General features: G+C 39.8%; 1 long non-coding RNA gene across 1 annotated transcript; it reads right to left on the bottom strand.

Annotated features, from left to right (window-relative positions):
- Positions 1-27,355: 27,355 nt before the first annotated feature.
- On the bottom strand, positions 27,356-55,426 carry LOC148214991 (uncharacterized). The gene is made up of 4 exons (XR_015796902.1): positions 55,268-55,426; positions 49,533-49,588; positions 28,389-28,511; positions 27,356-28,122 (listed from the first exon to the last, which is right to left on the bottom strand). It is a non-coding gene; the product is annotated as an uncharacterized LOC148214991 (long non-coding RNA).
- Between the last annotated feature and the right edge of the window lie 16,663 nt (positions 55,427-72,089).

Consider the following 72,089-nt stretch of genomic DNA (forward strand, 5'->3'; position numbering starts at 1 on the left):
CACATAACAAGATATTCCGATTGGGCTTGGATTACCACATCTGGCTGCAGAAGTTTACATGATCACTAAATGGTCACTAAAAGAGCCAGCGTTTTGTGGAGGTGGTGTGTGTGTGTGTGTACTACCTTCTTGTGGTCACCCAGATTTTTGCAGCCCAAATACCGCAAGTAATTGAGGCAGTATCAATAAAGTGCGTGTTGCCTGAAAGCCAGGTTGGACCATTTGCTCTGCTGTGGGCCTCTACCTGCTAGCAAGAAGAAGACAGTTTGCTTAGTGAGCAAGCAACTGCTCCTACATTAGGGTTCAAGTATTACTTTAATGAAAATGCTCACTTAAAGAAGCAAAGGTTTTGTTTTGAGATGAAACATAGCAACTTTCAGAACTTTTTCCGATTTCACACTCTCTATTCCCAAAAGTAGAAATAGGCCACACCAACTTTTCACTCTCCTAGAACAATCTATGATGCGACAGATGTCTAGAGTTTCTTCCTTTCCCCCTGCTGACATGCTGCCTCATGCACAGATAAAGCAGATTTCCCCACTGTAACTCTCTTGCCTGCACTAATTATAATATCTAAATCCAGTGTCTAAGATTTCTTGGAAGCATTAGCACCATTATTTATGTTGGCTAATAGGTGGAAGTTATCTACTTGACTTTAAAAAAAAACCCAAAAACACTTCATCTTAATGATCGGCATGCAAGTGGCTGCATTACTGTAAGCTCTGGGCAGCAACAGGAACGGTTCGACGTTCTTTGCCCTCATTTCTAAAAGGAAACAAAACAAAAGCACAGCTGAATACATTCTGTTTATTTTTATTTTGCAAAATTAATGATCTCTTACAAGGAGGGCTGAAGAACAACACTTCTGCCCTGAATCCGTAATCCTGGAAATTCTGTTAAGCAAAGTCCTCTGAGATTTTGTCAAGCGTTCACCACACACGTTGAAGCTCGCTCTCCCAATCATAAGGGAGAACAAAAGCCTTACCGTGCTGAAATTGTTACTTCGTCCCAAATTCTCATTATAAAACACAACTGTAATGTTCACTAAGTGCTTCCTGCCTTAATTTAGTGTCTCTGTGTTTGTTTGTTTGTTTGTTTATACCCATTACATTTCATGGTTCCTTTCTGTCAGAAGGTGGGCACGCTCCATGGATCTGTCTTCTAGGCCTGAACCAGTGTGCATTCCTGCAATCCGAGGGAAGTTTTACCTCAATTTCTCACTGATTAATTTTCACCCAAGGGGGGGAGGGGGAGAAAATAGGCCATAATTGGAGCAGCAAGCAAAGCAGAGCAGCCAAATTGTGAGACTGTGTGTTATTGTGTCAGCTGGTTATTATTATAGCTTATTATTAGCATTGTGTTGCTGTCTGCACAGAGCTGTAGGATCTTCGCCAGGCAGTTGTTCGGCACACAATACTTTGTGACTGGCACTTGGATTGCTCTTCTGTCCTCAGCGCCTCCCCAGGAATGCGGTTCATGATTTCTGCTTACAACTCCTGCACTTTTTTCTGTGCGATGTAGTGTGAAGAGGGCACTGCCAAGCAAGAGCACCAGTCCAAAGTGAGCCATGATGATCCATTAGCTCCAGCTTCATGATGAGACACAAATTGATTTCTGGATGTACTGTGCATATCATTGCTGTTTTCTCTCTCTTGTGGACATATTTCTATACTTACACCTCTTTTATATTATTTAACTACTAACATTTGCCCAGGGTTTTGCTATATTACAACAGGATTTGATTATCATTGTAAAAGTTGTTGTTTTGCTGACGAGGGAAATGATTGCTCAAGTCCCAACCTTCTCTCTCTTTCTGTCTCTCTCTCTCTCATTTTTTGCAGGAGGGAAGACAATTTTTGCACCAATTCTTGACCACAGTCTCCTGATCTACTGCAGCTTCAGAAAGGGAGAGGACAGAATGAGAAAACAGAGTTGAGATTCCATCCTTTTTCATACCCTCACATGTTGCATGATGAGTTTTGCCTTGAATTGGTTCCAGTGAAATGTTACGCCGCTTGACTATCCTTCAGGCAGAATTAAGAAGAAACTGCACATTCTGGTTGTCATCCAAATGCATGTGCTATTATAAATGGCATTTATTCATATTTTATAAAGCTGTGCAATAGAAGGGGTGCATAGCTTGGAAGGAGTGATTCACTTCAACACTGCTTTGAGTGAACCCTCTGTCTGAAACTGCTTCACAAAGCAGTGTAGCTATTCCATTTCTAATGGTGGAGCAGTGCTTTTGTAGATGAACATGGAAACCTCTCTGAATCCTGGATACGTTAGAAGAAGCCACCTGAGTGATGCAAAGCACCTCAGAGAGAAAAGCACTTTCTCCACATCTCAATGAAGAAAATAGCATCACCTGTGAGATGCTTCATCAAGGTGCCTTACATTGGACTAATATTTTATAGCTCTTTTATACTGCTCTCCCACCTGAAGGACCCTTTTAAAAATCTGAATGAATGGACATATCTTAATTTTCCTTCTAAAACTGGAAAGCGTAAAGATGAGCTGTACTTCTCCAAGGAGAAAGAAATTCATAATTGGCTGCCACCCCCAAAAAGGCCCCACACTGAGTCACCACAAGCAGAATTTCTTCAATTGCTCTTAATGCATAGATTATCTGATGCTAACGGTGATGCTTTTTTCAGGTTTTGGTCTTATGCTATTTAGAGTTAGGTGTTAATTGGGCCCAGTAGCTTATCATTAACCATTGAACTGCTTTAAAGATCAAGATTTTATTATCTCCTTCAGCCACCCTCCTTAACAATTTGGCAGCAGCAATATGCACCAGCTGAAGCTTCATAACAGTTTTTATGAGTAGCCATATGCTATCTTTAGCACACAGTAATCAGATCGTGAGATTATTATGGCATGAAGCACTAAAGCTAATGTGTGGAAATCCCCTTTCCCCCCCTTTTGCACGCTACAGCCTAAATTCTGACCATGCTTCCCTGCACCTGTCATTTCTTTTACTGCCATGAGCTGGTTTTGCTGAGAACTTGGAGCACACAAATACAATAAATAAATAAAGTCTGAAACAAAACAAAGCACATACATTTCTCAGATCATCTAGGTCATTCCTACGTATGTTTATTAATGGAGCCAGTGGCCCATTGCTCCAACACAATGATTGTATCACCTCTTCCACTCAGTATGGCCTCCTTGTAAATAGCATTTCTGAGCCTTTCTCAAAGAGCTGGGGGGAAGTGCTCCAACCAGGGAATACTACTGCATTTTTCTCTTAACCAGGAGAAGAACATTGTTTGTCTTCAAAACATCTCTCTTACTTCAGCTGATCATACAAGGCATTTGGTCCCACAATGGATAATTGGGGGAATATCAGCCTATCTATTCTTGGCACCCTGGGTACATCACAGAAGAATTTAATTTCCAACATATTCAGTTCAAGTCATCTTGCAAATCATAGACAGAAATTGTAATTCCTGAAACAAAGCTGTTTCAGAAACATTTCCAATCTACTCTTTAACTATTGCACCGTACAGAATTACTTAAATGGAGATTTAGAGACTTTCTCTACCACTCAGTTAAGCTGATATCCATCCATCCATCCATCCATCCATCCATCCATCCATCCATCCATCCCTCCATCTGTGATTGAAACTGATAAATACAGGGAACAAAAGCCCTGTGCAATATCCCTTATTATGTTCTGGACACAGCAAGGCTATTGCCTTTTTAGGTAATGATACATTTTAGGATGCTGATAGATAGGAAAAATACTAGTATGAACCTTCCCCAAATAAAATAATTTACCATTAGAATAATTTTTCTGGAGTCCAATGGAAATCTTTTGATTTGATTATTTATATGCCATCAAGTTGGTATTGCCTCTTAGTGGCCATGTAAATAGAACTTTTCCAGAATGATCTGTCTCTAAACTGCCCCTTCTGGTCTTTAATTGGTGTACCTGTCACTGCTACTTTCTAAAATGCTAATGAAGGGGGTTGTGGGTGCCCACAGGGAAGGCAGGTGAATTGTATATCACAGCCTGACAACATGCACACCCTGACTTACACACTTGCATCCAGCATTGTGGTGCAATGTGAAAAGGTAATGTTTGCTTGGTGATGTTATTGCATGGGTCATAACATTTTCATTACTGTGGTCAGCTGCTTCTCGGCTTCTTGGCTAAGTTCAGGGGTAGTACCATAGTTGGCTATGGATTCTCATGGAAAAGCAAACACTGGGAGAGAATATATCTGCAACGGAGGCTGGGTTGTGACCAGAGGACAGGGAGCATGCTCACGCTTCTCCCAAACACACACGCTTCTGGTCAAAAGCATAAGAGTCCCCAAGATAAGAGTGACAAAGTTTTACACACCTTTGGGAATGGTGTTGGCTTAAAGGGGAAAAGATTAATTTAAAAATGACAATTCCTAATGATAGCTAAAGGCTATTTCCTTCATGGACAGTGTAATGTGGTCAAGAGGGAACGCTGACATTGTCAGGGCATGATTGTGCTATGAAAAACTGCAAGTAGAAAGCCAGTTAAAGTCACAGGGCTAGAAACTGAAGTATCATGAATTCTTCTCCTGCCTTAGGTATGAAGCCAGCTTGATGACTTTGAGCCAGTCGCTCTCTGTCAGCCCTAGGAAGGAGGCAGCAGCAAAGCCATCCCCTAAACAAATTGCCAAGAAAGCTGCATGGACTTGTCCATGTAGTCACCAGGAGTCAAGACTACCTCAAAGGCAAAAAAAGAAACAGAACCTGCAAATGGGGCGGGGCCTCAGCTGGATTGTTCTGATGTCTCTGGCCCTCCTGTCCATGTGCAACCCCCAGCCCCTCACAACTAGCATTCAAGGTATCTCATGTTATTCAGCCTGAAAAGCCTCCTCTGCTCCTCCGTGCAGAACTGTCCTGCTATAGCTTCAACCACTGATGCCCCCGAGGCATTGGGAATTTGCTTGAAACAAAAGGAAAAGATTGCAAAAGGCAATGGTACTGAATAATGCTTCCATTGAGTAGGAATTCTTCTCCTCCTCCCCCCCTCCCCCGCATTCCCAAGCAGCACCTGCTGTGTGAGGATGTTGGCCAGCTTTGCTGAGACGCTGTGATTAAACAAACAAAAACAGCAGGCAAAAAATTCCTCTTTATAACGCCTGTTATCCTCAGGCTACCTTGCAGCATTCCCTGCCCCCCTCTCCCTCCCTCCCTTGCCCCCCAAATCTGTTGCTCTTGCCAATGCCAGTGTCAGGTTTGAAATAGGTAAAAATATAATGGGGAGTGAGAGGTGGGAGAGAGATGTCCTTTTAGTTTAAACAACACAATTGTGTTTCCCATCTCTTGCCCATGACAGATCAAAAATAATGTTGTTAAAATCCCGAACAATTTTGGTTGGCATCTCAACCCAAAGGGTAAAAATGAAATGCAATCATTTCAGTAACAAATCAGAAGAGAAATGGTCTGTAACTGAAGAGGAACTGAGGAAGGAGAGAAGATAAACTCCTTTGCTAAAGGCTAATTAGTATTTTAGATGGGAAATTGCCACTTCTACAGCACATGTGCGCTGGTGAGTATCCATTATACATTGGAAGGGGAATCTGTTTTCCTCTCCATGTGGTAAACACACATGAAGAGTGTGCATGTGTCCATTTTTAGTCCTTGTGTGTTTGCAAACAGTTGTCTCACCAGATATAGAAATATTCAAAAGGAAATATGATGAAGCAGCAGCAAGTTTATCCTTCATGTATACTTTGAATTAACCACTGGGTGGATACATGAAAGAGAATCAGTGTAACTGATTGAGTAAATTAAATAAATCAATGTAAATCAATTGGGGGGTCACAACTGAGAAGCTAATATTGGTGCCCATCATCCAGGAAAGTCAACCCAAGATACTTATGTACCTCATGACAACATTGCTTTACCCTTCCAGATGCCCAAAATAACGGGGGGGGGGGGGGGGAGGCGGGGAGAGCAGTCCTACATCACAAACAGGCTGCCTGCCACTTTGCTCAATTTTATTTTTGCTATTTTATCTAACATTGGAATAATGTTCTACCACTCCAGCATTCTCAGGATCTGGCTGCCTTCATTGAAAGCAGTGTCATACTGCAAGTCCTGCCCCTTTCCTATGTGTGTGCAACATCTTGATGCCTGTACAAAAAGGGTGAGGCTTGTGGCACAATGCTGTAATGCTTCCCCCTCCCACCCCCAGCAGATGCCCTTGCAAGCTATATCTTCTTTTTCCCTGAATTTCCATGCAGAGTGCCATTCTTAGAGATATTGATTATCGATTGTTGATAAAGGTATTCCTTTAATTAATTCATTGGATTTATATTCCATCCTTTGTTCAGGAGCTCAGGGTGAAATACATAGTGCTTCTTCCTCTTATTTTTCCTCACAACCTCAGCCTGGTCAGTTAAGTTGGGCTGAGAGAGACTGACCAATTTGAAGACACACAGAGAGCTTCCTTGGCTAAGGGTGAACTAGAACTTGGGTCTCACCCCTTCTAGGCCAATGCCTTAACCACTACACCACACTAGCTCTGTCTGGAACATTTTTGTGAGTCAGAAATATGGAAGCAAGAACAAGAGATACGTATGTGCAATTTGAGGCTGAAGATACTAGAAAATTGGATTATTACAATGTAAGTTATCATTGCTCTCTAAAAAAACCCCACAAGATTAAAAAGCTAGGATCCATTTGTTACTTATAAGATACACTTTCTTGTATTAATAAAATCCTTTTATCATTACTGAAAAGTATCAGTTCACAACCAGTGTGCTTTATGTGACTACCTGTTCTAGGTCTGGCTAATTGAAAACTCTGCCCATGGACTTGTCAATACAACTGATAATCAATTCCTTCATTGGGCAGCAAATGGACCAAAGCAGCTTCCCAAAGGCTACAGATTACCATGTACAGGTATTTTAACCAACTGCTATGCACGTTCAAATTGTTTAATAGAAGTAATACTTAATTTGATTGTAACATGACATAATATCATCACTGGTAAACGGGGTATTTCTGAATCCAGTGATGTGCCAAAATATCTGAGGTAATTGTGAAACACTTGGGTCCATGTTCATCCGGCATGAAATAGGAAATATAATGGTAGTGTGTGTTGGAGTCAGGATATTGGGATCTACAGTATTTATTCTGACATACCACACTACCTCTGACAGGATGACAACAATGGCTCATTTTTACCCATTTAGGAGGAAGTATGTCATACCTCCACAAAACAGGAGTGCCAGGGTGTGTAATAGTTGTGAAGTTGGACCAGAATTGGGGAGATCAATGCTCAAGTCCACTCTAAGCCACGGAAACTTGCTGAGAGACTTTGTGCCAGTCACTCTCTGTTAATCCAACCTACCTCAGAAGGTTGTTGTGAAAATAAAAAGAAGGGAGATCCCCATATAAGTCATGCTGAGCTCCTGTGAAAAAAGTAGCATATAAATCTAACAAAGCAAGAAAATAAATATGAAAGAAAAAAGGCCCTTACAATCTTGTTGGTTGGAAATGTCAACAAAGTCAATGAAAAAGAAAATTGATGTACTTCCACTATCAATAACCACAGTGAAACTGTCTTTGTAAAAATCACATTTCAGCTGAATTTTGTCAGTGTCCAACTGGTTGTTTAACACATGTTAATTTTTTACATATTATTATATAATGTTAGGACATTATATAGAACATAATATGGTAGAGAGCTTCTGCCTTTTAGGATCAACCATCAACAAGCAATCAAGAAATACACTGCCCTACAGAGCACTACAGAGCAGCCATGAAGGCTTTGGAAAAGATACAGTATTCAGATGCCATGATCTGTCTACACCTACAAAGGCCAGAATACTGCAAGCAATGATATTCCCTGTGATGCTCTACGGAAGCAAAAGTTCTACTTTAAAGAAACAGGATAGGAAGAGTATTGATGCTTTTGAACGTTGGTGTTGAAAAAGATTCCTGAGAATTAACATGGACAACCAAGAAAACAAACAAATGGACCATTGAACAAATCAAACCAGAGTACTTACTTAAGGCACAAATGTCCAGGCTCATATCATTCTACTTCAGACACATTATGAGAAGACCAAGCTCTCTGAAGTACGTTCTAATGCTGGGAAAGATAGAAGGAAAGAGAAGAGGATGACTAGGAGCAAGGTGGATGGATTCAGTTACAGTATGTGTGCATCGTTGGAAGACCTGAAAGACCAGGTTAGGGACAGATTGTCATGGAGAAAATCTATCTGTGTGGTTGCTAGGAGATGACACCAAATTGATGGCACATAATCAATTAAAAAAATGATATAAAAAGTATTGGAGATTACAGGGTCTTCTTTACTGAAGAACAGGAGAACAAATTACCTGAATATGCCCACTTGTTACAGCAGAAACATTATAACAAAGTGACATGTTAATTCAGAATTTTCTTTATAGATTATTTGGCAGTCAAACAAAAGACATATACTCATAACGTTTTTCATGTAACAAATGTATTATGGTTGCTTATTGCAATTACTGTAGTCAATATACTTAGAGAAATATATTTGCACTCATCTACTTACCCACTCATATATTTTATTTATTTCAGAAATATACATGTTGTAAGTATATATTTAATCAATACTGTCCTGTGAATTATGACATAGTCATGGAATCTTCATTCTTTAATTCTTTGAAATTTTCATTCACTGAGTCCAGCCTCAGGCATTTCTCCAGGTCAGTTATTTCGGCAACCACTCAACTTATAAAAAGTCAATAACTGTAGGATAAATCTTGTCATCTCCTGGCCTTGATTACTCTGGACATGAAAGGACTGACGTACTCTCTGAGTCTCCAGTCAAGCTCCAAGCTGGTTGCTGGACTGTGACTTCATAAAACATATGGAAGCAATAATTATTTATCTGCAAGCCTAATACCTTTGTCTTAGGGTAATGCTGGGGCAACCAGTTAATGGAATCAAGTGGTTTTGTATCACTGAATGCAATATACCTTTGTTTGCACAGACACTCTTCCTAACTAGGACCATCTGCTCATTCTCTGGAAGCCAAACAAGTGAGAAGAGAGGAGAGAACAGGCACATCAGCGTAAAAGCATCCTTCTTTGGCAGGGAGAAGGAAAAGCCATGCTTATGGCAGCCACATGGTGGTATATTTCAGGAATCGGAGTGTAATCAAGTACAAAGACTTCTTGCGACTTGTTTAAGAGTAATTTTTTCATAATTATAAAAATATAAAACCTTATGCACATGCCTGCAGACAAACTATGTGTAAGATGCAAATGCATGCATACATTAAAAACTGAACATTGCTCTTTTGCCACATGGATTATTCACAACTTAAAGGGAAGTTGCATGGGAAAATGCTGTTATTTGGAGAACAACATGAGAGGCCTTGGGAAGAAAGCCTGGGGTGGCCAGCATCTGCCTTGCATAGGTCCAGATTGAGTGTGCCTCCTCAGCAATGGGAGGAAGATAGTGAAGGTCAGCTAGCCATGGCAGGGCCTGCGGAGCTCAGGGCAGTGGGGGCAGCTGGGGCTTTGTGCTGTGGCACTGGGGTGGTTGGCTGCGGTGTGGGGGTTGAGGTTGTTAGCTTATCTGGTCCTGTTTCCTGTCTGGTCTGGTAAGGCTGACATCAGTCTTGCAAGTCTGAAAGTACAATTCTCCTGCCGTCTCCTTTACAGCCCAACAAACTATGGAGGATCCCTTCTGAGCCTCTTGCCCTGCCCATATTGTCACTTATTTGACCATTCCCTAGGCAGCATCTCTTCCCCCATCTCCCAAGGTCTTTCCTACATACCATTAAACCCCTTTTCCTCCTTTATACCACCACTGCTGCCATTTTGTGGGGGCATGGATTCCATCTGTAAGACACAGGCAATGACATTTTACATGGGGTTCTATGGTCAAGCTTATGGATGCAGTTTATAAACTGTGTGGTAATATTTGTCATGAGATATTGGGGAGCCCCTAGTGATGCATATTACTTTAGGGTTGGGATACTTTAAATTATGAGAGGCACTTGCTTTGGGTCACACAGATTCTTGGAAGCGAGGCCTAGGTAGATACCTCTTGAGAAGTCCTGGAGAACAGGTGAGGTCCCAGAAGACTGGAGGAGGGCTATTGTTGTTTCTGTTTTCAAAAAAGGGAAGAAGCAGGACCCAGGTAATTACAGGCCTGTGAGCTTGACATTGGTACGGGCAAGGTTCTTGAGTACATTATCAAACAGCATGTCTGTGAGCACTTCGATAGGAATTCATTCATTAACAGGAGCCAGCATGAATTTATGCCAAACAAGTCATGCCAGTCTAACTCGATCTCCTTTTATGACAGAGTTACTAGCCTGGTTGATTGGGGAAATGGTGTAGATGTATTATAGCAAGGCTTTTGACAAAGTTTCTCATAACATCCTTATTAACAAAATGGTCAAATTTTATGGGTTTGACAACTCAACTATTAGGAGGATCCATAATTAGCTCAAGGATCATATTCAAAGGGTAGTTATAAATGGCATCAAATCTACCTGGAGAGACATCTCAACTGGGGGGCCACAGGGCTATGTCTTGGGCCCAGTGCTATTCAATGTTTTTATAAATGGTATAGATGAGGGAGTCAAGAGAATGCTCAATCAAATTTGCAGATAATACAAAGCCAGGAGGTGTGGCTAATACTTGGGATGAGAAGGAAAAAATTCAAAAATACTGTGCCCCAAAACAAATACAATTCAAAAAAACAGAGGCCCCAAACAAATACAATGAAATTTAACAGGGAGAAATGTAAAGTCATGCATGTAGGTAAGAAAAACAAAAGAAACATGTACAGGATGGGTTTAAATCTGGGTGTACTAATGGATCACAAGCTCAACATATCCCAACAGTGTAATGCAGCTGCAAAGAAGGTCAATGATATCTTGAAGAGCATCAAGAGGAGGATAAAGTTCAGATCATGGGAAGTAATTATCCCATTCTACTCTGAGTTGGTTAGGCCTCACGTGGACTATTGTGTTCAGTTCTGCACACCCCAGTTTTAAAAAATATATTGATGATAAACTGGAGCAAGTCCAGAGAAGGGCTACCAAGCTGGTGAAAGGACTGGAAACCAAGTCCTGAAAAGAATGGTTAAAAGACCTAGGCATGAGTAGCTTGCAGAAGAGAAGATTGAGAGGGGACATGATATCTTCAGTCTTCAGATATCTGAAGGGCTGTCCCATTGCAGAGGGTTTGGACTTATTTCCCTTGCTCCAGAGGGTAAGACTAGAAATAATGAGATGAAACTTCAGGGATATAGATACATATTAGACATTAGGAAGAACTTCTTGGAATAGGTTACCACATGGAGTGGCTTCTTCCCCTTCACTGGATGTTTTCAAACAGAGGCTGGATAGTCACCTATCGGAGATGGTGTGGTGAATCCTGCAGTGTGCAAGGGGTTGGACTTGATGACCTCTTAGGTCCCTTCCAACTCTATGATTTTATGATCTAATGGTATGTACTGTATGGAGGCTGAGAATAGCTAGTGGATTATCTGCAAGACCAAGCCAGGTTCATTTGTGCATGTCCACTAACTTCCCTAAGACATGTACAACTGTTGAAGATCTTTGTTGCTAATCCAACAAAGCTGTTGCCCTTCCTTACCAATCCTTAGTGCCACATTTGTATTTTTGAGAAACATTCATAACATTGTCCTTTTTAGTTCCTCCTGGGGAATTTTAGCCTTTTCCTAGAAAATATTTGGGAAAATATCCTCCCCAGCCCATTTGATAATGTTATGATTTAACATTGTTGCAAGTAGCCCTGTGCTTGGTCTCTCCTCCTTCCATCACTCTCTCTCTCTAGTCCCATGGCTTTTTTCATCCACCAGCTAGCTAAGAAAATAATTTCTTTCAAGTTGAAATGATCCAAAATAACTCAGGGCAAAGGTTTTTGTAAGGCTTTCTAACAATCAGTTAGGGAATTCTTTCTACCCCAGGAAGAATACTCAAGGAAATATAATTTTACTAGGAGAAAGAGGGTGAAGAACTTTGGGAAAGTATTTCTGATTCTGTTCTAGCTGAGAAGAGGTCACTAGCACAGCTGAGCCTGCACCTTTATGCTTGCCAGTTCTATACACCCACCTAGCCAGCCAGCTAGCTAACCATACAGGCTTAAATTCAGGCGGTCATTCTGCAGGTTCTCAAATTGCCCTGACACATCTGATAAACACCTAGGTACATAAAGTCTAACTATTTTTTTCCATACTGACACAATACGTAGGGAAAGATTGTGGTAGCATTATTTTGCTCATTAATGGTTATACTTACGCACGGACTGACCATGGTTCCTGAGTTGGTGTTTATGATAATTCTTTTTGGTGGTGATCAGAAAACAACTTACCATCATGTTGGTAAATTAGTGCCCTTCCCTAATGCTTGTGGCTATCCTGGAATGTTTCTTACAACAGCAATACCGCAGGTAAATAAGCATTATGTTATGTTTTTATTCTGTATCTCCCCCTTCCTCATCAGACGCAATGTGTTCATTTTTTTTCTCTAGCTCTATAATTTCAGCTTAGGGTTAGCATTTAGAAAGTCTGATTGGTGCAAACTCATATAATTACTGTCCTCATTGTGAGGCATAAATTTTATGGCAAGGAACACTTTTAAAAATCTGTTATGAATGCCAACCCTTAGGCTAGTTCATATGCTTGCTGGCTGATACACACCTGTTTACTAGCTTGGGCACTTGCCACATCATTCCCTAAGGATTAACTGCCACTTTGTTCATACAATATATGGGCAGTGGTGTTGGCTTAAATAAGGCAAAGTGGTGTAGAGTTATTATTGGCTTAATTGTTTTGCAAGATGGTATTTAAGGGGAAATATAGGTAAAGGAACTTGGTCAGAATGTAATTGTGGACATGTTCATATGAATAAGCCTTAAAAAGTATGCATTTGTGTTGAGCTAGTCCATTTAGCCTGGGTTACCTACATCTCAGTATTTCAAATTCTAAAACTACTCCCTTGACTGTCCAGGTCTTAACCAAATGTCTACCAGTTTCCTTGAAAGCTCTGTAGCAGTGTTCATTCATCATGCTTCAGCAGCCCTTTCTTCTTCTTCTACTGCAGCAGATGGAAAAAGAAAGTAAGAGAAGAGACTAACTTTAGAGTCCCTGATGGGTTAAAAATATCTGCATGTTTTTAACAATCATTACTCATTGTCCTTGAATTTACAAAAGACCAGTATCTATAGTTACTTCTAGAACTGCTAACTCCTATTGAAAACAAATCTACATTAATAGGGCCTGCAGTCAATATTATAAATTGACAGTTAATTTTGAGACTAGAGCTGGAAGTAATATTAGTTCCAAATCAAGTGTTCAGTGACATCTAGCAATTTCTGCTCCTCAGCACTTCTTTCCATCTGAGTCTTGTCTATAATTAGTGAAGTGCCGCTGTACCTGAACTAAGAAAGCTGTGGAAACTTCTTCTTAATAAGAATAAATGGATCCATCTTGATCCTGTTGTCAAATTGCTATCCAACTGCAAGTGGCTGACGCTATCCCAGTTACGGGTATTGGAGCAGCTGATCTGATGTCATAAATGGCTTTATAAGCTCTGGACCACCCATTGGGCTGCTAAAGCTTTGATTCTGAATTCCACGTAGAGAAATACATCAACATGTATATTCGTTTCTTTCTTAAAGTAACAACCAATCAAACAAGTATACATTATTACTAGGATTATCATCTGTACACAAGTTTTTAATGTCACCTTGGAGATAAAAACTAGTTGAATAGGTTGGAGACCTTTGCAAAGGTAGGTGATTATATATATAGGGGCTGAATAGCATAGTGGTTAGAGTGCACCCTTTGACACAGAAGATCGGGGTTCAAATTCCAGCTGGTACCTAACTCACCAATAGGGTTTCTTGGACAAAGTGTCCCTAATGCTTTACCTGCTTACCTTGGATATGACAGTGACAGAACAAAAAGAGTCATGCTGGCTAGGATGTTGCCCAGATTAACAAAGTCAACACCAGATGTTGGGGAACCAGGACAATCTGATGATAAGTGGGCTACTGGAACAAACCATACATGGATTTGAATCTGGAATTGATGGAATGCTACTACAACAGTAGACCTAATGAGAGGGGATATATGAAATGTATAAGGGAACTATGGATGGACAGAAGACACTAACTGAGAAACAGCTAGTTACCCAGCACTTCAACATAGTGAAGAGGAAGCTGCTCTCACAACTTGAGATAGACCAACTCCACATTACATCCTGGACTCAAGAAGACCTGGAAGAACGACTGGACATGCAGCTAACACCTGAAGCTGGAATGTCACTGCCACCCCCTCCATTACAGAGCAGAGCAGCTGATATGAGGCATAAGATCATGGATAAACTACCTATAGTCAACCCTTGAAACTGATTACCAAGGCTCAGTGGAGAAATAACATTAGATAGTATGCTAGAAGATGCCAGCCCTCACAACAATCCCTGCTACCACCATAACTCAAACCAATGAACTGGTATACGCTACAGCCACTGTAATCCTGGAGATGCTTGGCTACATGATCAAGAAGAACAGCAGTACATACCCCCACTGGAAAATGAGGTTGAAGGCTAAGATCAAGGCAACTCAGAGATAAGTTAATCAGCTGATGGAACTACAGAAGGATGTGGAGATTAAGGATAAGACTCGGCTAATGAAAAAAATACAAGGGCCTGACTCCATCTGAAGCCCTAGAGACTGCTAAACAAAGGCTCACAGCACTGGCTACCAGACTAAGGAGATATACTAGAGAAGCAGAGGCCAAGAAAATAAATGCCCTGTTCTCCAAAGAACCATCCAAGGTGTACTCCCAACTGCAGTAGAATCACATAGTAACAGTAGAGCCACCAGCAGCAGAAACAGAACACTACTGGAAGAACATATGGGAGAAAGAGAACACACACAACACCAGTGCAAAGTGGCTGCAGGATCTGAGAGCAGACCACAGCAATCTCCCAGAACAGGATCCAGTCACCATCATAGTAGCAGACATCCAACAGCAGATTAAGAACATGAAGAGCTGGACGGCACCTGGCCTGGACATGACCCACACCTACTGACTAAAGAAACTAACAGCAGCGTATGAACGCCTAGCAGCACAGATGAGCCAGCTGCTAGCAGCAGGCTCCCAGCCAGACTGGCTAACACAAGGAAGGACAGTGCTGATCAAGAATGACCCCCACGAGGGAACAGCACTTCCAACTACCAGCCAATAACCTGCCTGTCCACAACATGAAAATCTTATCAGGCATCATAGCCACCAAATTACAGGACCATATGGGCCAGTACAATAAGCACAGCTCAGAAGGGCACCAGAGGCTCAAAACACCAGTTTCTCATAGATACAGCAGTCGCCTGAGACTCAAGGTCTAGATAGACCAGTCTGAGCAAGCCTGGATTGACTACAGGAAAGCCTATGACTCAATGCCACACACATGGATCTGTGAATGCCTGGTGCTATAAAAAGCCAACAGGAGACTAAGGACCTTCCTCAAGAACTCAATGGGACTGTGGAAGACAACACTGGAAGTCAATCCAAGACAGCTCACACAAGTGGCCATCAACTGCAGCTTATACCAAAGTCCATACATTGTCCCCACTGCCAGATACCTTGCCAGCACAGTGAGCTGGCCAATGGAGGACATGGAGGCTGCCGATGTGAAGACCCAGAAACTCCTCACAATATATGGAGGTTTCCACCTCAAGTCCAACACCATCCAGAAAGAGGGTGGGCAGGGTCTGGTGAGTGTCAAACCCACTGTCCTGGATGAAACCCAGAGTGTCCAGGAATCAATAAGATGGCTCCCAAAGATGAGCTGCTGAGAGAATGCCTGAGGCAGCAGTAGACATGGGAGGATGTTCAAGCAGAGGAAGTGCCATGGCAAGACAAGACCCTGCATGGGATGTACCATCAACAGATAGCTGAGGTGGCTGACATTGGGAAATCCTACCAGTGGCTGGAAAGGGCTGGACTAAAAGACAGCACTGAGCTACTGAACATAGCAGCACAAGAACAGGCACTAAGCACCAGATCCAAGCAGGAGTCTACCACACTAGACAGGACCTAGAGACAGTCCAACACATAGTAGCAGGGTATAAGATTCAGGCAGGAACAGCATACACTGAATGGCACAACCAAGTAGCTGGCATTGTGTACAGGAACATCTGCACAGTGTAGGGCTAGACTCTCCCAAGTCCAGATGGGAGATTCCACAGAAGGTTGTGGAGAATAACAGGGCTAAGACCCTGTGGGACTTCCAGTTCCAGATGGACAGGCAGGTACTGACTAATCAACCAGACATTGTGGTAGTAGAAAAGGGCCAGAAGACAGCAGTGGTGATAGATGTAGTGGTGCCAAGTGACAGCAACATCAGGAAGAAGGAGTATGAGAAGCTGGAGAAGTACCGGACCCTGAAGGAGGAACTAGAGAGGATGTGGAAAGTAAAGGTCAAAGTGGTCCCAGTGGTGGTAGGAGCACTTGGGGCCGTGACTCCTAAGCTGGGAGAGTGGCTCCAACAAATACCAGGAACAACATCAGAGCTCTGTGTCCAGAAGAGTGCAGTGCTAGGAACAGCTAAGATACTGCACAGAACCCTCAAACTCCCAGGCCTCTGGTAGAGGACCCAAGATTGAGGAAGACACAGACCACCCATAGGGGTGAAAGGGGATTTTTTAATATAAATGATAGCAAATCATGGGTAAACTGAGAGCCTGGAAAGCTGCTTCCAATCCAGATAATCCAACCTTCTCCAGAATTCTACACCAACGTCATAATCCAACAACACATACAGATGGCACCAAGTTTGGGAAGGCTGAAATAGATAATGCCAAGGTAAACAGGGTAGCTTAGCAAGAGAATGAAGCTTTTAACCTCCCCCCCCCCACCAAAATACATGTGAACTTTGCACATATAAAAGTCCTCCCCTTGCTTTCTTTTTTAAATGATTAATAAGATGAAGTGTCCCTTCATGCCTGCAGTAAGCCCAGTGTGCTGACAATGCAATCTATGGAGTCTTTCAGGTCATCCGGCAGCAGGCCACATCTTTTTGAAAATACAAGAATCGTGGGGATTTATTTGAGGAATTCAGAGTCCAAGACCCAAGCATTTTTGCCCTTCAGACCTTAGCAACTGCAGTGGTCTCCAGTGACTGCCATAGAGAGGAACAGCTGGTTGGCAGCCACACAGCTTTGAAAACAACTTTTTCATATGCAGACATAAAGCTACATCCCATTTTATACAGTCGTCTCTGGCATACAGCAAAATGTATTGGAAGTCAAAACAGAGGGCCTGTTTTGAATGCATAAGTAGAATGTTCTTTTGGTCAACAGCACCTGAGCATGCTTCAGATTCCTTCTGGTGTGCTGGAACATAGACCAAGATATTCTTCCCTCAGCCTTAGCTTTCTGCACATATTAAAATTCTGTCAATGGGTAGTCCAAGCACCTTTGGCCTATGAGCTGTATGTAAATCTTTGCATGCATGAGATAATTCCTTTGATGTGCTTCACTCTACTGCATGTTTTACAATATACAACGGGAGGAATAAAAATTCATAGGGGTTAAACATATTTAAAATGTATATATTCTTTAAAATAAGACATTTTCCCACCCACATAATATACATATACTTTCCAAGAAAAATCTCTAATCCAGCTATAAAGAGATAGAAACTGACTTAAGAATCAAGAGAGAGCTTGTATGCATGAAACATGTATGTACTGAATTATTAAGAATGTAGGAGGGAAATAATATTCTTCATGTTCCTGATTCTTTTTTTAAGTGCTGCTGCTGGCTTCTGCCTGTTTTCATTATGTAATGCATAATGCTTATAACTGTTCCCGCCCTCAACTGTTTCATAGGAGAATTCTTTAACATGTTCCCATACATTCATGTGTAACTTTCACAGCACATTTAGCAAGATTGGTATAGATACCCCACCATGGCCTTTTTCTGTATTTTTCAGTTTTTGGTTGAGCCATTTGAAAGAAGAGGAAGAGTCTGTGTGGTAGATTGAAATCTGGAGAGGGAGAATATAATGAATTGTGCAAATTGTCCGGGACTACCTGATCTGCTAGAGAACTGGATGAAATGTAACAATGTAGTACACATCATGATGCTGCCCCCCCCCCCATCCTCACCTATAAGGATTTCCACAAAGGGTTTTCCTACTGAAGAGAGAATGCTTCCCCAGAGAAAAGCTGGCAACCTTTCAGATTCGTAATTAAAATGAAAATTGATTAAAAGAGATCCTAGATGTATTAGCAACATCCTCAGTTTGGGAGTACATGACAATACTAAGAAAAAAAGTATTATTCATCTTCTGGAAATCAGGTCAGATCCTGATGTATACCTTTAATGGCCATCTCTAATAACTTCTGAATCCTTCCTCAGTTTAGTGGCCAGAGGTTCAGTAAAAAGGGGTTAAAAGGGAGGCTCAGAGATCCTTTTGTTAGGAGCTCTGTTGCAGTCCGATGACTATTTGCTTTGACTGTGGTTCCTAATACCTTTTAAGAAATGTGTCCTTTTTCCTGTCCTTCAACTTCAGGACTAGGGAATTTTCCTGTCCTTCAACTTCAGGGCTTCAATTCTTTCTAGGGAAACATCTTACAATACGAGCATTCTGATGAGGGATGGAGGGATATAGATAGATACAGAGATAGAGAGATAGAGATATGGAAAATACTTGGATCACTCCTAGTTGTCAGCATTTATTTAGGTTTTTTAATGCCACTTCAATCAGTTCAAGTCTAAAAGGCAAAAACATTTACTTACAAATTGGCATGCAAAAATGTATGCCAATGTATAACAAATAAAAACATAATAATATAAATAAAATTCCAGACTAGGCTTAGAAGCATGCCTAGCTTGTTCAGTTACACATAAAGGGCCTCACAGCTGTCCTCCTGTGAAATAAAGCTCCTATTCACTACTAGGATTTCCATTACCTTACCTGGTGGTTGAAATTGATGCAATACCTGAAACCAAGGTGGACATATGTAGAGGCTATGGTGAATAGATTACCAAGCTCTTCAAACTGACTGCCATTCATTTCTTATTCACGTAAGAACAATGGCATTGCTAGAAGAAGACAAGCGACTGTAAAACCTTGAATAGGAATGTGAAGAAACTGGAGGTGCAAGTAGTGTTTGTTTTTTAATTTATTAAATATACATACCACTGATTGCTAGTAGATTCACAAAGGCTTACCATACCACATATAACATCCATCCTCTTCACTGATGCTTAAGCAACAAGGAAAGAAAGCAGTATTTTGGGATTGAACAGCTGGATAAGAAGAGCATATCACCAAATAAAGTTTCGGATTCCTGACTCACAACCTGTATCACCAGCATAAGAGACTCTTAGGCAAAGATGGGCTCTGTGTCACAAGAACAGGGAAAAATGTGTTTGACAAAAGCCTTAGAAATCTTACTGGGAGCCTTGGAAATCTTTAATGTCTAGTTTAAGGTAATAGAACAAATTGTCCAACAGTATAACTGCAGGCCCTTAACAGAAAGGGAAGAGAGACAGCAGCACAGATAATGTTGTAATTATGAAGAGCCAATATGGATTTATCAAGAACAAGTTCTGACACTCTTAACTTACCTCTTTTCATGACAAAGTGTCTAGTTTGGTAGACCATGGGAACGCTATGGATGTAGCATACCTTTTTCCTCAAAAGTGTTCAGCAAGGTCTCGTAATGGCCTTGTGGACAAGATGCATACAGTACATATGGGCTAGAAATCACCACAGCCCAGTGGATTTGCAACGACTTGAGCAATTATGCATGAATGGCTCTACACTGTTCTTGAGAGAAGTATCAAATGAGATTCCCCATACTGGGCCCAGTGTTATTCAACATTATTAGACAATGGAATGGACAGGATGCTTACCAAGTTGGCAGGAGATACCAAGCCAGGGAGATTTTAGTAGAACAGGGTTTTTCCAAACCTAAACTCCTTTAAAGAGGCGACAACCTCTATGCACTAGAAAAGGCAGTGGATGGCGTGATTGTTTATGCTTCTTCAGCTGACAGTTATTTTGCTTATTAGCTCCCACAGAGTGACATCACTACTTCCTAATCTAATGCATATTATCTTAAAAGGTACTTCGTAACAGCTTCAGATCATGTTGGTTCATTGTTCCCTTCCACACCCAGGAAATAACATCAGCAGGCTCTGCTGTCTAAATGATTCTGTTGCCTTCCAAGATCAAAATTAAGAAGATCTGATTTGAGCCTCAGAATGTTAGGTACATCTCAGTGGACAAATGGATGCACCCACAACTTATCTTTGAATTCATGGTGATTGGTAATTGATGGGTGCACAGTCAAATTATCATGTGAAAAAGTGAAGGGAAAAATCCATTTGTATAACACTGCATTATGTACAGGCATGTAATCCAAAGTAATAATAAGAGCTCAAGACATGATGCCTAATGATTAATTCAACTATCGGCACCATCGGCACCACCACCTAGGATTTTTTTTTTTTTTTAGTTTCTTCACAGTGTTTTAAATCTCAGGTTCTTTCTGTTCATCTTACGTAACAATGGATATTAGAAAGTCCTTATTAAAAAAAAAAAAGATGAATTCCTGGAACAGCTCTGGAGTCCCCATTTTTGCCTGTTGTTGTCAGCATCTTTATGGAAGACTTTGAGTAGACAGCTTTACAATCTAATTGTTTTCAGCCAAAATACTGATTTAGATATGTTGATGATATTTTCATTGTATGGCAGCATGAAGAAGAAGAGCTGATGAAATTTCTACACCACCAAAATAAACAACACATGTCCGTAAAATTAATTATGGAAACTGAGAACAGCATTAATTTGCTATTCTTGGATTTTCTAGTGAAGCAAAGTAATAATGGACACCTGAACCACAAAGTGTATAGAAAGAAGATCCATACAGACTGTTACTTTAATGTCCCATCTCATCACTACTCCAACAACAACAACAACAAACCAGTTATTAGAACACTAATAAATAAGGTTGACAAAATAAGGATACAAATAGCAAACCAAAAGAAATTCAACATTCGTATAATACCCCTATATATATATCTCATATGCCATGCTAGTAAGAAAATGTCAAAGATTTTGCAATCCAGATTTCAACATTACAGGAGGTGAGAACTGCCAGATATACAAGAATTAGAAGGAATTCTAATTAGAAGGAGACCTACGTTTAGATTGGTAACATTTGATGAATAATGGAAAAGGCAAGAATAATTACTGTACTGTGTATAACTAAGAATGTAACCATTTTCACTTTCTAAGGCTTTTTACTGTGCAAACTACATCAATTTCTGAATAATCCTTAAAATATTGGCATACTAGGCTACCTTATCTGCTTTTGAATGATATATCTTATGATTAGACGAGGAAAGAATATTTGGAATGGATTATAGATCAAGTAAATAGTTCAAAACTGGGGTACGAGTGAACTAAGGTTGCATACTGTCACCTTATTGTTTTTACCTATATACAGAGTGTATGATAAGAAATGTTAGTCTACAAAAAAAGAAACTGGATTTAAAATTGCCGGGATAAACATTGGAAACCTCAAATATGTTGATGATGGCCAGCAGCAAGGAAGACTTAAGGAATCTTTTTCTGAAGGTGAGGGCATTCAAAAGCTGGTCTGCTGCTTGATATTAAAACAACAAAAACAAAGATTAGGTCAACAAGCAGGGCCAGCCCAATACAAATAGGAAGAGAAGAAGATGAAGTAATAACAAACTTGATCTTCCTAGACTCAAACATTCATAAGGATGGGGAATGTAGCCATGAAGTAATCTGCTACATCGGAGAAAGACTGTTTATATGACAGATATAAACAAAATACTAAAGTGCAGATATCAAATTGACAATAAAGGTATGTATTGTCAAGGCCATTGGTTTCTCAGTTGTAACATATGGCTGTGAAAGCTGAAACTTTACAAAGGCTGAATGAAGAAAAAGTGATGTCTTTGAATTGTGGTGCTGAACAAAATTGTTAAGAATATCTTGGTCCACAGGAAGAATAAATCATTTAATACTAGATAGAAATAAATCCAGCCTGCTTCATAAAAGCCCTATAATGAAGTTAGCTTAAATATTTTGGACATGTAACAAAAAGGCAAGAATCTCTGAAGCTTGGAAAAAATAGAAGGCAAATGAAAAATATGCCAACCAGAAGGCAAGGTAGCTAGATACTATTCCTGATTACACAAGCATGAACTTAGAAGAACTCAAATAAGCAGTTACTGACAGACAATTCTAGCAAAATTACATTCATTCAAGAGTCAGTCAGAAGCAACTGGAGAGGAACAGATGATACGCTTTAAAAAATATAACTGGAACAAGAAAAAGATCAAATATCCAATGAAAGATTATGTACAGTATGAGAAAAATATTGGATCAACAATATATAAGAGTAAGGTTTGGGACAGTCGGCAAGATACAACTGCTGCCCTTCAGTTAGCATAAACTCTCAAACTAAGAAGTAAGGGAATGTCTGGAATAAATTGCCAGTGTGGATACAGTTACAATGGATAAATGGGACATTCCATAGAATGCAGAATGAAAGAACGTAAAAGGAACTTGGGCTTTAAAACATGGGGCAGTCAGCATTGGCTGAACACCAATCACAAGGGCCAAATCACAGATCAGATCTGAAGAATGTCAGGATCCTGGCCAAAGTAACAGACACTCAGAATTGTTAGAGAGAAGCAGTAGAAATGTATACATATACAAATAATTTAAATAGGAAGGAAGATTATCATTTTGGCAGTTAGCAACTTTTTGTAGGAATTCTGCTCCAATGAACAGATGCAGTATATGAGGATGTGATAGCTGTTGCCAAGCTGAGTTTCAGGTCTGTTCTGAAGAAGGAAGCTGCATGGTTTGTGAAATATTTTTACCAGAAAGTCATTTCACCAATAAAGAGTAGTGCTGAAAACTTAACCTCTATGAACTCTGTGCATCGATCAAATGCAATTGTTACAGCTGCTCCTAACTTGTAGGGGGCTATACATGATACCTGTTTGCCATGGAACTGTTAAAAAGGAGGAATCTGTCAGAAAAAAAGAGCAGGAAACCCTAATGCAGCATGTCAAATATCACTGAATATATAAAGAATCAATGTCTCATTTTAAGAGCTAAGCATTCAGAACCCTGTGCCTACAAGGACAAATCTGTCCAATTTGCTTTCTTCCACATCCTTTTGTTTTTCCCCTATTCCCAGCCTTCTTTAATAAGATAACATTAAAATTATGGTAAGTTTTTAAAATCTACTCCTATCAGTGCACAAAGAAAGATAAGTTTAAGGACTCAATGGAGACTCTAAGCCAAGGCACCCTGATGGCTAGAATCACGACTTCTGATTTGGATGTTTTTCACCCAAGTGTTTTCTTGGTGCCAGAAGTTCAAAATCATTGGTCTTAAGACAACCATTGTCTGTCATCTTTCTGCTTGGTATATGTGTGATATAATATTCAGCCTATCCTCCTTAGTTCTTTTACATATGACAGAGAAGCTATTCACAAGATATTTGAAACAGCTATCAAAATTAAGCATTATAATTAGCTTTGGAGGTAAGGTTCCAGAATAGCTTTCTTGAACTGCTCATGAATAACAGGCAGGAAGTCACAACAACAACATTCCCAGCCAGGTGATAAGAGCAGGAGATGTGCAAAGGAGGGCTGATTCAGAGTATTCCAGTACTACCAGAATGTTCTCCATCTCATGGAATTTAATATAACTGCATTTGCTAAGGTAGAGTGACCTGGCGTGCAGGACGGAGCTGAATGATATGTGCCACTTCTTGGATCCTCAGGTGGAAGTTACGCACAAGAGCAGTTGTGCTGTGCAAGAACAATACAAAGTAAAACTAAAGACTAACTAACAATTTCAAGGTGTGACAGGGACACCTGAAGCTCTCCAAACCCCATCATACACAGTCAATATGACCAGTAATAAGAGGTTGTGGGAGTTGCATCTCATGCAAAGATGTGTTTTAATTTGAGGTGACCAGGATATGTGGATACATGGATATTGCTGTGGATAGATGTGTTCTTGATTAGAATCCAAATCCATCAATGTATCTACAAGGATCTGTAAACTGTTACCATGATCTAAAAAACTGTGTGTGTTCCAGTGCCCAAATACAATATGCCTGCATACATACACATGACATGAATTTATTTTAGTGAAACAGGCTTATCTATGTGTATATATAAAAAAAGTACAAACAGCTTGTTTCCAATAAACATGGATATTTTGCCCACAAAAGCTGTTCCATGCTTTTATAATCTGTGTGTGTGTGTGTGTGTCTGGATTTTAGAGGAATAAAGTCCACTTACTTTCCTTTTACAAGAGCCTTTCCAATATTTATATTTCCTTTTGATGTGATGCTTATGTCACACTGGAGAAGTGACTCTTGCTCTAACAATTTAAAGCCATCATACATTTCTTGGAAGCAGTTACGCAAGCCACACTGGCCTTTATACTGCCTGAACAAAGGCAAGTGGACATTTCTGGAGAATGTTCACGGTGTGAGAAATAACTGAGCATTGTTGCTATCAGCTCCTTTGGCATGTCTCAAGAGATATGCAGGCGCTCACATGATAGATGCATGCACTCTTTCGCCGAAGTCAGCATTCCCAAGCTAGTAGAATTCTGTTTGGGGGGGCAGGGACCTCTTGCATATCCATTCCCCCCATCCCTCAATAAAGAAACTCTGGGCCAAGGTGCTTTTTTCCGAACTGTGGGAAATGTGTGCAAAGGAATCTAAATCGGGATGATTCTGAACAGTGTTAGAAAAAACTTATCTCAGCACCTTGACTCATCCAAAAACTTGAACTGAGCCCAAACTAAATAGCTTGAGGCCCCATCAAACTTTGCAGCCTCGAAAGGTTAATAGACGCTTCGAAGCGTTCTGATAAACATCTGAAGTACCTGCATACTTGGAAAGAACAAGTCTGTTTTTCAGATACCTGGTTAAATTTGGCAGTAATACCAGTTTGAAAAACTTCGATTCAGTCTATAAACACAGAGCAATACAGATAGAGCACAGATATCAAAGAAAATAAATACGGGAACAAGAAGGAGCCATGCTTCCCGTTTTTATAAGAAACTGAAAAGGCTATCAAAAGTCCAACTTGTGTGTATCGTATTATCCAGAAAAATAATGTCATGTACTTAGAATATTAAGATCTCACTCAACTCACTCAACTCACTAAAGTTCTCTGCTCAATTTACAATAGAAGTTATAGCAATAAAAAGCAACAAGACACAATCATAATGTCCTATTGACCTCAGCTGTGTTATTTCTTTGTAAGTCTTATTAGCATTATTGTGCCCAAAAAACCTCAGACATCAATAAATAAAGCCTACATACCAATAACAGGAAAAAAAATGTCAGCCATTTAAAAGGAGCAGAGGCACAAACAGGCTTCAGAAGTAGGAATATTCATATCAATTTAAGCCTTGATCCAGTGAGACTGTGTGTGTAATCTGCATGCTATTTCATCCACATTACATTAGAAAGCAGATTGTAAATAATATCCCTGTTGTTCATCTCTTCCTATGCAATTTTCTATCACATCAGTGTAATAGTAAACAAATATTCCCATACTATAAGTTTCTCAAAAATAAGGTGATTTTTATGTAGTATTCCTCAAAATATGCAAATGTATACGAACATTTCCAGTTTAGAATGAAAGAGGCAGAGAGAAGCAGAGCCTGTTCTCTGCCACTTTCTGTGCTGCTGCAGAGTGTCCTTTGGCAAACTTTTTAAGTTCAAACTTTTCAGACTAAGAGAAATCTGTGCCAGTTTTTTTTTTTTTTACATCCTTCATCACAAGTAAATAGAAAACGATCACACAGGTAAAATGCATAAAAGCTCAATAGTTTACGAGGGCTACATGATTTGAAATAACACAAAGATGAAGGAAAATAATGCCAAGACTCCCCCAGAATGTTGTGTGTGACACCTCAAGTTAAAAATACTTAACTTTTAAGAGGAAAAAAAAAAAAAGAGAATCCACAAGAATTAGGATTTATTTAATGGTGGGAAAAGAGTTAAGGAAGCAAGAAGGCAACAGGAAGCTGGAAAATAAAACGGCTGGCATCCAATGTCTAAATTAAAACTTGATGAGCATTCACAACTTTTCAGACCTGCCTTTGGATAAACAGTCCTGGTATATAAAGGACAGGCTCTGGCTTCTCCCACATCCTGGTGGTGGAGCTGCTTCTGAGCGAGTAGTGAACATTCACTCTTCCAATGGATTCTCCTCCCCCGTTCCTTTCCACTGTTCTCTCCTTGGGCTATTATTTTCTTCTCCACCTAGTGCAAAATCTTCTCCAACTCTAACCTGTAGCCCCCTGCCATCTCACAGTGTGTACGCTGCATACAGTTATATCTATGAGGACCATATCTGCACCACAAAAATCCAGAAGATTGCTAGATGGAAGCAAAGAGATGCCAAAAACTGTAACTCTTTGCTGTCCATTTTTTGTTCATCTGAACTTTGGCCACTCAGATATGGTAGGCCTCCACAGGTGGAGGAGGTACAGAATGATTTGGCCTGGTTGAATCTGTCAGTCACATGTTCATTTTTTAACCCCTCTCCTCCCCCAAAATAAGTTATTTGCATCCAAACTATATTGGATCTTGTAGGGATCTTGGTTACTTGTATAAAAACAGCCTCTCCTAGATAACTTTTGTGTACATAGCTATTCTAGCTTAGAGAGGATCATGTTGTGCATCCCACCTGCCATGTTGTTGTTAAAGACAAGAAGTGTGTTAGAAAATAAGAGTTGTCAACCCTAATTCAGCCCCACATACTTGATTAAAATCATGTGGAGATTCAAAGCTAGATTTCTAAGAGTTGAACACTCTAAAGGCTCTATCCAGATAAGAATTAATCTGCTGCAGTTTTCCTTGTGTTAAATAGCATTTAAAAACCAGTAACCTTGAGTTCATTCTCTTCTTATTATGAAGGAACATGTGAGTGTTAATTCTGATGTAAAAAATTAAATTCTCAATGGTCCTTAAGCATGTTCTAGCTTTAGCCCAAAATAACACACAGTCACTTCACCCTACCTCCAGCAGGGAAGTCTTGTCTACTCATGAAGTAGAACAAAAAATAGAGTCCTGAGAATGAGCTATCCCACTTCAAATTGTGGGATCAGTTGCAGTTTCTGAATGCTCTGTTCTCCATGAAAAAAGAAAATAAAATATCCCTCCAAGTCAGAACCAGGATACTGGGAAAGAACATTGAAACCCATTCTAACCTGCTGTAATATGTTTCCTGCTGCAGGAAAAATAGTAAAAAAAAAAAAAAATCCTTCCATATTTCTATAATGGGGAAAGAATTCCTGTCGGCTATCTCACAGTTTACCTTTCTATGAGGATTGAATGAAAAGTAATGCCTCCAATGTTATATGTCACCAAGAGGTGGCATTATTAATATGCTAGAAGCTGTGTTCTTTAGCATCTGCTCTTCCACTTCAGTTGATGGGGGACTGCTGTAAGAACAGGTTGTGTTGCTATTGTTTATGAAATGTAAACCTGCAATAAGTAGTCATCAATGCACTTTACGTAACGTGCCTTAATTGATTTTTTAACTGCTGAAGGAATCTCTCCAGTTGAAATTCACTACTGAATACACACAATGTTTGTGTTGTCATGAGAACTATGTGTCATTGAGTCAAAACATGTAAAGATGGTGAACCAAGAAGAACTGATTTATGCAATCAATAACAAAATAGATGACCTGGACAGAAACTGACAAGCTTCATATGAATCAATTGATGAACTGATGAAGGGGAATCATTGGCCAGTCAGAGGGAAATTTCTGTCAAGCTTGTCATTTCACAGGAATGTGTGGATCACATTATTTATATTCTTCAATACCAGAAGAACATGTACAGGATGGGTTTCTCTCTTGTTGATAGCAGAGACGAAAGCTTCAAGAATTGAAATTTGCCAGCAATTGTTGTCACATTATGAGAAGGACAGCAAGGAACTTCTTCACAGCTTTATGACAGTCAAAGGAACGTGGGGTCATCATTATGTTCCAGAATTTAAGTGTCAGTCCATCAAATATCATGACAAAGTTCACCTGCAGGGGCAAAAAAAAAAAAAAGTCAAAACCCAGACTTCAGCAGGAAAACTCATGGTTTCAGTTTTTGACGATGCAGATGGTATTATTCACATGGATTTCCTTGAGCCTAGCACCACTATCAACTCAGAATACTATATTGTAACACTCAAACCTTTGAAACAATGATTAGGCAGAATTTGGAAGGAGAACATTTTACTGGAATATGACAATGCTAGACCTCACATTTCATGGGGAACTTAAGCAATTGCAAAGTTGGATCTCACCATCCTATCCCATTCTCCATGCAGTTCAGACTTGGTACAATGCAGCTCCACCTGTTCCAAAAATTGAAGGAATACCTTCGTGGGCATCTGACTCAAATGAAAAGGTGGAAAGGAATGTCAGACCTGGTTGAAGAGACAAGGTGTGGAGTTCTTTCATTATTATTAATAATAAAATATAGTCAATGACCAGCAGGTAAAAAACAAAAGAGAATAAAATACAATGAAAATATATGTATAATACATGGAAGGACTAAAAGAGAATAAAAGCCCAAAAAGAGAGAAAAAACTGAAGAATAACAGAAAACTGGTAACAAGATATTAATAGCATCAGGACAAAACCAATATTTTCCTTCCGACTGAGATAGTAGCTGATAAGAACTTAGCCACTCTATTTGTCAGAAATGGGCTGTGATCCTGCAGGAAGAAATATACAGACTCCATCTCTATTAATACCTCTACCTCTGCCACTATTAATGAAGATGTTAAGAGGGTACAGCAAATGGTGTCATAGAAGAGACAGTTAAAAAAATAATGTGGGCAAGAATTTCAGGCTTACTTGAACCACAAGGGCAGACTCTGACATAAGAAGGATTTTTTGGTACCTACTTATCAGTCTTACAAAGTAGACCAGATAGGAAACATGACCAGATGAGCTAATTCTACTTTATTGTAAGGTTACAATAAAGAATCAGAATCTTGAAAGTCTGAAAGTATATCTCTCCCCCGTCCCTTTTAAAGCCCAAGAACTAGGGAGCATCTCTTCTGAGCCTCTTGCCCTGCCCACATTCCTGCTGTGGGCTAAGCTGCCTTTTATCTGACCATTTCCTTGGCTGCATCTCTTCACCTTGTCTCCCAAGGTCACTCCCACGTACCATTACATTACCCTCCAAAACTGAGAGCCAGTTTGGTGTAGTGGTTAAGGCACCAGGCTAGAAAACAGGAGACTGGGCATTCTAGTCCTGCCTTAGGCACAAAGCCAGCTGGGTGACCTTGGGCCAGTCACTCTCTCTCAGCCCTAGGAAGAAGGGAAGGGCAAACCACTTCTGAAATCTTACCAAGAAAACTGCAAGGACTAGTCCAGGTAGTCACTGACTTGAAGGCCCACCTGCCAAAAAAAGTTGTTACCAAAGGTGCAATTTTCGGTGCCTAAATCCCACTGAATATACCATAATTTTAGTTTTAGAATAGTTAAATAGTTAATTGTGAGCCTTTCCTCCCTACAAAAGTTTGCTAAGGCCCAGAGACCTCTCCTCAGGTCAACCTGAGAAAGTGAAAGGATGGCTACATCATCTGCATAAAGCAGCACGCAAATGTCTGTCTTCAAGGGGTGTATGTGGAATTCTGTTTTAGTTAGTGCTGCTATGATAGAACTCAAATAAATATTAAATAGAAGGGGGTCAAGATGCAGCCTTGTTTCACTCCTCTGCTTACTTGGATATCTGCAGTAAGGTGCCCAGCATTCTCCTATCTAACCTGAGTGACAGTATTTTCATCCTGATTAGACAGAGAAGCTGCTGATCTACAGAGGTACATGACAGCTTCCACAGAGCCTGCCACATGGAATGGAGTCAAAGGCCAACTTTAGGTTGAAGAAGGCATCATAAAGGGGGATGTTGCTTGCATGTGTATTTGTCAACTAAGACTTGCAGGATGGCATATTGATCCATGGTGGATCTACCCTCCCCAAACTCTGCTTGTTCATCAAATAGTATCTTCTCCTGTTTCATCCATTCCAGTAAACTATTGTACAGGAAGCAAGCATAGATTTCACTAGGAATGCTTAGAAGGCTGACTGGATGATAGTCGGAAGGATTAGAATGGTTTCCTTTTGGGAATAGGAACAATAATAGAATGGGTCCAGTCACTCAGCATACAGAAGGTATTATCAATATGGGTGAAAAGGGAGGCTGAGCAGGTGTTTGTCTTCAATAGCTCAGGTGGGACTGAGTCACTGCTAGGTGTTTTCCCATATTTTAGTTGGTTAATTAATTTAGCCATTTCTGAATGGGAGACCAGAGGCTGTGGGGCAATGGTGTGGTGACTAACCAGTGGGGACTGTGCAATACAGAGAAGAGGATTATATAGACAACTGAAGTGTTCCTCCCAAATAGTGGCAGAAATCTTAGCCTCTGAGCAGTGTTTTCCTCTGTAAGATGAGTTAGCAACCACTCTCCAGGAGAGGGAAGAGCATATGTCCTTAGCAGCCAGGAAAAGTCAGTCCCAGCTCACTTGAATAAAGGCCAGATTTTTCCTTTTAATTAATTTTTTATAACTCTTCTGAGATATTAGGAGATTCCTAATAAGGGGTCTGTTGCTTGTACTGTATGCCTTAGAAGTTGAAACTAAATCTGCCCTACTAATAAGCAGTGCTGATCAAACCATGGTTTATGGGGAAAACGGGAACTGCTTCTTCTAAGGCTAAGCTGTTGGAAATTCTTCAATAGAGAGTGGATGTTGCCTACATGATCATTATATGCCTCTAGTGCCTCTGCTGGATTTGTGCAAGAAGCATGGGAAATCCAATCCAATCTTTATTATGGTCATAGAGCAGCATAAGGAGGGTAGGTTACAGTCAGTTAAAAAGCATAGAAGATACATCAGAGTTTAAAAAAAATATAAAAAGCTAGAAGATATAAAAATATATGTATTAAAACAGAGAGTATATATAAAAACAAGAGTCTAAAAGAATCTAAAAGGAGGGGTAGGAGCATTAGATGGATCTAGGAGAGCATAAAAGGTTTGTTGCTGTTCAGTCGTTAAGTCGTGTCCGACTCTTCATGACCCCATGAACCATATTGCGCCAGGCCTTCCTGCCCTTCACTGCCTCCCTGAGTTTGCTCAGTTTCATGCTCATTGCTTCAGTGATGCTATCTAACCATCTCATCCTCTGCCGTCCTCTTCTCCTTTTGCCTTCAATCTTTCCCAGCATCAGGGTCTTTTCCAAAGAGTCCTCTCTTCGCATTAGGTGACCAAAGTATCTGAACTTGAGCTTCATTATCAGTCCTTCCAATGAGCAATCAGGGTTGATTTCCTTTAAGATTGACTGGTTTGACCTCCTAGCAGTCCAGGGGACTCTTAAGAGTCTTCTCCAGCACCACAGTTCAAAGGCATCAATTCTTTGGCGCTCAGCCTTCTTTATGGTCCAGCTCTCACAGCCATACATTACTACTGGAAAAACCATAGCTTTGACTATGCGGATCTTTCTTGGCAAGGTGACGTCTCTGCTTTTTAATATGCTATCTAGGTTTGCCATAGCTTTCCTCCCAAGGAGCAAGCGTCTTTTAATTTCATGGCTGCAGTCTCCGTCTGCGGTGATCTGGGAGCCCAAATAAATGAAGTCTGTTACTGCTTCCATTTCTACCCCTTCTATTTGCCAGGAATTGATGGGTCCAGATGCCATGATCTTAGTTTTTTTAATGTTGAGTTTCAAGCCAGCTTTCGCACTCTCCTCTTTCACCCTCATCAAGAGGCTCTTTAGTTCTTCTTCACTTTCTGCCATTAGGGTGGTATCGTCTGCATATCTGAGGTTATTGATGATTCTCCCTGCAATCTTAATTCCGGCTTGTGATTCTTCCAGCCTGGCATTTCTCATGATGTACTCTGCATATAGGTTAAATAAGCAGGGTGACAGTATACAGCCTTGTCGTACTCCTTTCCCTATTTTGAACCAATCGGTTGTTCCGTGACTGGTTCTAACTGTTGCTTCTTGGCCCGCATACAGATTTCTCAGGAGACAGGTAAGATGGTCTGGGACCCCCATCTCTTTAAGAATTTGCCACAGTTTGTTGTGATCCACACAATCGAAGGCTTTTGCATAGTCAATGAAGCAGAAGTAGATGTTTTTCTGGAACTCTCGTGCTTTCTCCATGATCCAGCGAATGTTGGCAATTTGATCTCTAGTTCCTCTGCCTCTTTGAAACCCAGCTTGTACATCCGGTAGTTCTCGGTTCACGTACTGCTGAAGCCTAGCTTGTAGGATTTTGAGCATAACCTTGCTAGCATGTGAAATGAGTGCAATTGTGCGATAGTTTGAGCATTCTTTGGCATTGCCCTTCTTTGGAATTGGAACGTAAACTGACCTTTTCCAATCCCGTGGCCACTGTTGCGTTTTCCAGACTTGCTGGCATATTGAGTGCAGCACTTTAACAGCATCATCTTTTAGTATTTTAAATAACTCCGCTGGAATACTGTCATCTCCACTAGTTTTGTTGTTAGCAATGCTTCCTAAGGCCCACTTGACTTCACTCTGTAGGATGTCTGGCTCAAGGTCAGTGACCACACCAGCATGGACATCAGGGACATTAAGATCTTTCTTGTATAGTTCTTCTGTGTATTCTTGCCACCTCTTCTTAATCTCTTCTGCTTCTGTTAGGTCCCTGCCTTTTTTGTCCTTTATCATGCCCATCTTTGCACTAAACGTTCCTTTCATATCTCCAATTTTCTTGAAGAGATCTCTAGTCTTCCCCATTCTATTGTTTTCCTCAATTTCTTTGCACTGTTCATTTAAGAAGGCCTTCTTATCTCTCCTTGCTATTCTCTGGAAATCTGCATTCAGTTGCTTATATCTTTCCCTTTCATCCTTGCTTTTCACATTCCTTCTTTCCACAGCTATTTGTAATGCCTCATCAAACGGCCATTTTGCTTTCTTGCATTTCTTTTTCCTTGGGATGGTTTTAGTTGCTGCCTTCTGTACAATGTTACAGACCTCCATCCATAGTTCTTCAGGCACTCTGTCTACCAAATCTAATCCTCTAAATCTATTCATCACCTTCACTGTGTACTCACAAGGAATATGATCTAAGTCATACCTGAGTGGTCTAGTGGTTTTCCCTACATTCTTCAATTTAAGCCTAAATTTTGCAGTAAGAAGCTCATGATCTGAGCCACAGTCAGCTCCTGGTCTTGTTTTTGCTGTCTGTATAGAGCTTCTCCATCTTTGACTGCAAAGTATGTAATCAATCTGGTTTCGGTATTGACCATCTGGTGATGTCCATGTGTAGAGTCGTCTCTTGTGTTGTTGGAAAAGAGTGTTTGCTATGACTAGCTTGTTCTCTTGACAGAATTCTATTAGCCTTTGCCCTGCTTCATTTTGTGCTCCAAGGCCAAACATGCCTGTTATTCCGATTACTCCTTGACTTCCTACTTTAGCATTCCAATCCCCTATGATGAAAAGGACATCTTTTTTTGGTGCTAGTTCTAGAAGGTGTTGTAGGTCTTCATAGAAGCGGTCAACTTCAGCTTCTTTGGCATCAGTGGGTGGGGCATAGACTTGGATTACTGTGATATTGAATGGTTTGCCTTGGATACGCACTGAGATCATTCTGTCGTTTTTGAGGTTGTACCCCATTACTGCCTTTCCCACTCTCTTATTGACTATGAGTGCAACTCCATTTCTTCTAAGGGTTTCTTGGCCACAGTAGTAGATATAATGGTCACCTGAATTAAATTCACCCATTCCCGTCCATTTCAATTCGCTGATTCCCAAGATGTCAACGTTCAATCTTGCCATCTCATGTTTGACCACATCCAGCTTGCCTTGGTTCATAGATCTTACATTCCAGGTACCTATACAATATTGTTCTTTACAGCATCGGACCTTCTTTTCGCTTCCAGATACATCCACAGCTGAACGTCCTTTCGGCTTTGGCCCAGCCACTTCACTCTTTCTGGAGCTACTTGGAAATGCCCTCCACTCTTCCCCAGTAGCATATTGGACACCTTCCGACCTGAGGGGCTCATCTTCTGGTGTCATATCTTTTAGCCTTTTAACATTGTCCATGGGGTTTTCTTGGCAAGGATACTGGAGTGGGTTGCCATTTCCTTCTCCAGTGGACCACATTTTGTCAGAACTCTCTCTCATGACCTGTCCGTCTTGGGTGGCCCTGCACGGTATAGCTCATGGCTTCACTGAGTTACGCAAGCCCCTTCGCCACGACAAGGCAGTGATCCATGAAGGGGTAGTGATCCATGAAGGGGATAAAAGGTTAGCATGTGGAAAACTATCAAATTATAGAGCACTCTAATATGGTGAACTAGGTGCTCATTAAGTCTAGTTTATGGCACAGGTCATCATCTGACAAACTTTAAGAGCTGCTTCACAGAGCCTGGCAGCATTGTATGTTGCAGCAGGGTTGGTATCTGAAAGCAGCAGGGAGGTGGAGAATTGTCTTGTATGCTATGGGCATTTATGCAGTAATGGTGAGATGAGACTAGTACAAATGTCTGTGTAGTACAGGCACTGGAGAAGCACAATACTTACCTGGCAGGGGAGATATCTTGATCATGAAAGAAGCACGTAGGCCAGAAACATGAAAATCTGGGCAGAAGTTAGTAAAAGATGAAATGCCTCTTTCAATCTATCTAACCATGGAGATCATTGTAGCTTCTCAAGACACAAGCTCTCCTGATGGACTATTTGGGTATAGAGGCCAAAAGCCAAGTTCCAGATGGAGGAGGAGGAGGAGGAGGAAGTGGTCACTGTATGGTCATGCTCCCACATTGAAGGAGGCCACCTTTTTTAATATACAGCAGATGTTAAAACAAAGTCGATGGTACTGGCCCAGTGGTTTCCCCAATATCTAAGTTCACCATTGGAATCACCAGTGGTCAAACCATTGAGTAGACAAAGATGGAAACTCCTGGCAAGTTCTTTTATGACAGTTTTAAGAAATCTGTCCGTTGTTGGGAGAAATATGTAGTGAATGGTGATGCTTATATGGAGAAGTAGATACAGGTAACAAAAAGCTCATTTCAAGGATTATTTTTCTGTTTCATTTATTAAAACATCTCTATGCAAACTAAAGTTTTGGAAGTGGAGGCATTATTTTTCATTTAACCCTCATACATAGTCTAAGGGAGACAGGTCAGTCTTGTGCAGCATCAGTTCCAGCTGATCATTGTACATCATTGTAAAGTTGACACCTTAATATTCTTATTTTCCACTTTCTTCTTTACTGCTTTTTCCTTTTGTATTATGTTGATTACACTGTAATTGTTTCTTCTGTTCTTCAGTCCATCCAGACTCAGAGTATTTTAAATGTTTAATAATAAATCACAGTACTAACACAACCCCATCTCACTTTTCTCCTAAGTCTTGTGCAATGGTAAAAGATGTACCTCAGTTACTCCAAACCAGATAAACACAGTGCATTTTTCAGTATCTGAAATATCCCTAAGAGCCAAATCTTTGAGACGATCCATTTTCTGTCATGTTATAGCAATACACCCAAGTAAATCAGATCCTAACAGAGCTGGCTCTTATTGTAATTCCCACTCCCAATCCTTTCCTTCTGTTCATCTCCCTACTACTGTTTCTATTTTTTTCCCTTAAATCTCAGAAGCTACCCATATCTCTCGGACTTTGTATTTCTCTGTGTATTTTGGGTTCACAGAGTGGTTTTGTCATTGAGGTTTAAAATTAGAAAGCGATGACCTGAGAGACAGTGAAAGAGAGGGATCTCAAATAAAGATTAGTCATCAAAAAACCAAAAAACCAAAATGTAACTCCCTGCAGAGACTTTCGTGGCAGACAGCCCTCTGGTGGGAAGTAGCAGCCCTCTTTTGCACCCTGTTCCTGTAAGTAGGAAGCACACAAAGTGAAGTGAGGTGAGAACGAGAGGTTGAAAGCATGCAGGTTTAAATCACCTTTGCTATGAACATTTCTTGTGTTCTTTACCTTAAAGTCTGATCCATTTCTGATCCACACAGAAAAGAAAATCCCAAGGAAGTTTTCTTTATGATCTCCAAGAGAAACTTTTATTATGTATTTAAATGTTCTTTCAAGCTAAAGGCATGTTTTATGTTCAATCAAAGTGCTGTTTTGAGTCCTAGACCTCTTTTCTTAGGAGGAGAAACCTGTTTTCGAAAGTATTGTGTGATTGTGTCAAGTAGCCGATACTATGAATTGCATATAAAAAGAAAATAAGAACTCTTATTAAACCTTATTTAATAAGGATGTATTTTCCCCCTAAACCCATTCAACCTTTTTTGGCCTTGAAACAAGATCAGGGCCTAGTGAATTCCCATTTTTGAGCTGAGCATTTCCTCTGCATTTTGTCAAGTGAAATCCTGAATGTCACTTGGTTCACAGGGCAAGCAAAATTGGTTTTACCTTACTTCCCATTGGATACCTATGTGCATAATATGATGCCCATCAAAAATTGACATTTTTTGGAGAAGGGGTGAAATAAGCTGTCCAAGACCAATTAACCTTCCTCTAGGGATGCTGTCATGATGCTCTAGTAATGTAGCAATTAATATATGGGAAGAAGGATCAGATACTATGGGAAGAACCATGACAATCTTAAAGACTAGACTAGGGCTGTTCCCCTACTTGTACCTAATCACAGCAAAAACATGCCCTGGCAGCAACTTTTTTCCGCCACAACCTTATGACATTGCCTTCATCTCATCTGCAGCCCATGAGTGAGACAATGACTGGAAATCAAAGTAATAGAGGAGGTCAGGAATCAGCAATGGGACAATATTTTCCATGCTGGTCTAGTTTTCTGCTAACTCTGCAGTGCCTGCCCCCTGGAATGAGGTTCCCCCAGAGATCTGTGTGGCTTCCACACTGATGGCATTCCAGGAAGCCTTAAAGATCAGACTGTTCTCCCAGGCCTTGGAGTAGGGTGGTTGGGGCCCATCAGATATGTTTCTATGTGTGGGTGTTGTTGGCCAGACTTGTCATCTTGTTCTTTATTTCTTATCTTTTCTTTTTCTGTATAATCTTATTTATTTTGTACTTTCTATCTGTTTGGTTATATTGTGAGCTATCCAAAGCCAGTCTGGAGTCAGCTGGTACTTAAATAAATTAAATTAAATTAACTCAAGGATGAGTGGAGATTGTTCTAACTCAATAGAGGGGAAGGCTCATTCTTAGAGGAAGATACTAGCTTCTACATTTTTAAATGATCAGAACAATGTAAGTTGGAGAAACTGTAAACAGGCATCATTGCTCCTTTAAGTAAAAACAATCCCTAGAAGATTGTTAATTGAACTCAAGCTACTGAAAGCTTCATATCTTCAAGACCAATCTGTTGAGTTGCATCTAAATCATGCCTGAGATAACAGCTGAGGTATACTGTAAATTACGGAGTTCAGTAGTGAGCTAAAACTTGGGAAATGCAGTCTACTGTTACCCAATCCTGTTTCCATGATTTATCATGGGATATAACTCAACTTCAGAAATCTGTCAGTTTTGCTATTTCCAGTTCTTGAGGAGAACATGGAGTATGACATCCTGGATATGGACTCCCAGACATCACTGGGTGTATTCAAGCTGTCCAAGCCAGGATTTTGCGGGGGGGGGGGCCGTTGAGGAGGAGCCAACCACAGATAACTCAGCCCAAGAGCTCAGTAGTCTCAGTGAGTACCTATGGGATGAGAGAGGTGGAAGGAATCACACTTGTGGCTGAAGGTGGTCCAGGGCAAAATGCTTCAGGCATTTAACCACAAGGGAGTCATTACTCCTTTTCATGTTTGTAAACCTCTTGCTAATCTCAGCCAAGAAATAACCACTAGAAAATCACAGGAAAAACAGGGTAGCAAAGGAATGAGGGGTCCTGCTAGGGAGTAAATTAGATGTTTCCTGTTGGCCCCAACAAATGCATTCACTGCTGAAGCCACCCATTTCCTACATTGGTGGAGGAACTGCAGTGTGCTGTCACTTCTTAGCAAAAGCTTCCTCAGCTGAAAATCTCTTGTTCTGACCCCAGTGAAACAAGCTATTATCTTTCAAGTGGCAAGGGCTGTCCATCAGTGGGAAAAGACTCCTCCCTCCTCAGTGCCATCTCCTTGCTCTTTAGTCACAGCACAATAGTGAAGCAAGCTGTCAGTAGCCAACCTGTTGTTGATATCCTGCTGTGACATGCATCTATAGGGCTACTTCTTCTCGAAAAACAGCAATGCAGAAATTAATCTCTTGTTGTTGGGGAAAGAGCATCTGAATGGTGGGACAGAGAAACAGGTGTCTCTTTGCCACAAGGGTTGGGTGGAATGCTTGGGAACCTTTGGGTTCCTTATCTGTGGACTATTCCAGATTTGTCACTGGATTATATCCCTTCAGAATGTTGATGGCGTTCTCTAATACTAGATGTTTTACCTTGTTCAAAACCTCATTGCACAAATGACAGTCATAAAGAAGAATGCTTCTGGGTCCTGTTTCACTACACAGTGGCTGGTATTGCACAAGACGCAGGTCATTTAAAACCTTGCAGGTGCATTCACATAACATGTTATGCTTGGTTAGTTTTAACTGTAGTTAGGGTATGGGAGATCTTATGTATGTGTGTGTTTGAGAGAGAGAGAGAGAGGGAGAGAGGGAGAAAGAGAGAGATTTAACTTCATGTGTGAACCCAACCCTTTTGGTTAGTTACCATATGAAGCCAGAAAATGGGTTAACTCATAACCTATAATTAAATATGTTTTGCAAACTCAACCATTTATTTATTTATTTCAATGTTTTTTTACCACATTAAATTTTCATGACTCACTGTGGTCTACATAGTAATAGCATAAAATCAAGTAGGATAAAAATCACAAAGGCAACCCAGGTTAGCTGTCAAAGAACATTGGAATAAGTTGGCTTTTATGACTTCATGGAACACAAGCAAGGAGAAAATATATTCTAAATTGTGGGGACCACCACCAAGAAAACATGCTTCTGGCCCCTCTACCCCCTTAACCTACATAAAGTGGGGACACAGAGTAGTCCCTCTTGGATTAAAACACAGAATAGTCTGATTCTGGTTGGGTAAGATGCTGCTGTAAGTACACAGGGGGCAATCCATGTAGGATTTTAAAGGTCAAAACCAGCAATTTGCACTGGGCCTATAAACCATTTATGGTAATCAATGCTGTGGCTTCAGCATAAGTGTGACATTATTGAACCAACCTCCTTTGGTCACCTGTCAGGCAACTGCAATTTGAACTAACTGGAGTTTCCAAGTCTTCAAGATTCACCCCATGTAAAATGTGGCATGAGTTATTGTTGGAAACCCCTTCCACACAGACACAATTGGTGTACCAGTAGGAGTCAGGCAAAGGCTGTCTTGGCCATCTTTCCTATCAGCTCCTCAACCAGTAGCCACAGATTCAGGAGGATCCTTAAATCACACACTTGGTCTTTCAGGAGGAGTATCACTCCACCTAGAACGAAATTAGGGTCAAGCCAGTTTGATCTTCTACAGTCTTGCAGGAATTTAATTTGAGTCTGTGGACATCTCAAGCCTCGTACAGTCTCTAAGCATTGGGTCAAGACCTTCACAGCATCCCCAGCCCAGCATGGGATAGTGATACATAAATGGGTATCATCAGCAAATGAATGATACTCAGCAGTTGGGGGAATAGGGCTTAAATAGGGGAACACTTCAGCTGGAAGGTCTAAGCAACTCATTTTTTTTCCCTCTAGGCATACTGGTTTGAACTGGGTTTTATCATTATTGGCTTATTACTGTTGTACTGAATATGGGATATACTTTTTAAACAAATAAATAAAAAATACCATGCAGGATACACCAGATTACACACTGATCTGTCTGGTTTAGGGGAATGATTGATATTCAGCACAAATCGAAAATACATCCCAGATTATTTTAAATTGTTGCAGGGTAATCTGGGCCATTTCTTAGTTCATGAAAAAATGTCCCTGCTTACAGCATCAGTAGAAGAAACTTGTGACAATTGGTATTTTCCCCTGATTTTCCCTTTTAATGTTTTGAATTCTGAAACTCCTTTTTAAATACTGATGAATTTAAAAAGAGGTTAAGTAAGGCCAATATTTCTGAGTCAAGCCCAACTCCTCATGACTTCATAGAGTCATCCGTGCACTTTCTTGGCAGTGATGCAGAAGGGCTTTGCATGGCCACCTTCTGAGATGTGTTTTCAGTTTAGCTTATAACCCTACAATTCCCTGAATTCAATTCCCATTCAAGGGCCAACCAAGACCAATCTTGCTTAGCTTTTGGAGATCAGCAAAGGTCAACCCAATGCTACCATGTAGCTGAGAAAGAGTGGTCTTGGCTTCCATTCAAGATAATTCATCAGAAGAAATAACTCAGAAAATAATTGTCTATGCACAAGTATGTATGTATGTATGTATGTATGTATGTATTTAAAAGACTTATATGGCTGCCCATCTTATGCACGTTAACCCTGGGCAACTTACAACAACAAAAATATTAAAAAGCCATAAAACCATAACAATAACTTCTGGTGCCCCAAAGACAAACCCCCCCAATACAGCTTTCCCCTTTATTGGGCTCCAACCTCACCCTATCCCAGAGGTTAGGGGAACAGATAGCTCTTCAAGGCCTTCTGGAAGGCTAGTGAGGTAGGGGCCTGATGGATCTCAGGAGAAAGGGTTTCCACAGAGCAGGGGCTGCTATGGAGAAAGCGTACCGCCAAAGTCCCACTAAATAACAACATTTGAAGGAACAGACCTAGAGCACACCCACCCTATCTGACCTGGTGGAATGGGTAGATATCCTCAGAGAGAGGTGAGGTAAATAGCCTGGCCCCATGCCATTCAGAGCTTTAAAGCTGATAACCAGCAACTGGCAACCAACGCAGCTTGCACAGCAGTGGTGAAATATGGGCAAACCATGGAGTGCTGAGAATTGTACATGCTGCCTCATTCTGGACCAGTTGTAATCTCTGGAAGGTCTTCAAGGGAAGCTCCACAAAGTGTGTTGCAGTAATCCAACTAGGAAGTAACCAGGGTGCGAGTGACTATGAACAAGACCTCATAGGAATAGGAGCAATTGCTGCACAAGATGAATCTGTGCAAAGCCCCCCTAACCACAGCTGCCAATTGGTCCTCAAGCTGGAGCTGTGAGTCCAGGAAGACCCCCAAATTGTGCATCAGGGAAGTGCTACCTTGGCAAAAGTCAGATGACACGTCATCAGATCCAGGAGGACCATAAACCCAGAGTCACTCTTTCTTGCTAAGGTTGAGCCAGTTACTCCCCATCCAAACCCATAGTGCCTGTAGACACTGGGCCAATACTTGGCCAATCACTTGGCTGGCCAGGGGTGAAGATGTATAGCTGGCTATCATCAGCATACTGATGATATTGTGCCCCATTCCACCAAATTACCTCCTCCAGCAGTCCCCTGTGAATTTTAAAGAGGAAGAACAAAACAACTGAGCCCCGAGGCACCCTACATCGCAGAAGGATCGTCTATCTCTACATCGTCAATCTCTCCTTCTCCCTAACACCAACTGGAATTGGCCACAGAAGAAGGAAGAGAACCACAAAACAGTGCCCCCCCCCGAAGAATATCATGGTCAATGATATTGAACACTTGAGAGATCCAGGAGGGCCAGGATGTATGAACCATCTCCATCCCAAGACCTCCATAGGTCATCCACAAACATAATTAATGCTGCCTAATGCTGTAATCTGACCTGAACGCTGATGAAAAGGGTCTAGATAATCTGCTTCATCCAGGGCCTTCTGATGCTGATAGACTAGTGCCTTCTCAACAACCTTTCCTAAAAAGGGGAGGTTAGAGAGTGGACAAAAGTTGTCTATCAGGGTCAGGCCTTTTGAGAAGGAGACTACCATCCCACAATGAGATATTGTTCACTGTTTGCATTCAACTGCATGCTACCTCCCAGGAGGCCTTAACCAACCAGGAGGGGGACAGGTCCAGAAAACAGGTGCGCAAACTCATAGCAGCAAGGACTCTGTCCAGTTCTTCAGGATCAGTTGGTTCAAACTCTTCTCAGGTCAGGCATGCCCTGGTCGTCTCCATAGGATCTGCCCAGGTGGAATCCAACTCATATATAGGGAAGATTTGTCAGCATTCTTACAGCATGGCCTTGACACAGAAACTGTGAACAACCTGTCAAAGGCTTCCAATTGTTTAGCTTTTTTCAGATTTCTGTTGAGCTTGATGCTTTTAAATCCCAATTGACATAATGATAATGCAAATGATTTTATTTATTTGTTTGTTTATTTATTTATTTAATAGCTCACCTTTGTTTTGCACAAGTCCAGGTGGTGTGCATAATGTCCCTGCCTCCTATTTTCCCCACAACACCTCTGTGAGGTGAGCTGAGCTGAGAAAGAGGAATTGGTCCAGCCAGCTATTATGCCCCAGAGAGGACTAGTACTCACAGTACCCTTATTAACATGCTTATAATACAATTTTTTTTTCTTAATCAGGAACCTTTAGTCTAAAATACTTATTTCATGCATAATTAAAAATAAGGCATTGCTTCAATGGCAAGCAGACTCTTGCTGAAATTCTTTCCTTCAACTGTAAAAGGTCTTTTGGATCTACCCCGTTATAAACACATCATGCTAATCTGTGGCTTGTTTAACTACAAATTACTGAATAAACCACAATGGTGTGAGTCCCCTTTCTTAGGAAATAGATCTGCATGGTTGGCATTGGGTTATGTATTTGCTGTTTTCTTGAGGTAAAAAGAAATCATCCGAAAATTTACATCAGCATTCAGTGAAGATATAATGTGAAGATAACTGATTATGATCATACTGTGTTTGTAAATGTATGGCTGGATCTTCATGGAACCACAGAACTATAGTTACAGAGGTCTGATTCAAAAGAAGGCATCTTCCTATACAAGAATATCATATGAATGATGCCTCAGTGGTATAAATGGCTGCCTCCTTTCAGAAAAATCAGGGGTATGAAAATGGAGGGGAAGGGAAAGGAATTGGTGGAGGGAGGAAGAACAGTATTACAAAGAAGAGACAAAAGATCAGAGACTAAAGGAAGACAGTGGACTTTCCTCTTAACAGTCAGTAGACAAAGAGTGAAATCTCATCCTGAGTTTCAGTTTGTTGACCTTAAGTCAGGTGTTTGCATGCAAAGCTAGAAACAATGTACACATTTTGTTCACAGCCAATTCTGTGCAAGCCATGAAACCTCGTTTGCCAAGCATCTACACATCCCTTATCTTCTGTGTAACCATCCTGGCCTGAAGACATTATGTACTGTCTATCTCTGGTTTTATTTTTTTTGAAAAAAAAAAGCATATGAAATGTAAACATATACACATCCTAGGCCAAAAATTTACTCAGAGAACACGCTGTAACCAGATAAGAAGGGACAACCTGGCATGCATTTATCTCAATAGGAGGCAGGGAAGGGAGCAGTGAAACTGAGACGAAAACCAAAATGTTGGTATGGGTGGATTGAGGAGAGGTTTGAGGAAAGATTGAAAAGAAAGCAGAGAGGTATGGTGACCTACAAGAAATAATTTTTTAAAAATCAATTGATAGATCAATCCAATACAATTGTAGTTGATATTTTAAGGGATGAAGTGGATTACCAGAACAATTTTAATTTACTGAACTCAATTCCACGCATACACATAGCTTCTGGATTTCAGTCATGGTGGGGCTTCAGTATTTCAAAAAGGCATAAATGCAACTGAGTAATGTTATTTTTAGAGAGTGTGTCCACCCCAGTGTTACTCAATAAATTTCATGGTTGTATAAGATTTGTAACTAATTTCTCTCTTTGGCTCCTCCCACTGAACACTTCACCGCTTACACTACACTGGCTTAATATGAAAAGGCATAAGGAAAAAGAATTTAGTAGAGACATAGAGAACTTTACTATATGGAAGATAAAGGAACACCTCTTAGTGCATGTTATTCAGAAGTGGGCTGTACATAAATGAGTTTAAGTCTGTTACAAAATGAACTAAAAGTCTATCTGTCCAGCTTTTTCTGATTCCACTTGTCTGCCAGATGAACAGGGAGGAAAGTAATCTTTGCCTATTTCTGCCCTCTCCACAAAGATGGCTGGCCGTGACCCCAAAACTTGCTTCAAAGAGGTGGGGCTTCCAAAATACTGACACAACTCCAGGGGCTAATGACTTGGTCTCCTCTAGCTCCCCAATGTATCCCAGTTGGACCATTTTTGGTGGAACTCCATTCAGGGGTGCTCAAGACAGGGGAATAAAATTCTGCATCCAATCCCCAGGTGCTATTTTTTATACATAATTAATAACAATAATAAAATACCATGCTACAGGGCTCTGATTTTAACTTTCAACTATATTCATTGTTAATGAATATAGAAAACACAGGTAGCCATATACGTACACATACTTTTTTCACATGAAATAGGTGAGTACCATTCAGTTCTGACTTTAGGGATGCTTCAAAATGCATCCTGCAGTTATTCTACCCATCTCTAACCTTAACCCTTAGCCATTTACTACTATTTATTAAATTTATTACAGCCACCTATTCTAGCAGGCTCTTTTAATGCCCTAGGTCAGTGTTGTCCAAACTTGGCCACTTTAAGATGAGTGGACTTCAACTCCCAGAATTCCCCAGCCAGCCATGGACTGGGAGTTGAAGTCCACTCATCTTAAAGTGGCCAAGTTTGGACAACACTGACCTAGGTCACTGGGATGGAAAGAAAGGGAAATCTTATCTGACAGCTGAATTGGACAAGAGAAAATACACCTATGCACCCCCCATTTATAGTAGCCTTGGCTGAAGTGGGGTCAGGTTTAGAAGTATTTTAGATGAGGATCCCTATGGTTCATACTCCCTAATAAAAACTTTCCTTCCCCCAGAAAATGCTAATGAAAGCTTCTCTGCCAGGATGAATAATTTTCTCTGGAATCTGAATTCATCAAGAGTGCAAAACAGATGAAAAGAGTTATCCCTCTCCAGAAATGGTATGGTCTTAATGCGAAAAGTCCCTTGCTGCTTGCTATTTCAGTGAAAGTCTTCAGATATGTTAAAAGGATACATTCATTTAATATTTTATCAGATTCCATCCTCTACAGCAATACGAACAGATTTTTAAAAAAGAATGTAATCTTGATAGTTGGATAGCACAAATGCTTCGAATGTATAGGAAACTTTTACATTCCTTAAAGCAGGGGTTAGCAATATACATCCACCAGAATTCCTAACTTCCTGAATTTTTTTTTTAAAGATATACCAAAAGTTCATGAGATTTGGGCACTCTCACATGAGAGCGTTCATGTTTTGAACAATTTTGCATGAGATCTCATGCAAGAATGCTCAAAATCTAGAGATCTCACGAGAAGGTCCTTGTTGAAAGATTCTGGGTTGCAGCATACAGGCCATTGGTTGAAACTTCATGATGAAACTGGAAAAAATTACTGATTCTCCCCTTGTAAAGATCTTTAGGAAGAGGATTGAAAATAAAATGCCAACATTGTTATGCCTTTATACAAATCTATCTTTCATTTCCACTTGGAATATTGTGTATATTTCTGCTTGCCACACTTGTAAGGGATGTAATAGAGCTGAGAAAAGAGCAGAAAAGGGCACCCAGAGTGAACTAATGCCTTCCCTACAAGAAAAGGCTAGAATGTTTGGGACTCTCCATGTTAGAGAAAAGTCAATGGAGGGAGGATATTGCTGAGAAGTATAACTACATGCATGGCATGGTGAAAGTAGGCAGAATTTTTCTCCTTCTTGGAAAACATTAGGACCAGGGACTATCCAGTGAAGGAAACTGGAAGGATGGGTCTCCATAGCTGAATGGGAGCACCCTAGAGGCTTCAATGAAAAATAAAGTCCTGGATTGAGAAGGGCCTTGGACATGCCCAGTTCTTATGATGGCCAATTCATATCATAAAATTAATTCTTGTGTGTAGTGTCTTACATTTTAGGGAACTATTTGGTACTTGCAGCTTCTTCTCTTAAAATGCCACCTGAAGGTATGGGAACATCCCAAATAGCAATGAACCTGTTATTTCAACTGATGAGCATCTCTGATGCTATGTTACTTGTATCCTGCAGGTCCCTGCTTATTTTGTCATTGTATGGATTAATTGTCTGTGATGTAATTGTCTTTTAAGGTATATAATGGATATGTTTGCTCATGTGTAGCAACAGGTCCCACACAATGTCATGATTCTACAAAATGCTGGAAACCTCTGAAAATCTGAGTCAGTGCACTGTATGCAAAATTACATGAGTTTGTGTCATTAGTTCTGGTATAGCTAGAACCCAAACTATATCTTTCCCAGTCCAGGTTTCAGTCAAGACCATGGCAACCTATCTCAGGTAAACATTTATGTACCATATTTGATCTTAACTATCCCCACCGCAACCCTTCCTGCACATAAATATATGGGAGACACACTGACTTCAGTGATATTGATTCCCATATCATGACATTTACACAGGAAAATCCTCAACTGGAAATTCTGGAAGTGGGAATGTTGCAAAGTAACCCTATCAGCAGTATTCCACAGTTACTTTTACTTATCAGCTTCTGTTCATCTCTGATTACCCAGCATGAAGCATTAGCAGAGGACAAGCCCTGGAGATAATTATTAACAAGGCTTGACTGCAAATACCAATTTTTAGACCACTCTGAGGCTCTATCGTGCACTTCCCATGGGAATTCATGTTAATATCATGCAGGAGCCAATTAGAAGAGACAGTGATTATAATTAGAACATGCAAGGAAACGCATCTAGCAAACATTCCATTAGACCAGTTAGGAATAAAAACAGAATCCTTTAAGTTGCTTTTGAACAAAATTGCCCAATTGGTCATAAACTGAAAACTCTTTAATAATTTAAAGTTTCATAGGGTCCTACCACAAATGAGGCAAGCCTCATGTTTGCTTTTGGAGACAGCCTCATGGCTCTGGCTGCTATGACCATAACACTGGTAGCTCATAACTTCCCAAAAATTTTGGGTCCTAATCTCTTCCAGAGAATCAGCTCCTCCCCTTACATACAGATGAAGTGTGCCTGTGCATGTTGCTACTGACCTTTCTTTTCCAATGGGAAGAACAGCTGCCCTCTGCCTCCCAGTGAATTCTGGAAAATGGTTTTGCAAGCTCCTTCAGTAAGGTCAGCCCAGAGGAAATACAGGCTGAATTTACCCTCCTAATGTGAACAGTGTGCAATAATTTCCCAATCTAACACAGGATAGTGTGGCATTTCTCATAATTCAATTTCACCATCCACATATACCTCATTGACTTGCTAAAAGGACTCTTTGAATTTATGCTTGTAACAATCTTAACCATTAAGCAGCAGATAAGAAAGTTGTAGCCCTCCTGAAGTTTCTGACCATAGCTATCACAAGCAGCTTCCAGAACATGGAATAGTGAAAGCTGTAGTTTAGTAGTACATGGACACTTAACATGTTCCCCACTCTTAGCACTAAGGAGCGAAATTCAACTAAACTCAGTGAGGCTTACTTCTTAATCAACATACTTAGGACTATATAGCAAATCTTTTCCAGTTTCATGCATGATTTGTTATAGATAAGAAATCCTCACTTCTATAATCCCAAAGAGTAGCCATATGGGATCTAGAAAGCCACAAGTTTAGGTTGCTGAGCTATGAATAATTGGGGGTGAGGGTGAAGAGAGAGATGCCAGTCTGCTCATTGTGAGCTTTTCATCTGTGTTCATGTGAACATGGTCAAAATTAGGGAAGTTAAAGATTCCTTCAGATTAGAAAAATAATTCCACATAGGAAATATTCTTAATTTTGAAAACTGTACAGGGGGGAAAAAAATCCTTCCTTTTTGCTTTTTATACTGAAATGCTAATCACATGACCAACTCATTATACCATCTATTCAAGTGAAGTGATTCTTGCAAAGTCTACCACATATTGGAACTATTTATATAGTGGTTTCATCATATGGAGTAATAGCTTAATTCAGGTTCTGTTTTCCCAACTATTGCTCTGGGGTGGTAGTTACAAGAAAGCTCCAGAATGGCTCTGTTGCAAAACATAGATATTGCAGGCTATTCATAAAATATAAAGTGATAAAGTGGTTTTATACCAGCTCCACTCTACAGATTGCTGAAAATGAGACTCAGTCCCCTGATTTGGCAGATTTATTAAGGGGATAGCTGATCATTTCAGCAGAACAGTTGGGAAAAACAGTGGGCTGGTTGCATTGGAATTACTGGAAAGTACAGAAGATAATTTTTCAATCTTTCTTTTTTAGGAGAAATACCATAGAATACCTATGATTATGTCTCACGTAGCATTTGTTGACATAATGAAGACACTCAGGTTGAGAGGGACTCTCAATGTTGTGTAACTCCTTCCCATCCAATTTAGGAAGCTTTATTGGATTAATAGACACCAGACAGATAGTTAGGGCCATTTTGGTGAACAATTGAGCTACAACTTCCTAAACATAGTTTAGAGAAAACAGGTGGCAAAGTGTAAAATCATTATCCAATCCCGCCTAAATAAACTTAAAGAGTAGAGAAGGGAACACTAGCATTGGCTATAGGAAAGGAAAATCAGTAGCTTGCCACTAGCTGGTAATTTCAAGTCTTTAAAAAACTTTCAGAGTGACTTTGAATGGATAATTTCTTCTTTATATCTTAGTCATCTTTCACCAATGTATGTTAAGAATTTCAACTCTCATGGCAATAATACCAGGAGAAATACAGTACAAATCCTTGAACCAGATGAATCAAATGTATTTTGTACACTTTTGCTTCAGAGAAAAACATGTTGTGTTTCATTATGTAATTATTTATTTATACTTTTTTGTTTTGTTTTGTTTGGGTTTTCGCCCACTAAAACAACATACTAGAAGGTTAGAAATACAAATAAAAATATACCAGTGTAACAAAACAAGCGAATCTTGGGCTTTGAACCTCCAACCTCTTTTTTTCTTTCCCACCATTACTACAGACAGTCACTTCTCAAGGCACATTAATCACTTAAGTAGCTTTGATATGTGCCTAGCTCCTATGAAAACAGTGAGTATCAAGATATAGCCCCATCCCTCCACTTGGGCTTTTCTTCCCTCCAGCAAGTTATGCCAAAGCTTCTGTTGGACTGCCAGTTCTATCTGCCGGCCTCCGAAAGAAGAGCACACCCGGAAAGGCAATTCTCAGAACTGGATTAGGGCAATATTTGTTTGGGATACTTTAAAGCATTTCTTTCCAATGATTCCAGAAGCTCACTAACCATATCCTTCAGAAGAAATGTTTTCAGATATTTTCTGATCATCTTTCACTCCCCCTTCCTCAGGCTCAAATGACCCAGTCCTGCCTAATTAATATAAAATAGTGGGGAAAAAATCTGTTCATTTCCTAGCATAAATTATTGAAGGCAACCATCTTTCCAGGAAACACATACACACACACACACACATATGCAAACACACTTACATACCTGAAGGGGCAAGAGCCTCCAGAATTTCTTACTTATGCTCCTACAGATAGTCCCTTCTGTAAAGGCAACAAAATGTTAGTGGATTCTTTGCCAGGAAACTATAGTATTTACAATAAAAGCAAACTGATCATTTAATGAGCAGAAACAAATAGGTTATCACTGTAGATTCCACCTGATTTGAAACCTAATCACGTTCCTCATGCAAAAAGAGTATGCTTAGTTACTACATAATTGCCTAATACTATATGAGAGACCCTGCTTACACATCTTTGACATATTACTTGTGGACTACTTGTCAATCATCCCTTTTAAATCAAGTTATATATGACAAGTTGCTAATATAACCAAAATTCATTTCTTCTAGTGGGATTTGGGTGTGACAGATTTTGCTGGATCCAAGGAAGAGAATATTAATTGATTAAGCAGTTTGTTTGTTTATTGGAACATATGTTTTGCCCCTTTGCAAGAATGTGCACAATTGCCTGCACAACTAGTTCACATTAATACACACACACACAAACAATATATGCATATACACATCCATTATAAAGCATTATAGGAAGAAAAAGTTCAATAGCAAGAGAACAAAAACAAAAAAGATTGTTCATACTTCTAAAACATTACTATCAAGGTGCTTAACCATGAAGTCCAGATCAGATTATTTAGTCTCCTATCCTGCATTATTTAAACTGGCCATCTGCCAAACTTCTTATTTTACTTTTATTGTTTGCTTTGATTCATTACAGTCATCTGACCTTGTTTGCAAGCTTTCACTTCCATTCAATTAAGGTGGTCTTTCCTGTTAGAGAGACAAGATATCTCCTGTCTTAACTGCATTGTTTTCAGCTTCAAGTCAAATCCAATCTCAATCAGGAAATCCCAATCACAAATATAACATTTATTACCATATATGCAAATGTTTATGTTTAAGAAATTGCTGTTAGTTTTTCCTTGTTCTGTCAAAATCATCCCTGCTGACTTTGATGTTTAATCACTGTCTTAAACACATGCATAGTCTTCAGCCATCCAGACTAAAACTGGATCCCCCCCATAACATTTCAGCCTAGTGCTCTAGCTGTTGCAAAATGTGTAGTTAAGCATTTGAGGCAAGCATTTAGTAAAGTACCTTGTTGCATAATGAAACTAAGCAGAGGACAGACCTCAGTGAAACAGCATCTATTTGGTATCTCCATGAAGGTCTGAAAGGCCTTCTGCCTTGAACCTATCCCAACCATTCACTTTCCTTCCAGAATTCTCAGCCAGCCTGGTTGTATCCTAAAGCAGCTGGGGTGTGGGGTGTGGGGGTGTGGGGGTGTGGGGGGAAAGGCAGGTTATGGAAGCCAGCCCAGAGAAATGCTCCAAATCAGACTGACATTACTGGGTTAGGTGAACCAAAGTTCTGATCACCTGGTATCTCTAACAAGGTCTTGTCAGGCTCAGAAAACCATGCTTTTCCTTGCCCTCTTCCTACCACCCTCACCAAAAACAAACAATAAAACAAATAAACCTTGAAACCTAAATTGGCTTGTTCCAAGTGCATTTCCAAACCACAGTGAGGTCAGGTTCAGATCCAATCTCCCTCTCAATCTCACCTTTTCTTTGGCAGCCTTTTGTTCTTTGGAAGCTGTGGTTATTCCTGGTATCAGATAGCAACCTTGCTCCTCAAGGGAGAATGGATGAAGGGTTAAGTTACTTGGTTAAGTAAACCAAGATGAAAATGGTTAATTCTGACCAAAGCCCAATGGGACCCCATAATCTTTGGACTCTTGAGAATATGTTGTGAATACATGGCCTGACAGCTTATAATTTTATTAAGTTTTCCCATTCACTAAGTGCTTGCCATATGGATATAGCCAGTGACATATGTCTCCCCTTCTAGGTTCTAGATCTGCTCCCCATTCTTACCCTTGTTAATTTCCTGAGCAGGTGCACACATTTCTAAATTGAGCATTGGGGTGCAATTGCTCATTATGTTTCTTTTCTAAATTTGGGCCCAGAAATTTTTTTTTAAGGTGAATGCTTTGCTTTACCCTGTTTCTGCTTTCCTTTTTTTTTTTTTTTAAAGAAAACAAATGTTTTCAAAATATAAAATGTCAGATGGGACAGGAAGCTGGTAAGCACAGAAAGCAGGGCCTGCAGGCATATTGGAGCCCCTGGGCACCACTCTGGGGATCCTGATTAAAACATGGAGATACTAAACTTGTTTTCCTGTTTTGGTTTTCTTCTCTCTTTATAATTGTGTGACTTGTTAATTTTTTTTCTTTCTCATTTCTTTTTGTATTCAATAAAAGCAAATGTAATTTTAAAAATTAACACAGAGACTCAAATCTTAAAGTAGAAACGCCTTCAGATGCTGCCTACTTAATAAAATTATAAGGTGCTTCCTGTTCTGGTCTTTCTTTTGCATTAAGGAAAAGAAATAAAAAGAGACATGGAACTGAAGCTTTTAAGATGAGAGAAATAGAACCAGCCAGTTCAGTGTTTCTGTGCCAAACATGTGCTCTTGATATTTATACTATTTCATAGTCTTGAAAGCAAAAGCAATGGAGGAAAAAAATGATGCTTTTATTGGACTTTATCAATAACTCATTTTTGAGTGTTCATACATTGATAATAGTAGAAGTTTGAAGACATTAAGATTAACTTCACTGTTAATCGTTCTTTCAAAAATGATCCTAAGAGATCTGGGATGATGCCAGATGGAAGGTATCTAATATTACTAACCAAAATATACCAAACAGAAGTTTCTTTTCTTTCTTTAACAGATTTGCTGTAGAAAGAAAATAGACCAAAGAATGGAGAATGAAAAGGCAGGCAGGCAGGCAGGCAGGCAGGCAGGCAGGCAGGCAGGCTGGGCAGCCTGCAAATGGAGAACATTTTTATCTGGACCACTCATAGACATAATGACTAGCAGAGAGAAAGTCAATAAAGCCACATATGGAAACACCTCTGAATGTGGCTAAGTAGGATGGAACACCTTTTATTTCTACTCTTCTGGTAGATAATCCCGAAGGCTGCCTGATTCCACTGATGTACATGGGGAAATGGGAGATTGTTTTCCTGATTTTGTATTGATGGGCTTGCAAGTATTATTTGTATTGTATCCATGGTTTTGCCATAGGGCAACTCTTAACCCATTTGCAATTCGTTGACAGGCATTTCAGGCACCTGTCTTACCTTTGCTCCTGTGTAACTGGCATACCCAGATAAGACTGTCACTCTTGTCGATGCATGCTTGAATGCAATGACCCTTTCCTTGGCCTTAGGCATAGAGATGCCTTCTGATGTTTTAATGGCCTGTGGTGTGCATGATTTAGAGAAGAATGGCCCAGCTTTCTTATGATCATGGGAGCTTGAAAATGTTGCATATCAGTCAATTGTCTCTTGCTCCTGTCTCATATAAATGGGGTGATCTTTCTAAAACCAAATGGATATAATTGGAAAATGTATGACAACATTTCTGCTGCAATAACATTTGGAAACTGCTGTAGATGTCTTTGTGGTATCTCCTGTACATTAGCCCATTCTAGTGCACTAATGGAATAATGAATTCTTAGGAGCAAAGCTCTTATTTTAACTGGCCAATCTATCCTATATTAGAAAATGAACAAAGCTTTACTTTATAAGTGCTAAAATGGTTAAACCAAATAGCAAAAAAAGGCCACCCACCTCTGTATTTAAATTGCCCTCTGGTAGTCCTCAGGGGGCAGCCAAATCAAGGCAGTTCTTGGAAATTAATAAAACAACAAAACCCCTATTTTCACAAGAATCTGTCCTTGATTAAAACTGAAAACATGGCAGGCAGAAAGGAACCGATTGTTCAGTGTAGAGTGGATAAAGATAAATGTTTTTAAAAGTTCTATTTGTTCAGGCCATGATAGAGAACTTTATGAAGACAATGGCAAAATTCTATTGCTGTACACACAGCAATAGTTTAAGTATGCCTTAGTATACGCTCTGAATTACAAATGAAACCTGGTTGTGCTGTGCTGTACTTACAAACTGAAGTACAGAACCTAAGAACATATCTATATACATACATATATGTACAATTAACTCTGTTGCAATGATTTCCAAATGGCAGGCCAGAGTACACCTTTTAATCAGAGATTTGCTCTCAGTAGCATAGGGAGAACGATCTGGATCCCCCTAACGCTTGCCTATTGTGATTTTTTGCTTACATTTATAGCCTATCCCAAAAGCTAGAGTAAGAAAAAGTATTGACTACTATTAAAACCTGCAATAACAAGCCCATCAAAATAGTGATAACACAGCAAATGGTTAAATCCCAAAGTTACCTAGTTCATATCCCAACAATCAGCATGCTGGTTCCCCTGCACTTTTCCTTACATTTGGAACTCTACCTGGGCACACATTTGGATGTAAGACAGTTGATTTGAATAAAATGAAATTCAAGCATAGTTGCACCACTCCTTGTGATCCTGTATAGCTGAAACATCTGGCCTAATTTGTGGATGTTCTTGTTCTTCACAAGCATGTTCTTTGTAACATCTGGCCTAATGAAGACTTCTGGACAACTCAAAAGTTTGAAACTCCTTTGTATTTTTTTAAAATTCTTCCTAAAAATGTACTACCCAACTATGATATTTTTCCCTTTGTGGACCATCAGGGCTCTGCTTGCATTTTATGTGATTCTAGCAGTACTCCTGTGCACGTCCCTAGAAATAATCACCAATTCCATTTGTGTCTGACATGTGGCTTACACTGACTTTCATGTGATCGTAAAAATGTGCATGGCTAAACAAGGCTTGCCAGTTGAGAAAAGTAACTTTCTTACAACAAGGTCTTACATCATTTCTGCAAGATGTTTGTGCTTAATACTGATTTATGCATTAGATTTTTATCTAACCAGTGCATTTCAAACTAAAAGAGCCACAAAATGGGTCCAAAGTTATCTAGTAAATTTTCCATGATTGAAGATGGATCTGAATCTAGGTCTCCCCAGACTTTGTCTAACACTTCAATTGTTGCACTCCAGTGGAATGAAATTTCCATCCCACTATAGTATGACATGTTTGGAATATTTATTTGCAATAGCAAATTATTTCATATATATTGAAATAATATTTTTACAAAGATTTAGTTTGCATGTTTACATCTTTCAGAGTGTTCACTAGGTTGTTACTGCTCTTGGTGGCATCAACTAAGGCTTACCATTAGTCCCCATTTTAGTACTGATTGGCTTGTTATTGCTCTGGATGCAAAATTATTTTTCAATTTGGAATGGCAATTCCCTAACTTTTTCTAATGCATAAAGTTGCTTTCAGCATGCCATGTCCTACACACAGCTAGGTTTTCTTCTCTCTACTGTAAGCATAGATTTGGAGAAACCATCTGAAAGCTATGGCTTTCCCCAAAAAATCATTAACTGTTTCCTGGACTAAGCGTAATACTTTCTTCCAGCTCCTTGAAGGAGCCAAGAGGGACAAGGATTGACCCCACAAGTAGCAGAAGTCATACTAGAGAACACTAAACCCCTCAGGCTGGAAAGAATTCCAGTTAACTTTGCAAGACATTGCTCCAGGCACCATATTGAATTCTGCCCATTGAAAATCAGAATTATAGCAAATCTGAGCAACTTTATTGGCAAGAAGTTGCACTAAATGGTCACAGTTCCCAGATGGTAGCTCTTCCTTCTCAACATTCTGTAACAAGGAATGGGAAACCTTAAACAAAATCATTGCACAAAGAACATAGAAGTGAGCATGCCTTACCTTTCTTATTGCCACACTGTAGGTTCAGATAGGAGGTTGTCCATATGGTCACTCAGATTCACTCCTCATCTTCATCCAGAAGACAGCCAGACATGTTTTCCATCATTTCATCTCTTGGAGATCCTCAGTAAACCAATGATATCCCTGAGATCTCCCTGGGATTGGCTAACAGCAAGAAGCTGCTCAACAGCAATCATATCAAGAGTCTTAGCTGCTTTCCTATTCCAAGCATTGACCAGATTCTTAACTGAATTGCCCAACAGATTGTTGAGAATCTGGTCAATGCCTGGAATAGGAAAGCAGCTCAAATGCCTTTTAGAAACCATCTGGATCCACTAGACCATGCCTGGTCTTACGTAGCCACCAGTTGCATCTGACCAGGAATCAAGATCCAAAGGAATAAATCATTTCCATACCCAATTCACATATTACCCACTCCAAAGTAAAACAAGATCTATCATACACCTACCTTATATGTATCTGGCTAAATATTATTTGGGACAAATTCATGGTTGTCATGGAAGCCCTTGACAAGCATGGCCCCAAGAAATAGAATTTGAAGTCCCCCAGAACAAGGAACCTGGGGAACTCCACTGCAATTCCAGCTCAAAAAAGGATCCTGCTGGGTAGCTAGTACATGAGGATCCCTAACTTCTCTCTCTTGCCCAATTTAACACACAAGCATTCACACTCCATCTGTCCTGGAGTGGAAACTGTGGTCATAAGTAAAGTCTCTTTCATGACCATTACTACCTCTCCTCCCCATCCTTGGAGTCAAGGCTGCCAATCAAACATGTGCTTCCAATAGATAGAGAGAACAGGAATGGATCATGGTGGGACAATATTGGACTTAATATGTCTTTAGTCAGCTTTTGAGGAAGAGATGAGGGAACAACATCAATGTGTTTTATTATTTTCATTTTAATGATAGCTCCAATGAAAATGTGAACAATAAAGTGAATTATGAAAATAATATTGAAAAGGTTAAACCAAGGTTAAAAAGCATATCTATTTTATGAGATAAGAGATCCTCATAAAACAGAAGTTTAACCTAAGATTGTAAACTCCCTGTGGAAGTGAAAACCATCCATTCTCTCTCTTTCTAAGCTTGTACTGGGAATCCCCAACTCCCTGTGAAAAGTATGAAGTGAGGGTGGTCCAAGACTCAAGGCAGTAACAGAAGAACAGAGAAATATTCTCAAGAAAACACTATGTTAGCTCCTAGTATAGGAAAAGTATGCTTTTTTTCTTCAGTGATCAACATGAAGAAAGATCTGGACAGAAGACGATTCAAGCATTAATTGCCTGAATCCAAACTTCTCCCATATGAATGCCTTATCTTGAAAAAAACCCTTTTCCTTCTTTCTGACCAGTCCCTCCATCTCTGAGCCCTTATTCCTGCATGTAACATACTTTTCTGGATATAATTATTTAACATTTACTTATTATTGCAATACTTACCAATATCCTTTAGTCTGCAGATAATTGAAACAATATGGCATTAGCTGGTATGTCTAAGTCTGTGGTGTCATGCTGAGGGTCACTGAGAGTGGGAGGAGGAGGGAAGGAAACTATTCTCTTAATACATGCTAAATATTAAATGAATTAGTCTCTTAGCAGCAGCTTTAAGGAAATCTCTGAACCAATTGATGAATAGTTGTTTTAGAGATCTAGTTTTGGAGCCACTGAAAAAGTGTTTTACTTTTTTGACTAATGTTTGAAAAAAAACTATATGCAGAATGCCTGAATGTGTTACATGCTGGTATCTTGCATTTTAGGAAGAGATGGAACGTGATAATATATTAGTTATTTGTACCAGTTAGAGAGAAGCAATGGAGAGAAGAATACATGATGGAATGTACTGAAATATTTGAGCTCTTTTTTATCCTAAACAGAGCTCCTAAGATGGTGTGCAAAAAAGGAAAACCAATATATGATAGCTGCATCCCTGCACCTTGTCACTTGGATCAAACTTCACTAAAAACTATGGTTTATGCCTGAGTAGACAGTCATAGGATTGCACTGAAAAACAATGCAGATTAGCAGCACCACTATAATTAAAGTCTCATGCAGAGAAACCAGTCCCATATTAAAAACCATTAAGGCAGAACCAAAATATTTCCATAGCCTGCCAAAAACTGACCAGCACTGATGCTCTTGATTTGACTGGTTGGTGCTCATAAAGGCCATCACAGAGAAGAGAAAAGATTCCATGAGTATCATCAATCAATCAATCAAACAATCAATCAATCAATCAATCAAATTGTATTTTGGTCATAGACCAGCATAACTATGAGTATCTTCTTGTATGACCTAAAGGCTTCTTGTATGACCTAAAGAGGATTTTTACATGTCCACTATGTTTTAATAGGATATATTAAAAGAGAGAGGCAAAAGTAAAGTATACAAAACTGAAAAAATAATGTCCTACAATGACACAAAGTTTTGTCTAAGGAATCTGCTATTCCAGCTATAGTATTTCATTGATTTTCATCTAAAGTCATACTGAACTGCTGCTGTTCTGTGAAGTAGCCAGAAACAAATAGCTGTGATGATGCCAATCCTTATTAGCTGGTGTTCACTTGCACATTTACTCAGAGTAATTCCACTAGGTAATATAGGACTTACTTGCAAATAAAGTAATTAATTAGATTTGTATCTGTATTCCACTGCAGTCAAAAAGACTCTCGGCAGTTCATCTGTATCACTGTATACATTTAAACATTCTTGGTAAAAATAATAATTTTATTCATTTATTTATATATCAAATTTGTCATCGCCCATCTCATTAAAAAGTGACTAATAGTCATATAAAAACTAATAATCAAAAGCTAATAATCACACAATAATCAGTCAGTCTAATGACATCAGCTCATCTTCCCCAAAGGTACTCTGAAACAACTCAATTTTTAATAGTTTGCAGAAACTCTAGAGTCGGGGCAGATTGAATGGGGAAGGCTGTTCCAAAGTGAATATGCACCTACAGAAAAAGCACATCTAAGAGCATCCATGACACATCTCATGAAAGTGAGGGATCATGAGCAGGTTCTTCCAGGAAATCCAAACTGGGTAAGTCAAAATTGGGCAGAAAAGGTGTCTCTGCAAGGGCGCCAGTTCTAAGCCATGTAGGGCAAAAGCAGCAGGTTGAGTTGCCCTTGGAAACTAATAAGGAAAGCACAGGGCTTGAAGCACAGATGTAATATGTTCATGTTGTGAGTACCTGCCAACATGCAGGCTGCTGCATTTTGGATCAGCTGAAGCTTTCTAATAGTCTCCCAAGACAATCTCACGTAGAACTCATTGCTGTAGGCCAAGCGAGTATAGTGATGAGGGGTTGAATTACTGTTGCAAGGTCATCTCACTCCAGGTAAGGTTGCAGGTGGAACAACATCTGAAGCTAGGCAAAGCCCTCCCCTGGCTACAGCCTCCACTTGCCTGTCCAGCAGTAGCCAGGAGTCCAGGAAGGATCTCCAAGACAAAGACCTGTTCTTTCAGGAGCAGAGCCATTCCATCCACAGACAGCTCTGGAGATATCAAGGAACCTCAGTGAACAAACAGCAGCTCCACCTTGCTTAGGGTGAACTATATACAGTATATGGGGTTCAAACATGCATAAAACTGCATATACTTTCCTGTGAGTAGTTATCACTGAATTCTTTATGACTTACATATAAGCTGGAGATATGTATGGCTCCCATCCTTCATATATTCCATAGGTCTCTGAAGACCTGGTTCTATTCCCAGGCCTGGGGTTAGGATGTTTGTGGATCCCCTGGCAATTTTTCTGTTGCCATTTGTGTGCCTCTGTCTAGGCATTCATGTTTTCCTTTTTATATTATATATTCTTTTAAAATTGAAAGCTGCTCAGAGTCTTTTTGGTATTGGGCAGCCTCAGAATCTAAGAAATAAATAAAATAAAACAGATAGATAGATAGATAGATAGATAGATAGATAGATAGATAGATAGATAGATGATGGATAGATTTGCATATACTTGCAGTACAGCTGGTTCTAAAGTGGAAATTAGCTTTATCTGAAGCCAATTTTTTCGCTGACAGAATTTGAACTGAATGAATGCCTTGGACGGAACGTTTATGAAACCTTCTATTGTCTTTGTCACCTCTCCATAGAACATAGATGAGGTGGACTACATAAGTCATGATGATCCTTCAACCTTGACCTGCCATTTGACACAAGGAGTGCCTATCAAAGCCATCCCTGACAGTAAAAAATAATGCCGTATCTGCTTTTTTTGGAGTAAATGACTACTATGGCTGCTTATTGGTTTCCATTCAATGAGGAGAAAGATTACAAAGACTATTGAGATAAATGTTTGCTTTGTTCATATGCTTGATAAGGCATGGGCCCTAAACCATCCTAAAAACAATCCCAAAACTCTTTCTTCCCCCTCCAGTCTTTCACAGGTGAATGCCTGTAAGCCTGGTCTAGGAGGAGTTTGTTTTCTAGGAAAGCAGAAAGAGAAGGAAAAGACATGCTCCTTTGATGAGCTCCAGCTGAGGCATCATAACAAGCAGCAGCAAAAGTGGAGGCTAGCATAGGTCGACATTATTAATAATACCATTGTCTCATTGCCACTTTTATTAAATGTCAAATATGTTCATTGAAATCTGAACAGTAGGAATATCCTAAGCTACCAAGCTAATGTGTACATGAATTAAATCTATATGACATATGGAGGATGAATGCTTAATCAGTTCAGTATTCAACACCTGTAAATATACCCAGGCTCTGAAAGACAAATTTCACACATCACAGCTAAGAGATTTGGATGGAGCTCAGGGCTCTGTGCGAACCCAGAACTTGTGGACTGCAGGCCACAGATTGTGACTTAACACAATATGCAAACTGGCCACTGTGGCTTTTAACATTCATGGTTTAGTGTGAATAAGCAACCCAGGCACTATTGCTTATTCAAGAAACTACAGTTTAACATAACCATAAACTTAGCCAGAACAATGTATTAGCCTCAACTTACCTAATTCCTTCCATAGGAAATCTCATCATTTGGCACTTCATTAGAGATAAATATATTTAGTCCACATTTTAATATCTATTCTGCATTCCTAAATGGGAATGACATTTTAATGAACAACACAATAGATCATGAAACTGATCAACAGGCATTGGAAGTGAGAAAACAAAATCAGAAAACAAATTGTGTCCATGGACTTGTGTCCAGGCGCAGTATAGACAGGAAAAAAGTCTTACTAGCTCTGAATAATGTATTATTCAGAGAATATGTGTGGAGAGAGAGAGAGAGAGAGAGAGAAGGAAGAAGCACATAGGCACAACTTTATCTACACCTACATTGTCTAACTATACCTATTTAAATGAGAGGGTGACATGAGGACATGAGGATTTAACTTAAAAATGAAAGACCCAGGTGGGAAAAACATATTTCCATTGGAATAAGGTCTTATGTGCTCTTAGTCCATGGTTCAAGCATCTGACTGATAGGTTCAAGCTTCAGATTTCATTTTTAAAGGGTTGTCTTTCTTTCCAGCCAAGAGGCATCAGCCAAACAGTGTGTACGCACACACACGCCTGGGCTGAAGCAGCTGCAACATATTTTTCATGAGAAAGGCCACTTTCCACATCTGTTTCTTTTTGAGCTACGTTAATAAAGTTAAGGCTGTGATCCTAAGAAGTGGACTTTTATTAGAACATGTCCAGTCTCTACATATTTCATGTTGGCTGGAGTTTCTAAATGATGATTTAGGACCCCAACAAGTTTCAACCATGTCAGGATTTTTTTAACCCAGGTCTAAAATTGAAGTCCCATTTTTTTTAGAAATGAGTGTTCAGCTACTCTGTGAACGCCATCTCTTTCTGTGTGTGTGTGTGTGTGTGTGTGTGTGCGCACACACACACACACACACACGCTAAGGAATACATTGCTTAATCAGAAGCCAAGGATTCACATAAACAGAGAGATCTAACTTCTGTTGATAAAGATGAAGCAAATCATGCAGCACCTGTTGAGTCCAATCCAAAAAATAGAAGTTGATTGTCCTTTTTCCTAATATATTTAGCATGGGGAGAAAAGAGGGCTTTCCCCCCACATCCAATTTAATTAAACTCAAAACATCAGCAGTTGTTTCATTTCAGTTAATCCTATTTTGTGGATCCACTCATGTGTTCTTTGCAAAATATAGATTATGGATGAGTGCAATGTGGGAACCCAGACAACTTTGGCTGGGTCAGCAAATCATACTTAAAATGAGTCATGGCTCAGTTGGAACACAGGGAGGAATATAAATCCAATAAATAAATAAATAAATATTCACATCAAACCATGATCAAATTATTATTGTATTTTTGTTATACCAGCCGATAAACACTGAACAGTGCCTAAGCACCATTTCATGACTTGTGGTATTATTCTCGTGTCTGGAGCTATCCCTTGACATCATGGCTATGTATTGCCAACAGCCATTCTTTCCTGAGGTGACAGACGAGTCCATTTCACATCATTCTCTAGTGAAGGGAACAAGAGGGAAATGGCTCATTTGCAATGGAAACCTAGGAAACTTTCAGCCAGCAGTTATCTGCCAAGCAACAGAAAAGCCCTACAGATCAAGGCACACAAGAAGCTGCACTAAACTCAGTCCCCCAAGTTCAGTGTTGTCTATAAATGCTGTCAGCTACCTTTCAGGATCTGGATCTAAGATCTTTGATAGGGAGAGCATGTGCTCTCCCACCAAGCTATAGTCTTCACTGCCGAACCAATATTCAATCAATCTGTGAGGAGGAAAATGAAACTTTAATACACAGGAATGGTCAATTCTAATGCTAAGGAACCTGCTGCTTTGCAAGCTGCACTGGTTGCCAGATGGTTTCTGGGTGCCATGCAAGGTGCTGGTGGTCATCTTTAAAGCCCTTCATGCCATGGGGCCCAGCTGTCTGAAGGACCACTCATCTCCAGTTGCCCCTGCCCATCCAGTTCAGTCCAGTAGAGTGGGTGCACTCTGAGTTCCATCAATTAAAGAGCACCATCTTGCAGGAGCCAGGAAGCAGCCTCTTCTGCTGTAATTCCTGCTATTTGGCATGGTTCCCCTCCACCATTTTGTTTTGTGTGGCTCCCACCTATTCAGAAATTATTGAAGACCTGGCTGTTCTCCCAGGCCTTGGAAACATGGTGATTGTGGAGCCCCTTTCTTGTTTTGCTTTGCTGTGTTTTATTTTTATCTGTTTGTTTTTGTTTTATTTTTGTATTTTGCTCTTTGGTCAGTTGCATTTCTTTTAATATGTTTGGTTGTTAGCTGTAACCTGCCCAAAGTTATTTAGGATTTGGGTGGCCCATAACTTAAATAAAATTTAAAAAATAAAACATTTGAGACTCAGTTATCTTCCCACCTATTTCAGGAGGCTTAACAGGCATTGCCCTAAGTGACTTCAGATTGAAGTTTCTGAAGAGTTATCATAGGCCATTTGTTAGACAGCAAATCAAAAGAGCTAACACTGACTGGGATCAAATGCCAGGCCAAGTACCAGCTAATCAATATTGCTCAAAGGTGAAGGCCAGAGAGAGGAGCCAGAGAGAGTTGCACAAAAGTTAAGCAAAGTTTAGTGAACGGTAAAACTGATAAAGCAACAATCTAATTTTCTTTTCTATGAAAATGTTCTTTCTTTCGCCTGGCACTGGAACAGGGTCTTCATACCTACATGAAAAAGAGTCTTATAGAAGGTCTATCTGACTTGCCTTTCTGAGATTTTCAGATACTGGCATCTTGTTTTTTTAGCTCAAACCCCCATGTGGTTCATATGCATCTCTAGTGAATGGTCCTGATGAATGTGCATTCAAGTAGATCTGCATCCAAACTGTTCTGGTAAAAGGGGGTTGAAAGCAGCTTGTTTTCTGCACAATGACTTCACCTCAAAGTCATTTTTCCCTTCTGCAGCAATCTTGCCATGTGCAATCCTTCCCTCTTTCATTCACCAAAGCTCTCCCTCAGTTTCTGGAAATAATTTGTGGTTTGGAAGGGCCCTCATCAGTTTCAAAGAAGTTCAGATTTTTCATAAGAGACCAGACCACTGGTCCATCTAGTCTGGTGTCTTGTCTCCAGCCATGTCCCACAGCTAAAGTTTCAGAGAAAAATGAAGTACCCAAATAATCGCCATTATAACACCAGGCTTTACTTAGTAAATTCAGCCTGGCTGACTTTTACCGTTCTGCCTCCCCTGCAATAGATTCTCATGGACCTTTCTGGAAAGCAAGCAAAGAAAGCAACTGAATGGCAACTGGGCAGCCCCACACAAACTTCAGAAAAACACATTCTCTCTAAATGTTAATGTGCATCAAGAGAAGGACATGCATTCCTCAATGCAGCTTAGCCACTTTCAACACTGGTTTGGCTCCTTTTTTCCTTCCAGACAAAAAAAATCTGGCAGTGAATACTTCCCAGTAATAGAACAGAAGCAGTAAAGGAGGTACTGACATCTTTGTCTCACTCAGGATTTGGGGAAGGGGGTACAGCTTAGGGATCCAGTACAGGCTTTGCATACAGGAAGTCTCTGATTCACTCTCTGGGATCTCGTGGAAACAATGGGTCAAAAACCCTAGACCAATGTTTCTCCACCTCAGCTACTTTAAAATGTGTGGACTTCAAGTTCCAGAATTCCCCAGCCAGCATGGGGCTAGCTGGGGAATTCTGGGAGTTGAGGTTTACACATCTTAAAGTACCTGAGGTTGAGAAACGCTGTCCTAGACAGCTGTTGCCAGTCAGGATAGACAATATTAGCCTAGAAGGGCTGGCAGTCTGAGTCAGTGTAAACCAGTGCTTTTCTCCCTGAGTCTGAAATAATAACAATAACAATATGCATTGATCCTCATACTATAAATCACTGTTGTTCAGTTGCTACGTTTGTACAGTGAGAAATCTATAGAATAGCACATTCCAATGAAACAGTGTGGAGCAGAGTAGGCAATGTTTTGGGTCAATTCCCATTGGCCACAACTATAAAGGCCAATAGCTAGGAGTTGTAGAAATTATAGGCCAAGGCATTTGAACAACACCAATTTGTCTATCTTTGTTCTCTTGAATAGGGGGCAAGGTGATGGTTAGAAAAAAAAAAAGTGAAACTATAGTTGTCAGAGTTACACTGTATTATTGTGAGATCATACTGTATCATTTGATAAAAATTAATCCTATGCTTGACTCAAAATAGGATGTTTAAGTATGTGAGAGTTTACAATAACCTGTGGGCCATACCAATTGCAGCATCATTATTTCCCTTTTATTATCTTTAATAAACAATTGAGATGGAGCGTTATGAGAGAGAAGAAAGGAATAGGATGGGGGGGGGGGGGACCCAAAGAACAAAAAAAGCTATATGATTTTTAAAAAGTTGTCAAGATGGATTTCAAACAGAATAATAAGTTAAGATGGGTCCCGATCCTGGAAAGGCTGAAATGAGAAAGAAGGAGAAAGTTTACACTAGTACAAAAAAATTGACATCTGATGACAAAATCCAAGATAAGGCCCAACTGGGAAGTAAGCTGAAAATGAACTGTTACGTTATTTGGCATAGGAGTCTGCATTCATTCCTGCAGTTTACGTGTTTGGAAACAGCAAGATCTGACATGTGGCTGACACAAGAGCTTTCCCCCAAGAAAACAGAAATCACAACAAGAAACCATTTCCAAACCAACCAAGTTCAAATGCCTAAAGAGAAGAATCTAAGATCTTACAAAAGAAATGATCCATCTGATTTTTGTCTGAGCATCACTAGGCACAAATGGCCTTTTGAAGTTCTTCACCAAATTTGCTAATAGAGAAATTCACTGGATGCTTTTTCCAGATTGTTTATGGGGAAGAAAAAATCTTCATTCCCTCTATCTCAGAAACAAGACTCCCCCTTAGAAGTAACAAACACCCAATGGGGGAGTTCCCTCATGACATCTTATCTTGTGATTTATTTGCAGTGTGGCAAGCCAGTGAGTAAGGCTACAGACATGGAGTCTCATGGAGATTTCATACTAAAGAAGATCTCATCAGTTGACATCTCACACTAAAGAAGTGCAAAAATACTAAAGTCCACCTATGAGCATTTCCAAAATTTTCTTCTTCTTTGAAAGAGTTGTTAAAATTCTTTTTCATGAAATTGAATGAAAACATGCAGAATTTATTTACTGGTACTACTTAACCAAATTCCTTAGATTCTTAAGTAACTCTCATGGTAATTGACAATACATTCTAATAGACTTAAACAGTAAAAACTCAAGAGATGTAGAATGCTAGAAAAAAGAATGTGGAATCTTGGACACCTCTAGAAGATTGTTAGACCTTCCTCTTCAGAACTAAATTAATTGACAGGAAGATCCATGCTTCTACATTATAACCTAACAGCTTTGCTAAAAGTGGATATCAGCACCAACTATGAACTTGGCCACTGTTTTCAGTTCTTACAATTGCTAAGCTGAGGATACAAATCATACCGCATGCTACACCATAATGTGGTTTCTTTTTGTTGTGTGATGTAGGATTCCAGTCCTAATGTTTTGTAAAACATGGCTTCTGGCTTGGGGATAAAAGAAAATAATTGTATCAAAAAGAATAACCCTGAATAAAATGGCCACGGAGCATAATAAAAAAGCTGCACTGCTTATTAAATAGGAGGATTTTGTTGCATTTTCTCAAATATATTTGGTTTTACCTTTAAATGAGGCAGAACTGCTTCCTGGACTCCGATTCTGATATCATGAGGAGTGATGGTTGCTCATGTTCATGTCCATTTGAATCTGGCCCAGATCTAGCACTCACTTGCTATGAGACTGAAATGTAATTACTGGTAAGAGAAGAACTAAAACTGAACTGTTCTGCTGCCAGCTTGGGAATAGATAATCTATATAGGGATATATTGCCATCTAGTGATAATAGTGAGTTGGAGGCAGTGAAAGAAAAGATATCTGATTTGTAGCCTTCCAGGAATCCCTGTAGCTCTTGAGCATATTGCACAAAAGGGAAACATCTTCCAAGAGGATCTGGTAAGCATCACAAATTCCTTAACTGGAAACCAACCCAACTTCTCTGTGAACCATGGTTTGATGTTCTGAGTGAACCTTTCAGGGCTGGGACCTTTCGTCCACCATCCAGGGGGAGTAAGGCCTTCTCTCTCCTTTCTGGAGTTTGGTAAAGCATAATTTATCTCTTTTTCCTAAACTGACAAACCATGATTTCTACTTATCTGGCCTGCTTAGATTAGAAACTATGGTTTGATTCTAATTCCCAATTCATAAAACCAGTGAAAACCATCATATGCCAGTTTGGGAAAATGAGGAAATCGGCTGTGTTCCAAACCAAGAAAAGGAGTATCAACGTACATGATGGGTTTGCAGACTATGAAAAGCTTACTCTTGTAACGTTAGCGCATAGTGGGGTAGCTGAACCTGCTTAATATAAATTGATTGAAAATTAAGAAAATGTGTACATTCTAACTGATATATGAGCTTAAAAGGAATTGCTCATCTTCCATTGGATTCATTTGGTTATGGATTTAATTTCTGTTAAGCAGGATGCTTATCCAGAAAGCTGACACTAGCTTTTGTTCTGTTTTTATTTTGCTTTATATCTGAACTTCCCCACCCCCATCTTATGCTTTCAAAAGGAAAACAATTAGTGTGAATATAAGTTTAACTGGTTTTCCACTCAGAGCAAAATTCCACTCTATGCTATGAGCTTTAAAGACACTACATGTCTGGCTTTTTCTTTCACTGACCACTAAACCGAGATATGCAAAATATTTTAATTTGAAATGTTTCAAACTTGAAACATTTTGTGAAGCACTCCTCCTAAATATACACATGCCCAAGACACACAGAGATATAAATGCATAGAGAGAATAAAGCTCTTACCTAAAGGAAGAAGTGCCCATTATCAGGTGATTCTCAAACATGTAATGCATGATATGTAGTTGGGCAGCCAGTCAAGAATTTCTATTCTGTGTGTGTAATTGTGAATTATGGTGGAGGTGTTGAATTCTCAGATCCATCACTGTTTAGGTACTGTATGACTGACTAATTGATTTGATTTGATCTATATGGGTGCCCACTCTACATATGACTCTGGACAATGGACAACAATTGAAATTACCAATAAAATCAAAAAGTCCCAAACTTCCCTCTAAGGCAGCACATGTACCCACATCCACAACCCCCCGAAAAATGAGCTCACTTCCCTTGCTGGTCCAATGCCTAGGGAAAAGGTGAAGTTTTCAACCTCTTATGGAAGACCATCAGGCTCAGGGCCAACTAAATCTTGAGGAGTATGCTGTTCTACAGGGTAGGCATAGAGACAGAGAAGACATGCTTCCTAGGTTCTATCAGATAGCACTGTTTAATTGAGAGGACCTAAAGTATGTCTATGCTGTTGAATTTCATGGGACAGGCAGAAATAATTGGAGACCTACAGTCCCACAGATAACCCAGCCTATGCCATGAAGTGCTTTATAGGTGACAACTAGCACCTTGAATTGTGCCCAGAAGCCTACTGGGAGCCACTGCAGTCCACATAGTAGTGGTGCCTCATGGGTACACTGAGGTGCACATATAATTACCTGCATCTTCAGATGACCTCAGCCAAAGGCATTATGTAGATGTTAAATAAGAGAGGGGGAGAGCCATATGGGACTTTGCAAAGCAGGGGCTTGGACTAGACATCTCCCCCTCACCAACACCAAGTGGAAATAATCCTGGAAGAAAGAAGAGAAGGAGGAGAAAAAAGAGAACCACCACAACATCATATTCCCCACTCCTAATACCCAGAGCCAGTGCAGAAGGATAGCATGATCAAGGAGAGAAGGGCTCATAGTTCTGAGGACTGAATCTATCTTCTTAGGACCAGAAGGCTCAAATTTCTCCCAAATAATCAAGCTAGACCATGCCTTGGTCAACTCTATGAAACTTCATCCTCTATAAACTCTTTGTCCTCCTCCAGCAATGCTCTAGGCATCTCTTCTGCACAGAGTTACAGTCATACTTCACGTTTAGGCCAAGCCTTAGAATCTTAGTTATACATTAAAATTATAATGTTGAAAAGGATCTCAATGTCCCTTTACAATGGCTTAGTTCATATATCATGTTAATTCATAATCTAGTTTACTACATTTTGGTTTAGTGTATGGTTTGTAAACCTGGCTTCATAATTCAGCATAATGTGAGAATTATGGTGGTTTTTCAAAGAATAATTACAAATATTGCTCAGATCAGTATGTGAACTCAGCCACTGATTTATTGTTCAGGAGTTAGATCCCCACTAGATCTATTTCACTCAGTTTATAAAATTTGCATTTCATATTGGAATGGGCTTAACTACAAGATAAGAAAGGTTACCATTGTTCTACTAAGGAGCAAGAAAGTAATGTTAGTCTGAAGCTCCTATTCCAAATTGCAGTTACTCAAGATGCCTCTTCAGGTGCCAGGAAGAATACCACCAAAAAATATTCTGAATACATTAAAGGATATTGTGATCAGAAATGGGGAAGAACGAATACATTTTGCACCTATATGTACTTCTGTCTAATTTCAAATTTTTGAACCAGTACATGAATGAAACAAAACATATTTATTATTTTAAATATGCAGTTTGTTACACTTCGCAATGCAAGCAAAAATATATATTAGGGAAAAGTTTGTCCAAAAAAGGTATATATTACTGTACAAAAATGCATTACAATGATTTGTAGAAAGTGATTATTAGACAAAATTGTAAACAAAAATCCATATGATTAGAGAAGCATACACAGAGTTACCTGTTCTTCACTGACTCATGACCAACAAAACAATGAGAAATAATGGCAGGAGTCAAGACATTTTGTCCAAGACTGCACACACTCACACAACAAAGAACTGCCTATATTATATATATAATATATGGTTGGTGAAACATATTCAGCTTCAGGTCATTTACAGTGATCACTTGGGTTGGAAAGATTGTGCAGAAATAAAGTGTTTAATTCAGGATGTGCAGAAGGTAGACCACAGTCTATCAAACCAATTACTGGTGGACCACCCTGATGCCAGATATTTCTTACAAAAAATTGCTAAATCCAGCAAACCACTTAATGATTGTAAACAAGGAATAATAATAGAATGAATGACTCAAGAGAGTTTCATTATGCCTTGGTTTTGGAGTATGCACTCCTCTTTGGTAATTTGGGATATGGGGATTGCAGCAAATGAGAAAAAGTAAACTTGCAAGAATGAGGGCCACACAAGCTCTAATGGTTCAATTCATTTAGAGAACCCAGGATAGAGAGGAGATAGGAACAGATTGGGCACTTAGAAGAGCAGTTAATTTAACCTTATCCGAAAACAGTTCATTTTCTTTCCATTTGGGACATTCTACTCCCAAATAAACAAAACGTACTCATCAGATTCCCTAATGAAATTTCCCTTCCACATCTCCCAATTCTGCTGTGAATTCTTCCTCCCACCCTCTGGAATGGAATGATCTACAGCTTTGCCTCCCCCCTTGAAGAGACAGCTGTATGACTTCATTTGCTGACTAGAAGGCGGGCAAGAAGGTCATCACCCTTCTTCAGCACAGTGCAGTTGCTAATGTTTTCTGCTGCTGCATTCGAATTTCTTTTTTCCTTGTCTGAACATGAAAAAAATCACACGAATCCCTGGTGGCAATTAGTCTACAACCATATAAGTTTTTTATTTTTGTTTTTTTAAAAAAGAAGTGGGGCGGGGAGAGAGAGGGAAGAGATAGGAACAAAGAAAGAAAATACTGAATGTAACTAGATGAAAGACAATTCCAGCAGAGCTTCTGTGTTGCCTTGCATGCTTAAAAAAAAAAATCTTTTTGTTGGGCGATGCTTAGGAGCTAGTTTTAATACAAATGAAACACTAGCAAGCTGATTTCATTGGCCTAATCTATCCACACTGAAGTCAGGAGAGAAGCTCTATTTAGACTCATAGGAAGCTGCTGTGTTATTCTGAATCATAGCAACACGATGACAATTTTCAGGGTTTCAGACTTTTCTAGCCATATTTAGAGATACCAGAATTAAATATGGGACTTTCTGCAAGCAAAGCATGTGCTTTCCCTCTAATCTATGGCCCTTGCAACTTTATCATTGCAGAGTGCATGCCAAATACTTTTTGAAGACATGCTCCAAATACATCCATGGATTACTCAGTTAAGTTGTGTTTTAAATAGAAAAAGAGCAGAAATGAAGATGATCTGAAACAAGACACCATGAATAAGAATGAGAGCCCAATTCATTAGGGCAAGATGTCACATCTGAGTTTGTTTATTTGTTATGATTTGACTTGTTTACAATCCCCTCATTCCACATATTGGAACAGAAAGTTAGTTGGTTTTCAGAACAGCTAAACCTGTGGAAAAGAAGGGGTATTGAGCATGGAGAAAGTGAATCCTGGAGCACAGAATTTCATCTGACTTCTGCTGGCCACTCAGTACAAAGAGTTATCCTAGGAAGATCTATACAATGATAAACTAAGATCCAAACTGCTTACTCATTTTATCAAAATGACTGAACGCTGATAGAATTCAGAATGAAAAACAATTTAACTGAGTATTTTGAGAGAGAGAAAAAACTTATTCACATGATACTATACAAGCCACAGAACAAGGGACACAGAAGTGAGTTAACAAAGCCACACCTTGGATGCAAGAACAGATTGTTCTTGGAAATTAAACATTTCCAAGCCACCTGCTTTTAGCTCTTATAAATAATAGTTGATTCTATGTCCCCAAATTCCTGCACTGTTTGAAACAAGTAATATTCACTTGTCCAACACTCTTCATTATTACACAACCTGAATTGATTTCAGTCTTCCTTAGTAAGAATTATAAGTGATCCTTCTGATTAAGTCTACCATTGTTTAGGCTACAAAAATTTAGACAATTATTAAATGGCATCACTGGGTTAGAGATTTCTGCATCTTTCTTCTGCACGTGGTGCCCATCTGGATTTTTGTAGCCCAGATATGGTAGTCTTACCCCTGATCCTTACAATAATGACATTTTGAAAAGCATCATATGTTGAAACTCAAAGGCAGTTAGATATCCCTTAGATATCCTCTTAATGTTGAATTTCCTTAGCTTCATATGAAGATTCTTTTTTACTTTTAGATTCTCTACTAATAATACATGTGTCTATATTTCTGCTGTCACTGATGCAGCATACTTTACTAAAATGTCCAATCTTCTACAATAACAGGGAAAAAACTCCTTTTAAAAGATATTATGCATCCATTACACCCATTGATTTCAATGGTGTTTATTTCTGAGTGATGTGAATAGAATTGCAGAATTACTTTTGACATTCTGATGAAATAGGGCTATATAATGTTGGGTAATGAGATTAAGAGGAGACAAGGAATATAAATTATCAACCTTTATATCTATTTAAAATATTTGTTGTTGTTTAGTCGTTAAGTCGTGTCCGACTCTTCGTGACCCCATGAACCATATTGTGCCAGGCCTTCCTGTCCTTCACTGCCTCCCTGAGTTTGCTCAGTTTCATGCTCATTGCTTCAGTGATGCTATCTAACCATCTCATCCTCTGCCGTCCTCTTCTCCTTTTGCCTTCAATCTTTCCCAGCATCAGGGTCTTCTCCAAAGAGATCTCTCTTCGCATTAGGTGGCCAAAATATCTGAGCTTGAGCTTCATTATCGATCCTTCCAATGAGCAATCAGGGTTGATTTCCTTTAAGATTGACTGGTTTGACCTCCTAGCAGTCCAGGGAACTCTTAAGAGTCTTCTCCAGCACCACAGTTCAAAGGCATCAATTCTTCGGCACTCGGCCTTTTTTATGGTCCAGCTCTCA

Source organism: Python bivittatus, unplaced genomic scaffold, assembly GCF_059951505.1.
Source record: "Python bivittatus isolate LINGU-HERP-01145 unplaced genomic scaffold, Pbiv_v1 ctg000480_np1212, whole genome shotgun sequence".
Taxonomy (NCBI): domain Eukaryota; kingdom Metazoa; phylum Chordata; class Lepidosauria; order Squamata; family Pythonidae; genus Python; species Python bivittatus.